Here is a 56,711-nt window from a genome sequence, read left to right on the forward strand (position 1 = left end):
ATATATATATATATATATATATATATATATATATATATATATATACTTTCTTGTGGCAAAATACCCAAAAAATGTAAAAATAAATAAAAATAGTGTCATAAAATCACAGTCTTTAAATCATGGCTGCAGTACATAGATGTACCTACAGGTGGCGACAGAAGCACGAAAGTTTCTAAGACTTTACCTTCTGAACAGGCAGAACAACCATGTGGTAATATTACTTGTTTTGAGTATTCCATATTTAAAATATGTATTATTTTATTATCTATAGCGCACACTCTGCAGATTTTCTTGCCTTTGAAGTTATGAAGTGCACTGCCACCTTGGCCTCCTTCTTTAATGTTTTATCTCATCACCAGGGCATAAGAGAGTAATTCAATCAGTGTTTATAGTTGTGTAGCAGTCATAAGTACATCACACAAATAATCTGTTGACAATAAACATCCTGCGGGTTTTTATTTCACTACCAGACATTACAAAAATGTACTTATTATTTTGCAAAACTCTCCAGGACAACATAAACTGAACCTTTACTGGCTACTAGATTAGCCAGATTTTTCCATATACATGCAAGTTGTAACTGTAGATACCATATAATTACACAGTTATTTGTATGTATTTCTTTAATTAGACAGTTGTTATTTCTGAGAGCAGATGGCCTGTGTTGGCTTAAGCATCAGAGCGACCCTTTTTTTTCTGCTTGGAGTTTTTCAGAGCTCGCTCCACCTCCTCCATTACAGGCAGTGGACCCTCGTACTTGTTAGTTTCGATGGCCTTCAGCTTCTCCTGATAGTCTTTCGGCAGCCCGTTCTGCTCCGCCCCCATCACTATTACCTACGGCAACAGGATTGAACAAATACTCAAACACTTCTCTCCCAAAATCAGTTTTCCTGATATACTTTCCTGTAATGTAGCTATCGAGGAGTAGAAGCTCATACTGCACCAATTGATATTACGATTGTGACAATTACTCATTTAGAAAATAGCATTAATAACAACATTAATCACTTACCTTCTCAATGAATTAGTAATGATTAGCTAGCTATGATATTCAGGATAGTCTGATTATCAATCAAATTGAAGGTGGAATAGCCATCGTGTGCATCACTGAAAGAGAGGAAACCCACACCAGCAGGATCTCATGAATGCTGGCATGTTTGTAGTCATGAATCATACTAAACACAGTCTAGACTGACTAGCATATTGATAGCTAATGGGTTAATATGCTTCTCCAGGTTAGCCTTTAAGTTCACTGTGAAACTGTAAAGTAAATGTTATTTTAATATCTGTTACAATCCTCTGTTTTTTGAGCAACAGATTTCACAAGTACTATTATATCCTGTGTGGGTTGCGAATATATGCCACCGCTAACTTGGTGCTGACATGACTAACACAAATTAGTGTTATTATAGAGGAAGTAATCAAATACACAAAAACTACTTATAAAGTGAAGGTTTCTGCATTGGCAACTGCTTTATAATGATATGTGCAAGTGTTCATCATCACTTTTATTTATATAGCGCCTTTCCCATGCTCAAGGACACTTTACAATCAAAGAACATCAACACATTAAACAACACCACATTAAGTAAAAGGACAAAACAGGTAAACATTCAAGTATAAGCGGAACACGATAACACAGTGAAAACAAGTACGTCTTTAACAGAGATTTGAATGAAGACAGAGAGGTTGCATCCCGAATAGACTGTGGGAGAGTATTCCATAACTTGGGAGCTACTACATTAAATGATCGCCCACCCGTAGAAAACACTTCAAGAAACATGAAGAAGGCCTAGATTTTGTGATCTCAAAGTACAGGATGGAACATATAGATGAAGAAGCTCTGCCAAGTATTGAGGATCCAGACTGTGCAGAACTTTATATGTTATAAGGAGAATTTTGTACTGAATACGGAATGTAATGGGCAACCAGTGAAGACTTTGAAGAACAGGGTTGATGTGGTCATTCTTTTTTTGAAAAGGTGACAATCCTAGCAGCAGCATTTTGAACATACTGTAACTTAGTGAGAGTTTTGACAGGGAGGCCAGAAAAGAGAACATTGCAGAAGTCTAGCTGTGATGTCACTAATGCATGAACAAGTGTTTCTACATTGGCTTGACCGAGAAATGGTCGAAGGCAAGAAATGTTGTGAAGATGGAAAAATGCTGTCTTAACAATGGAATTGATGTGGATGTCAAAAGAGAGTGTAGGGTCAAAAATAACTCCAAGGTTGCGGACGTGTGGAGAAATTGTTACTAGTATCCAATCGATATTGATGCCAAGGACAGATGAGCTAGATATCAGTGACTTTGAGCCCATTAAAAGCAACTCAGTTTTGCTAGCATTCAGTTTTAAAAAGTGTTGAAGTGTTGTATGTTTATGATTATAATATAACAAACCCCATTTCAAAAATAGTTGGGACAGTGGGTGAAATGCAAATAAAAAAACTGAAATCAATGATTAGTTTAGAAATGTTGTTTGATCTGTATTGAAAACACTACAAAAAAACTATATTTTTTGTTTTGTTTGTTTGGTTTATTTTTGTAAATTTACACTCATTACAAATTTGTGACCTGAAACATGTTCCTAAAATGTTGAGACAGGAGCGTGTTTACCACTGTGTTACATCACCTTTCTTTTAAACAGCATCAGCTGAACCAGTTTTGAAAGCACATAATGTACCACTTGTTTTTTAATAGAAGACAGAGAGGTCAGTCCAGCAGCCGCAAACTCTGATTATTCAGCCACACTGCTGTAACACGACTAGAATGTTTCTTGGCGTTGTCATGCTGAAATAATCATGGATGTCCCTAAAAAGACGGAGTCTAAAAGATAGCATATGTTGCTCCAGAATGTGTTCAGTATTAATGGTGCTTTCATAGATGTGTACATTACCTACTAATAGCCCCCCGCACACCATGACAGGTGTTGGATTTTGAACTGTATGTTGGTAACAATCTGGAGGGTCCTTCACTTCTTTGGCCCAGAGAACACAAAGTCCAGTATTTCCATTAACAATCAAAAGTTTGACTTGTCAGACCACAATACATGTTTCCACTGAGCATCAATCTATTTCAGATGAGCTCGAGCCCAGAGAAATCGTCGGCGTTTCTGGTTTCTGATATGCAACTTCCACTGTGAACAGTACAGTCTAAACCTGAATTTGTGGATGCAGTGATGGACTGTGTTTATTTTTGAAGTATTTCTATGGGCACATGGTGATATCCATTACAGAAACATGTTTACAGCAGTGCTGTCTGAGAGGTTGATGGTCATTCAGGTGTGGTTTTCGGCCCTTTCCTTTATGCACAGAGAGTTCTCTTTTGATGTCTTTTGATGATGTTGATGATACTTAAAGGATAACATACCTACAATCCTTACAAACACTTGTTGAAGAACATTGTTTTTGATTGGAACATTGATTATTCATCTATGCATTTCAATCAATCAATCAATCAATAAATCAATCAATCAATCATTGAACCTTTATTTAAACCATGAGTACATTGAGGAAGACCCTCATTTACAATGTAGCCAAATGAATACAGAGATCAGGGGTTTGAAAGGTTGAACAGTAAAACTAATTTTCTTGGTGAGCCTCGACCCCTCCTCACTCATAAAGTACTGTCTCCTTTTATTCCCAAGCATGATTACATCACATGTTCAAGAGGTTTCTAGTCTTAAATTCCTCTTGCAACAACTTTATGGAATGTGTTGAATGTATGTTTACAAAAAGTTGATAAGGCAAAACATAAAATGTCTTGGTAACACTTCATTTGGATGGTCCACTGTAGATTCTTTGTAAATGTTCAGTATATCTTTAAGTAACATTCAACTAAACAACCATTAAATGCAACTGATTGTGAAGTTGAGTGTTATTTGGATGGTCCACTGTGGGTGCTTTATAAATGCTCAGTTGGCCATAAAGTAACATTCAACTAAATAGCCGTTAAATTCAAATGAACTTCAGGTTTTGTGTGAAAGAATGTATTAAATCTATCCCCAAACTCTAAGCCTAACCCTCACCTTAACCTCAAGGTAAAACCTACATCTACTCATAACCCTAACCCTAACGTTGTTGGTAATCAACTGAGGATCAGCAGAAAGTTTGTTAATGATTTAAGTCTCTGTAGAGAATCTACAGGAGACCATCCAAATAAAGTGTGACGTGACCCGTGTCTTGTGTTTGTTCTGCTCCTGTTTGAAAACATGTTAAAAACATGGATTCACAGATCACTGCTTTCTGTTTTTTTATTTGAATTGCACATGCTGTTCCACCTGAGGTTTATATATTATCAAATAACATCAGGCCTGATTACTGAATACCGTACAATGGCGCAAAAGTATGATTTTTTTTTTTAAATGTACAAGAAATAAGGCTATACAGCACTTACATAAACTTTTAAGGCCGTAAATGCTAAAAGTATATAGACATTTATAAAGGCGTATTCCAACAATTGTCACTAAAGCAGCTGGTGTGACAACTAACTTGCTTTAATAAGCCATTATGAATGTTTATGTAAGGTCATGTCAGTTGTCATGAAAGGCTTATGTCATGCTTATGAATACAGCCTTATGAATGCTAATCCAAAAGTGGCATTTTTGGCAATGATGTAGCTGTAGATGATCTATGTTACCTTAAAATCTACATTGTAAGTAACTATTCAGTACAATTGACAATAATAGTCAATTAAACATCTGCTACTGATATTATAGTGGTAAAACCTGCTGAAGTATCTGCCATATTTTTGCTGTATTGCCCACCTCTATTAAACAGTTAGGTCTGTCTTTACTGTTATATCATCAGAGTCAAAATAATCAATATCAGATATATCAGGCCTGAATGTCCTGGACAAACGTGTGTATCATCAGTCATTCTGAAGCCTGGATTGTGTCTGTACTGCAGTCCATGTTTATAGATCACAGTGTCAGAAACCACATAATCAAGTTAGTCAGAGATACTGAACATCTTTACATGCTTAGAGGACAGTATGTAGTAATTCAGGCAAGCAGTTAGCACCATGCTAATTAATCAACATTAGATTCCTTTTAAGCTTCTACTTGGTACATTAGCCTCATAGCAGCTGCGCTAAAACTACAGAAGCAAACTACAGACACTGAACATGTCTGGGGTGATATTATTCAAAGTGATCCTTGAACCTGAAGTCTGTTAGCAGATCCAACTGGAAAAGCTGAAAGTACCAACATGTGCATTCAGCCACACACAGCAGAACAATGCACTCCACTGCATGGCATGCGTCGCACATGATACACACACAAAGCTTCACGCACAAAGCCACACACACACACACACACACACACACACACACACACACACACACACACACACACACACACACATGGATGTCTTTTTTAGAGCTATTTGGACCTTTAACATGAAATAAAAGGCCACGCGAGAGGAATCCTACAGAAACGATGGTGTCCTCTGCTTGATTAAGCACAATTATCCCGAATATGTCCATTTTGCAGGACAGGATCACTTCCTCTGCAGTGAACACTGAGGGAAATGAGAGGGAAATGTGTATTCCAGATGCTTCACTTTAATGCAGAACCGGTTTTGGAGGGAAGCTTCACTGAATGAGCTCAACAGTCACTGACCGAGTTACTGCCCGCGACCCATTGTGCTTCCCATACAAAGGGAGCAGCGGCAAACGCCAGAAAAAACACCACAACATTGTCCCTGGGCAGCAGTGGAAGTGAGGGAGCTCGCAACGTCACAAAACCCAAAAAGGAGAGCTCTTTACTCGATGACATCACGTGTGAAATTGTTCTTAAAAAGCTAGAACGCCTGGACCAACAGACTGGAATCGATGTTTTTAACATAAATCAAATTTGTTGCAGACAAATGTAGAAATTGATCACAATACCATACATAAGTGAATATAATACCCTAGAGTGGCACAAAATTAAGATTAAAAAAAAAAAGTATCATTCATAAGGCTATACAGCACCTAAATAACTTTTAAGGCCATAAGCACTAAGTATATAGACATTTATAAAGGCTTATTCCAAAAACCGTCACTACAGCAGCTGGTATGCTTTAATAAGCCATTATGAATGTTTATGTAAGGTTATGTCAGTTGTCATGAAAGGCTTATGTCATACAGCCTTATGAATGCTAACCCAGAAGTGGGTAATGATTGGCAATGATGTAGCTGTAGATGATATACAACTATATTACCTTAAAATCTACATTGTAAGTTATTATTCAATATAATGAACAATAATAGTCAATTAAATAATATTATAGTGGTAGCTTTTTTAAGGAGGAAAACCTGAAATGCTAACATTTACCCAACGTTGAAAAGGACTCTACCTTCAGGTACTGCGGAGACGGTGGCGCGTAGACGCAGCTGTTCATGATGTACGTCCGGCAGCTTAGCTCCTGACCACGGGTCCACACGGACACTTGCATCGGGCTGTAGGCCCCCAACCTCACGTTCTCCTGCCTGAGCACATACATACATAAAGAAACCCATTCCATACATATATACATATACATGAAGTATATGTGGACATATATGTGCTTTACTTGAGCCCTGCTACATAACATTGACATTAGCATGCCGTAAGCATGTCATAGCAGATGTTATATGCTGTCACAACAGATTATGTCCAGTAATATAAAATTGTAGTGTCACATGCTAATTTTGGTGAACTCTAGCCATCAAACATATGTCATGGCAGTTACTGATAACAGCGGCATGATGCTGTTATATCACTGGATGTGATCTACCATGACATGTTTATGGCATGGTCATGTGAATGTTATGCAGCAGGGTTCAAGTATGACCATATATCCCATTATCATTCAACTAGTGCTAAAAAGCACAGTTTGCTAACTCACCTACTGCAAATTTAACAGCTATAATTTTATAGCTAATTTTCTCATTTTGTCTGAGTGATCACATAATTTCTATTATATTTCCTTATGTAAATTTAATGTAATGAATGCAGCATTTTGCTAATGACATCACACCCAGTGTGGAAACAGGCTAACGGGGACAGCTAGCTTAGAGAAAGTGGTGCAGAATTTTCAAATAATGGTTAAGTGGGTCTCCAAAGATATTCTCCCATCACTTAAGACTGACTACTTTTGTTGTAATTGAAAAACAAACATTACAAACAGAAAAAGAATCTAGGCGTAAATAAGTTACACATCCTCTACAGAGACACAGTTAAGCTTATATTCATTGTCTTGTAACTACCTATATATATATACCTATATACTATAGCATTTAGTGCAACACCTGCTCTCATGTAAATACAACATATCTTAAGTCTGAAATGCTGTGTAAATATTCAATAGATATTTTTTATTCCTACTTCATAGTTCACTTTAATTCATGTCTGATTTTCAATTTCTGCTTAATTTATGTCTGTTTTTATTCCTATTTTATTTCTGCCTAATATGTTGCTGCTGTGGGAGGAAAACCTCATATCTCCAAAATGGCAACTTTACAGGAGAAGGAAAAAACCTACTTTACTTTTAATGAAAGTCAATGGAACCAGACTTTTTTCAGTCACTCTGGGTCATTTCTTTTGGTCTGTTCATTATGAAATGTACACACAACGTAAAGGACAACAGGTCTTTTCTCGGTGTGTCGAAAACTGAAAAACGACAAAAATGGAGATACAAGGTTCTCTTACAGCGACATGCAAGTTTATGTGCAATTGTCATATCATGCTACTGAAACACTGCATTTTCCCTTTTGGATCAATAAAGTACTTTCTTTCTTTTTTTCTTTCTTTTCATTCTATCTATCTATCTATCTATCTATCTATCTATCTATCTATCTATCTATCTATCTATCTATCTATCTACTTGTGTACATTTTAAAACAAAATTATAGTTCTTTTATTTTTATTTAACATATTAGGGGAAAATATAGAATATATAGAATGTGGCCTGTATTAGAATTATGGCACATTTGATATTTTATCGTTTTATTTTCCACTCTGTGACATATAGCAAATAAATAGAAATTAGGCTCTAAAATTAGCAAAAAAATGCTTCTAGTCGATAAAGTGTTGTTATTGTTTCAGAGAATAATATAATTTTCACTAAGAAAATCAATTCAATGTGTAATATGAGTAAATATGCTGAGATGCACATTATTACATATAATTTATACATATATTATACATACACTTGCGTTTTAACAGGTGTAGTTGCTTATTATTTTCATTCAACATAATGTTCCATCTTTAAAAGGCAGCAAAAGTGCCTGAGAATTAACATTGTGAATGTAAGTCTTGACCATTATCTGTGTGAGATCATAGATCAGCTACACAGACGTGATTTATGTCTCCATAATAAACGACAGTCCTCAGTCGCGCTGGTTGCACTCTGTGATGTAATGATGATGTGAATGAGCTGACTTGGTCTCTTCGAGGTTTTGTACCTGTCCAGACTCTCCAGGTCGGCCATGTTCATCTTCCACACCACCCCCCACACCTCGTCCCCCGGGCTGTGCTCGATAGTGGCCACGCCGCCGTGCCAGCGGTCACTCGCCAAGCCCTTATGGTTCCCGAACACCAGCTTATAGTCCTGAAGAGGCCAAAGACATTACAGGACATTAAGGGAGGTGATATATTACAGCTGTTCATGAGCTGTTTACAAATAAAAATAATCAAATAATCACCATCCAAGACAAAATGTGTCTCCAAAACCAGTAAAAGTGGTATTAATTCCATTTAGAAAATCAATTAAACATAATATGACCTTGTAATGTTAGCTATATGAGTAAATATGCTAAGGGGTAAATTCATACATATAACTGTACACTTGCACTTACAGGAGAAAGCAAAACATGCATAACTTTTAATGTAAATTAATGCAAAAAAGTTGTTTTTCTTAGCTGGTTTGGAGCATTTCTATTGGTCCATTCATCAGCACATATTCACACAGTGTAAAGGACAGCTGCTGTGTTCAAATCTTCAATATATATGGAGAGAGTTTTTTGGATAGCATTTTTAGTTTTTTATTTTTACAGAATTTGAATGTGCCAGCTGATGTCTGCATTGTGTTCAATTTTCATGATGAAGGGACCAAAAGTAATGGTCCAAACTGACTGAAAAAAATCTGGTTCCATTATCTTCCATTCCAAGTTAAGAACGTTTTTTCCTTGTCCTATAAAAACAATCTGGAGAGAACAGCCTTCCTTTCCACTCTGTTCCACCTCCTATATAAGAAACGTTATATATTTTATTATATTCTTCGGAATACACTGTTGAAATGAAATATATTGTTACATGTTGACTGTATATTATAAAATCCATATATACACAGAATATATTCTATTATACATTCAGTATATTACTGTTTTACATGGGGTGGTGCACCTATAATAAGTCTTAGAGGTGATGTGTGCGTCTCTAACAGTGAAGGCTGTACCTGAAGCCTGGCCACACAGTGAACTCGGGCTGAGGGGTTTCTCAGCTGTAGCCGCTCCTTAAGCAGGTTGCTCCCGTAGGCGAAGTAGAGGAAGGTGGCCTGGTTGTCCATGGCATCCAAAGTGTCTGCGGGGAGAGGGAGAAGGGGCAGGGTTTGGAGAAGGAGGGAGAGAGTGTAGAAGAGCCGCAGTCAGAAGGGCATAGAGAGCGCGTTCAGGAGACAGATACATAAGCACTGAAGTGAGTGACAGAGCAAAAACCTCCCCCTCTCTCTTTTATACAGCAGCTGACCACCACTCCATTCTCATGTTAATTTGGCTCACACGCTACCTGCTCACACTCATCCAAACAACACACATTCAACTGACTGCTGGTGATAGATGTGAATGGAGACCCCATCTAGTGGCCACAAGAGGGCACTGCACACTACAGTGCAATAGATACAGTGTAATGAATACTGTCTTACTAAAGCACTCATTGGCCACTTTATTAGAAACACCTCACTTGCACTTTCACTCTCTGCTCGCTATATCAGAAACACATAGCTTGTACTTCCACCAACTGGCCACTTTATTAGAAACACTACCTTGCACTTCCACTCACTGGCCATTTTATTAGAAATACCACCTTTGGCTTCCACCAACTGGCCACTTTATGAGAAATACCACCTTGCACTTCCACTCACTGGACATTTTATTATAAACACCACCTTGCACTTCCATTCTTTGGCCACTTTATTGGAAACACTTACCTTGTGGTTCCACTAACTGGCCACTTTATTAGAAACAGCTACCTAGAACTTCTTGGCCACTTTATTGGATATACCGCCTTGTGGTTCCACTGCCTGGCCACTTTTTTAGAAACACTATCTTGTGCCTCCTTGCCACTTTATTAGAAACACTGCCTTGTGATTCCATTGCCTGGTGTGGACGAAACCAGTCCTGCGTGTTCGTTGATGCAAAGAATGAGACGAGTAGATCAGACTGAAGTTGAACAAACAGAGTTTTATTACAGAATTCTGGAGAGGTTAGAAACGGAGAACATGCATCATGTATCTCTCAAGAAAGCTCTGACCTCTCAATGTGTTCTGACTCCTTTTATACCCTGAAACTCACTATGTGTGTGTGTATAAGCTGAACCTAAATGTGTGCGTGATCCTGTTTAATGGGTGCAGTGCACATATGGTTTACCATATATGGATGCGAGAACCTCATGTTCTTAAGGTTAAGCGCAGACCTACTTCCTGTTATTGAGAACATCTCTGCATATTTGTTACGTACTGTCTGTTCTTCGCCTGCCCTGCCATGCCAATGTCATAAAACTAAGCTGCCTCATGCGCTGTGATTGGCTATCATTGTCCTGCCTCCTGTGCTGTGATTGGTCAGTGCTGTCCTGCCTCATGATCTGTGATTGGCTATCATTGTCCTGCCTCCTGTGCTGTGAGTGGTCAGTTCTGTCCAGGCTCCTGTGCTGTGATTGGCTATCATTGTCCTGCCTCCTGTGCTGTGATTGGTTAATAGTTCATATTCACAAGCAGTTTCACTGAGCTCATTTGATCATTTGCTTTTTTTTTTCACTACAGTGACTCTTTGTTATTAAACATTTTGTACTGTTTAACATTTTTCACTCTGAAACTGCTACACAGTTTTGTACCATTGCAACAGATTGTCCACTGGGGGACAGTAAAAAGCTGCTTAAAATTTTTCAAATTATTTTTCTGTTTTTTTCTGACTTTTAAAATGTAATTGTAGGCAGGCATCACATGGACTCAAAGGCAAAATGGGCATTAAAGCACATCTTTAAGCAGCATTTGGCTCTTGACCTCAACTATCAATGCTTAAAAGCAGCAATAGTTTTGTGAAAGACAAACTTTTGGTGGTTTATTCCAACTTTGGTTTGCAAACAAGCACCTCTGTCAACCACAAAATCCACCAAAGAAAGAAAACAAACAAACAACAACAACGCCAGCGTGTTATGCAGGAAAAAGAGATAAAGAGTTATAATCTGCCCTTATTTACAGTTTAATTATCCACACAATTGTTCAGTGATCTGTGGTGTGATTGTTTGGTCACTCACCGAGCACAGACAGGAGGATGAGTCCAGTAAACAGCAGCATGCTGCCAAAGCTGCAGCGTTCACCCCGAGCCGCCATCGCACTCCTCAGCTCATCTGCAGATAAAGAGGAGCAGACTGGGATCCTCCTGTTTTGTTTCTGGTTTGATGCTGGAGGGAACCCCCCCCCCCAGCTAATTTAGTGTTTCAGGTTTCAGGTCATGTGATTTAGTCTCCACACTGAGTGAGACTTTTTAAGGAAAAGTCTTGAGCAAGTCAGTTTGATTTGGTGAAATCACTGAGCATCATCTTCAGCTTCAGTTAGCATGATAGATCAAATCTAACTGAAGCTCATCAAATCTACCAGCATGATGTCATTAAATAACTATCACTGAGCTCACATCATCACCTCATGTGCATGTTTATACAGCATTAGTAAAAAAGTGATTTTATAGGTAAAGCAACTATTTCCTCCTTAAAATATGTGCCTCCCATCAAAATTGCAAATGGTGAAAAGTGAAATGTCATTCCTGCTCCGAAAAGTACACATTTATTTGAGAACTACATACTTCTCGATAATAATTGATTTTTCAATCAATTTTTACACATTGTTCAGAATTTCAATCATTAGAATTTCAGTTTCAATTGGTAATGTTACATTTTTGTAATTTTGAAAAAGTGTTTAATTATTTCCCAGTAAAAACTGATTCACATTAAAAATATATACAGTTTGAACAATAGAAATGTTATTAATACACTGTAAAAATTATTCAATGTTTAAGGTTAAGTAACATGCTTGCCTTCAAATTTAGAGCTCATTGAACTTTAAGCAATAAGTGAATGTTCAGAATTTAAAACACATTTTTTGTTAACTTACTATTAGAAGTTTAATGAACTTTTTTAAGCTAAAACACAAATAAACACAGTGAAGTAGAGTGAAAACTCGTAGCAACACCAGTTACAATAAACTCATTCCAGTAGCAGCTGTTCTTCCCATTAAAATGAACTGAAGAAAGTTCTGGGCTCTGCTGTGATTACTGAATATTTAACATTCAAAAACTATATAAAGTTAATATGTTTACGTGTCCTAACAAAAATTTTGAAATTAAAAGTAAAACAGTAAAAGAGTAGGTACAAACATGGTTTGTACCCGAAACAATGGACCACAGTTAACTGGACCTGTGCTGGTCAGTAAGTTCAGTGAAATGAAGCAGATGTTAATTGCTCTTTGTTATTAGTGGATGTTTTCGAGCAGCTGGGGTCTCATTCCACTGTACATGTGGTGTCTGCACCCCCCCCCACCCGCAGCAGCTGGATGTCAAAGCCTGTTAAAACGTTTACTGTAACAGATTCAGCAGATCTGGCCTGCAGAGCAAGTGAAGGACCTGTCCAAACTGCTTTGAGCGAGTCTGAATAGAACTATCATAGACACTGACCTCAAATCGAGAGCCTTTGCACTGAATTCCACATCTGTAAAAAAAAAAAAGAAAAAAAAGAACAACATCAGTCTTTGGTCCGGCCACTCAGGAGGGGGCAGAACAGCCAGACTGCAACAATTAGGAGAGTGCTGAGGCCTCAGATAAACACCACAGAGGATCAGAGGGACACCTCTGGAACAAATGGCTGCATTTGGGTGTTCTGTCAGTGGGACGCTCTCAAAAACAAGATCTGACGCAATTATACAGCTGCATTTCTCACTGCGATGCCCCCACCAACCTGCGCTGCTGCTGACCAGTCCAATCTGACCTGGTCCTCCTGAGACAGCTGGGTTATAGTTCAGATCAGGATCGGGGGTCCGGGTGAAATGTTTGACCTAGTCCTCCACTGACAGTATCACAACACCATCACTCAGAGCGAAGGTTGTGATTAATCCAGGTTTAGATACTCTGAATTGTGATTAATCCAGGTTTAGATACTAGGAATTGTATTTAATCCAGGTGTGGATACTCAGGCTACGATTAATCCAGGTTTAGATACTCAGATTGTAATTAATGCAGGTTTTGTATTCTAAGAATTGGGATTATTCCAGATTTACATAGGCTGAGATTATTTCAGGTTTAAATGCTCATGTTGTGATTAATCCAGGTTTATATACTCAGGCTGTGATTAATCCAAGTTTAGATATTCAAGCTGTGATAAATTCAGGTTTACATACTCAGACTGTGATTATTCTAGGTGTATATATCATGAATTGTGATTAACCCATTTTATATACAAAGAATTGTGATTATTCCAGGTTTAGATGCTCAGGTTGTGATTAATCAAGGTTTAGATATTTACACTGTGATTTATTCAGGTTTAGATACTCAGGCTGTGGTTAATGCAGTTTTAGAAAGTCAGGCTACGATTAATCCAGGTTTATATACTCAGACCGCAGTTAATTCAGGTTTGGAGACCTGTAAACTCTGAACTGAATGCCAAGCTGATATTTCAGAAGTACATCTGAAATCAGTAATAAAATCTAATAAAAATGACATAAAATATAAATATAAAAACTATTTTATGACTGAAATACACACAGAATCATTTCTCAGTTTGTTACAGGTATTAAGCCTCTACTGTCTCTCCACAACAAATCTCTGCTTTTATAGTTTCAAAGGCCACAGGTTAGATGTTTGTAAGACTCTAGAAAAGGGGAGAAGAGTTCAGCGGCATCAGTGAATGAAGGGTTTAATCACCCCCCACCATGTTTATAGAGCTGTATTATAGTGTTATAGTAATAGGCACACTTCATACACGGCACAGAACTGGAAGGCTCTGATACACTATCACACACACACACACACACACACACACACACACATATATATATATATATATATATATATATATATATATATATATATATATATACACACAAATATACACATATACACACACACACACACACACACACACATATATATATATATATATATATATATATATATATATATATACACATATACACACACCCATACACTACTCACAAAAAGTTAGGGATATTTGGCTTTTTATGGAAACCGTAAAAAGTTCACGTTACAGTAATATTATATCATGAAAGTAGGGCATTAAAGTAGAAGCATGCAGTGGTAATTTCCTCATCTCAAACAATTTATTGAAACAAAAGCCAACAACAGTGGTGGGTATACCCCAACAAAAAATGTCAATGTCTCAATAACTTGTCATTTGCCCTTGAGCAACGACGTCTCATGCTGTTCACAAGTCGACTCATTGTCTGCTGAGGCATGGCATCACACTCTTCTTGAAGGGCAGTCCTCAGGTCTTTAAGGTTCTGGGGCACAGAGTTATGAGCCTCTACACGGCGACTCAGCTCATCCCATAGGTTTTCTATGGGATTTAGGTCTGGAGAAAGTGCAGATGGCCATGCCATTTGAGGTACCCCAGTCTCCAGCAGCCGTTCCCTAATGATGCGACCTCGATGAACTGGAGCATTTCCATCCATGAAGATGAAATTAGGCCTGTGTTATTCATGCAGAGGCACAATGACTGGATTAATGATGTTATTTACGTAGAATGGGCTTGTCACTGTACCATTCACAAAGTGTAGGGCAGTTCTGTATTGACTAGACCTTGCCGTTAAGCTCCTTGTTAGAGAACAGCAAGTTGTGCAAAAAGTACTGAAGCATTGAACAGTTGGATATGTGCATTCAAAAGTTTAGAGAAGGTGACATTAAGTTCACCTGAAGGTTAGAGTGCATTTTAGGTTCATCCTGAAATTTCACCCAAAAGCCAAATATCTCTAATGTTTTGTGAGTAGTGTTCATAAGTACACACAAATATGTACACAGACAAAGATACACACATAGACACACATATACACATGTGAACGCATACACACAATCACACATATATAGACGTATGTAAATATTAATGAAGTTATTTCTTTATTGCTTGGTGAATTTGGTTATATATCAGTTATTTATTTTGTTTATTACTTAGTTATTTATTTACTTATTTATTGCAAAGTGGATTTATTTACTGTCTATGTATTACCTAGGGCCTAGTTATTTTTTAATTATTTATATCCTAATCTACGGCCTTGGCCTGATGATTTTGGAGACTGTGGTGTGAGACAGATTTCTGTGACGATGGATAATAAAGCTTTATCTTATCTTTTGCAATGTTGGCAGAAATTGTGATCTTCCTCGGGTAAACATTCACCTGCATTCCATACATTTGGCCAATTAAAGTGGAGGCCCCGCCCCCTGTCCTGGAGCAGTATAATACTCTCAGGCTGGTAAACTCTAACTGCACTGAGAGTTAGCTTACTGACCTTTCTGCCTCGGACTTCTAAACAGCGATCAGGTGTTCTGCAGGATTTGAGTGGATTTGTCAGTTTATTGACCAGATCGTCCAAATAGGCTGCTGTTTCCTCCTGAACCTGTGCCTGAGTTAACTGGACACTACCATGGAGAAAGAGAGCAGACCATCATGGGACAACCCCATGCAGTTTGTTCTGGCTTGTGTTTCTTACGCTGTTGGACTTGGAAACGTCTGGCGTTTTCCGTATCTCTGTCAAATGCACGGAGGAGGTAAGACCAGCCTAAACACTTCAATACTGGAAGAGCAACAGCCACTATGGGTACAGAGGTCTGTAGACTCTGGTGTTTGTTCTGAAATGAAGGTGTTAATAGTGAGTTTGTATTGCAGTAACAGCCTGTACTCATCTGGGAAGACTTTACACTAGATGTTGGAACACTGCTGTGAGGATTTGATTGAGCATAAGTGAGGTCAGGTGCTGATGTTGGATGGTCAGTTCTGGATCACTCCAACTCATCCCAAAGGTATTGGATGGAGCTCCATCACTCCAGAGAACACAGTTCCAGTACTTCACAACCTAATGCTGGTGGCTTTATACCCCTTTAGCCCATGCTTGGCATTGGGCATGGAGACCTTAAAATCATGTGCAGCTGCTCCAGAGTATCCCATTCTACTGGTTAGTGCTGTTTTATATAGATTAGACCAGTCACATGTCAGTAGGGTTACTTAAGGGGAATTCCAATATTTCAAATTTCCTCTATAAAATAGTGTGAGATGTAAACAGACAGGTTCAAAGTGGTTTGGTGTGAAAAGGTTCAGATGTTTTTACAGTGGTGGTGATAGGAACCAGGGCTCTCTGACTACAACACAAACATAGACATTTTATTTACTGTCCAAAACCAGTAGTGAACCTACATGAGCCTTCTGGGTTTATATGAAATGTTGATGATGGAAAACAGTGGAAAATCTGGAATAATATGTTTTCTTTGATGACTATTTTGTCTCACAGCGCCCTGTATGTATCCCTCCACCATGAATGGAGTTTAAGTTCTCAAAACTATCATTAAACAGTGTCTCAGTCATCAGGCAGTGAATTCATAACCATTTCATGTAGTAACTTTCTGTGAGGGAGCTTATAGAGGATGACGTCTGGTTCCTTTCACCATCACCAAATCTGACTCGTTTCTCTGGAACGGAGCATTTCACACCAAACCGCTCTGAATGTCTGTTTACATCTGAACCACTTAATTATGCAGGGATTTAGAAAAATGCCATATTTGAGTGTGTTCTCTGTGTTTTATTAACATTTGGACAGATGAATTTTATTTAAACAGGTCTTAAAGAGTCAAACTGTGATGCTGTCAGATACTGCAAAATACTAGTAAACCAGCATGTTACTTGTATATGATTTATTATCATTTATTAGATTCTCTCTAAGCCATGTTAGATCTAGAGAGACAGAGAGAGAGAGAGAGAGAGAGAGAGGCAACAGGCACTGCTTAAAAACATAAGGCAGACATTTCTAGAAATTACATCTTTAACAACTGAAATAAATTAGTTTGCAGGGCTGTTTCTTGGGGGTCCTTGGTGAAAATTTACTTGGGCCCCCCAACCAATCCCAATCATGTTATTTTCTTTAAAAGAATGAGAATTAGTACATCATTCATGGAATGATGTACTAATTTCTGGAAAGAAATTGTTAACTACATACACAATTATTACAAACTGAGGACCCAGCACTCAGTAAAAGGACGCAAATGGGCAGAACGAGGATGAAGGAGCTTAAAAAGATCTTTAAATGCAACAGTTTGTCTCTACAAACCGAGATCAGAGCTGTCCAGACTGTGGTCTCCTCTGTGGTTCTTTATGGATGTGAACGCTGGATAGTAAACAAGCAAGACAGGAAAATATAGGTGCTTTGAATGTTGGTGTTGGTGAAGAGAACCTCAGACAGCAAAGAGAACAAATAAATACATCTTGAACAAATCAAGCCTCTCCTCTCACTCAGAGCCAAGAGAACCAAACTGAATATCTTACTTTGGACACATCCTGAGAAGAACCAACTCACTAGGAAACATAATTGAAGGTAAAGAGGATGACCAGCTACAGGATGGGTAGAGACCATGAACCAGCCATTCAGAGCTTGAAGACCCAAACAGAAGACAGATGGGGAATAGTATATACACTACTGTGCAAAGGTCAGAGACTTTATTTCGTCTCCAATCAAAATGGCTATTAACATTAAGTACAAGTTATTAAATCAGATATAAGACAATCCACTTGCATGAAGTGAAAACTGGAGAAAAACTACAGAGAAAATGGGTTTCCTAATAACCATCTGGAAGAGCTGGTAGAGCCCAAAACTGCCCCCATCAGATAAACAGCACTTAAAGCTTTCATCTTTGAGAGAGAGGAGAAAATCAAGCTGCTTCAGATCTGAAAACATCCACAGGTGTTTCTGTTCATCCTTCCACTGTGAGAAGGCGACTCAGCACTACAGGTCTGAAAGGATGTGTATTTGTCAAGAAGAACTTCACTGAGAAAAGGAGACAGACACATTAAAAAAAAGCTGAACAATGGACTGGCCACCCCAGAGTCCAGACATCAACACTATTGAATGTGTTTGATTACTTCAGAAAATCATCAACCAGCTTCTAAGACTGAACTTTGGAGGTGTGTCTGCAGATTCTTTGAGGAACTGAAAGTGAGTCTCCTGAAAAGAATGCAAGCTGGAATAAAGGTGAAAAGTGACTCACTGACCCTCACACAGCTGAGAGTAGAGTTAGATGTTAAGTTTTCTTGGTAATTTTCTGTTAAATGTTTTTCAGATTTGTTTTTCAGACTCTGAAAAAAGCAAAAACAAAAAGCAAAAACTGAAAAAATAAACAAATGAAAATATTTGTGGGGCCCCTTGTGTTTCAGAGGCCCTAAGCAGCTGCCTAACGCCTATAGCAGGGACCCAGCAGAACACGACTGAGATGATAATAATATAGTAGAAAACACTGGATATTGCTAATACATAATAATACTAGTAATAGAGTCAGATATGCTTTGCTATTTGTTGTTTGTTGTTGTTGTGTCTCTTTAAGGAGCAGTTTATTGTAGCATGTGAAGGACAGTAAAGCAGGATGGGGCACCAGACTGTCTCCTGATGTTCCTCAGGTAACACAGTCATCTGTAAACCTGTTATCAGGTGGAAAGAAACATCCATGTTGGCGTGGATGTCACCAGTATATGCAGTTTGTTGTCTTGTTGTGGGATGAGGCACCTGCCATGAGTTTCTAATTGCTTAAAGCGATAATTTGGCAAAAAAAGTGAATCATCTCTTCCGCCCCAGCCTTACAACCAATGTAACTGTTCAGCCAAAACATGTTTAGTGTCTGAAGTTTGCTTCTGTAGTTTTAGCACTGGACCTATGAGGCTAATGTAGCTAACAAGCAACGGAAGCTTATGTATGTGAGTTAGCATGGTGCTAACTGCGTTCAGTATCTCTAATAGTCTCGATTATGTAGTTTCTGACACTGTTTGACTCACTTTTTGTACAAACATGGACAAAAGTACAGCTAAAAAGCAGAAGTACATCTGTTAAGTACATCTATTCGGTTTTTGGGTGGCAGAGATTTCCATTGTTGTTAGCAACGCTAGCCATGTAGCTTCAGGGCTAAAACTAAAGAAGCAAAATTTACGCACCAAATAAATTGTTGCTTATTGATTACATTTGTCTTAAGTAAAGAAAACCATCACTTTAAAGGGAGAAATAGCTCAAATGCTTGCTCACTGTTTACTCTTTTTCAGTATTTTCCCTGTTTTTAAGCCACAGTTTGTGCAGCCAGTGGGTGAAAAACATTTACAAGCCTCTTTCTTTAATAAGATTAGCAGTAAATGTGGACTCAGTCCCGTACTGTAATCTGCTGTTTTTGTGAGAACACCACATCGACTTTCCACTTTATTAACACCTACCGTACAGGTGGGTCTGCAGATTTACAGTTACCAACTTTTGTAGGCCTCTCATTTGCCTCTATCACTGCATTAAAATGTTCCAAAGGTTACATAATCTTACAGCTCCATAAATACAACTCAGCATGCAGCAAGCTATGAGCAACACACCTGCACATCGCTGTTGTCGGAATAAAACCTTGTATCTCCATTTTTGACATTTTCAGTTTTTGACTATTTGAATATACCTGTTTCCCTTTACATTGTGTGTAAATTTCATGATGAATGAACCAAAAGAAATGACTCAAACTAACTTGGGGAAAAAGTCTGGTTCCATTGACTTACTTTAAAAGTAAAGTATATTTTTTTTCCTTCTCCTAAAGTTACCATTTTGGAGATAAAAGGTTTTCTTCCAACAACAGCAATATCAATACACTTTACACAACTGGCTAAAACCATACATTTCGTTGATTCTTTCAAAGCAAAACTCCATAATGAACCCCAAAATTACTATTTTAGAACAGATACATCATTCAAAAGGTCCACAAACATGTTCATTTATACAGATGTAGATCATAAAATTTTGATCCATTCATCTAATACCTTTGGGATGAGTTGAAGTGACCGTCCAAACATTAGTACCTGACCATCCAATATCAGTAGCTGACCTCACTAATGCTCAATCAAATCCTCACAGCAATGTTCCAACATCCAGTGTATAGCCTTCCCAGAAGCGTAGAGGCTGCTACTGCAGCGCAAACCCACTATTAACACCTTCATTTCAGAAGAAACTCTGGAGTCTACAGAGTTTTGGATTTATACACTCTTAAAGATGGTTCCTTAAGGGTTCTTCAATATAGGGAACAGCTCTATTTAGAACCATGGGTTCTATGTAGAACCATTTCATGCTTACATTGTTCTTAGCATAGTGAAATGGTTCTGTAGATTGATTGAGAATGTGTTGTATATGCAGGGATGGTGCCACATCTCTAAAAACAAGTAATAATAGTAATATTGTTATTATTATTGTTATAATATAGTAATAATGTTATTATTATTATAGTAAATAATGTCATTAGTGTTTATTTTGACCTGTGTTCCACTGGGTTCAGCCTCAGACAGTAAACTCTGCTAGCTAACATCTCTGAAGTACTTCCATCTGTTTTCAAACACAGTTCATTGTCAGGGAAGCACTGCTGTGTTAGACATTTATGGTCTATGTGTATCACAGTTATAACAGTAGTAATAAACCTCAATTGTTTCATGTGCTCTGTGCTCCATGGAGGTCAGGGAAAGTCCTGAAATCTGTGAAAGTGGTGGGTCGTGACCCCAGTACTTCAAAAAGTGATGGGCCAAATATCCACTTGTTCCGGTGGGTCCGGCAGCCCTGTGGATAAGCCAATGGTTCTATATAGAACCTTTTTGAAAACAGTTCTATACAGCATCAAAAGGGATTCTTGCATGGTTACAAGCTTGACATCAGAATAATAGGAGAACCCTTTTTGGTGCTATATAGAACCATATACATCGCGTTCTCCATCAATCTGAAGAACCATTTCACCATACAAAATAAAAGTGCTAAAAGAAGTATTTTTAGTGGTCCTTTTATCATTAGCTCTGCTATTCATTCCAAGGCTAGACTTAATCCATGTCCTAGAAACTGGTCCTCAGTGTTTGTACCATACAGGAACAGTAGGAAGCTGTTTTTTGGGTCAGTGGCTGCGTCAGCCCTCCTCTCTCTCTCTTTCTCTCTCTCTCCTCTCTGGGGCGAGTGAGCTTGTGCAATGTTTCCACAGTGTGTTTATGAGCTTGAGTGATCACAAAGTGTCTTGCTCAATAATTCAGATGAGGCCAAGGAGAACAACTTTGACATTCATTAAACCATTTCATTTAAACCAATTTGTCCAGGCTCCGCCCACAAACGGGCCCTTTCATAGTTACTGTTGGAGAAGCTTTACAGAAGACTGGTAAAAATCCAACTTAACCTAATGAGAAACTGTAGAACAGACTCAGTTTATATCACAATTTTAAAGTCTAGGGTGACTCTAAATGTAGGTGTTGTGATATAAACTGAGTCTGTTCTACAGTTTCTCATTGGGCTGAATGAATAACTGACTCTAAATGTAAGTATTGTGATATAAACTGAGTCTATTCTACAGTTTCTAATTAGGCAGAATGAATAACTGACTCTAAATGTAGGTATTGTGATATAAACTGAGTCTGTTCTACAGTTTCTCATTAGGTTGAATGACTAACTGACTCTAAATGTAGGTATTGTGATATAAACTGAGTCTGTTCTACAGTTTCTCATTAGGCTGAATGAATAACTGACTCTAAATGTAGGTATTGTGATATAAACTGAGTCTGTTCTACAGTTTCTCATTAGGCTGAATGAATAACTGACTCTAAATGTAGGTATTGTGATATAAACTGAGTCTGTTCTACAGTTTCTCATTAGGTTGAATAAATACCTGACTCTTGTGGACGAAACCAGTCCTGCATGTTTGTTGATGCAAAAAATAAGACGAGTAGATCAGACTGAAGTGAAACAAACAAAGTTTTATTACAGAATTCTGGAGAGGTTACAAACAGAGAACATGCATCATGTATCTCCCAAGTAAGCTCTGACGTCCCAATGTGTTCTGACTCCTTTTATACCCTGAAACTGAATATGTGTGTGCGTATAAGCTGAACCTAAATGTGTACATGTTCCTGTTTAATGGGTGCAATGGACATATGGTTTACCATATATAGATGCGAAAACCTCATGTTCTATCGGTTAAGCACAATGTCAATTTTATTTCTAGAGCACATTTAAAAACAACGAAGTTGACCAAAGTGCTTTACAAGTTTAAAATTAAGCAATAAATCCCAAAGTCAATAAAATAACAAGAATAAAACATAATATAAAGCAACAAATACAATAAATAGGATACACTAACATGAGATCAGAGACAGAGACAAAAACCCTGAAAGCTCAGACTGAACTTGAATTAAAAGCTAAGGTAAATAGATAAGTTTTTAAGGAGGATTTAAAAGACTGTGTAGACTCTGAAGTACGGTTATGAAGTGGCAGTTTATTCCAGAGTCTAGGGGCAATAACTGCGAAGGCCCAATCCCCTTTGTGTTTAAGATGAGATTTTGGCTGACCTACTTCTGTTTTTGGCCTTGGCCGGTTTCCTGTTATTGAAAACATCTCTGCACATTTGTCGCGTACTGTCTGTTCTTTGCCTGCCCTGCCATGTGAATGTCATAACACTTTAACGCTAAGTGCGAGTTAATGCCTTCTGATATTAATGCTTAAAAGTATGCTACTACAATTATTAATGCTTAAAAGTATGCTACTAAAAATGTAAAAAATCCACACTCTGAATGTAGGTATTGTGATATAAACTGAGTCTGTTCTACAGTTTCTCATTAGGTTGAATGACTAACTGACTCTAAATGTAGGTATTGTGATATAAGCTGAGTCTGTTCTACAGTTTCTCATTAGGTTGAATGACTAACTGACTCTAAATGTAGGTATTGTGATATAAACTGAGTCTGTTCTACAGTTTCTCATTAGGCTGAATGAATAACTGACTCTAAATGTAGGTATTGTGATATAAACTGAGTCTGTTCTCCAGTTTCTCATTAGGATGAATGAATAACTGACTCTAAATGTAGGTATTGTGATATAAACTGAGTCTGTTCTACAGTTTCTCATTAGGTTGAATGAATAACTGACTCTAAATGTAGGTACTGTGATATAAACTGAGTCTGTTCTACAGTTTCTCATTAGGTTGAATGAATAACTGACTCTAAATGTAGGTATTGTGATATAAACTGAGTCTGTTCTACAGTTTCTCATTAGGATGAATGAATAACTGACTCTAAATGTAGGTATTGTGATATAAACTGAGTCTGTTCTACAGTTTCTCATTAGGTTGAATGAATAACTGACTCTAAATGTAGGTACTGTGATATAAACTGAGTCTGTTCTACAGTTTCTCATTAGGTTGAATGAATAACTGGCTCTAAATGTAGGTATTGTGATATAAACTGAGTCTGTTCTACAGTTTCTTATTAGGATGAATGAATAACTGGCTCTAAATGTAGGTATTGTGATATAAACTGAGTCTGTTCTACAGTTTCTCATTAGGATGAATGAATAACTGACTCTAAATGTAGGTATTGTGATATAAACTGAGTCTGTTCTACAGTTTCTCATTAGGATGAATGAATAACTGACTCTAAATGTAGGTATTGTGATATAAACTGAGTCTGTTCTACAGTTTCTCATTAGGTTGAATGAATAACTGACTCTAAATGTAGGTATTGTGATATAAACTGAGTCTGTTCTACAGTTTCTCATTAGGCTGAATGAATAACTGACTCTGAATGTAGGTATTGTGACATAAAGTGAGTCTGTTCTACAGTTTCTCATTAGGCTGAATGAATAACTGACTCTGAATGTAGGTATTGTGACATAAAGTGAGTCTGTTCTACAGTTTCTTATTGGGTTGAAGGAATAACTCACTTTAATGTAAGCATTGTTCTGAATGTAGGTACGTTACACTTATTTGCAAAACACATGACCACGCCCTTGCTCTTATACATTTGTGTGCCTGAAAAGCATAAATTCCTGAAATTCTTGAAACTTATGTCAATGTAAATATGATTGCCTTCTTGTCTTATTTAAACCAGATGATTTGTTTTTATTCCTTGGCCTGTAGGGGGCTTTATGATCCCATACCTCATCATGCTGTTTGTAGAGGGCATTCCTCTGTTCTACATGGAGCTGGCCATTGGACAGAAGATGCGTCTGGGCAGCATTGGAGCCTGGAGTGCCATCAGTCCCTACCTGGGTGGATTAGGTGTGTTTATTTATTCCAAAGGAGGACATTACGGCCTCATCATTTAAAGCTGAAAAATAATAAACATTATTAGAACATAGAACATAGTATCACATTATTATATTGCTACATATTGCTGCTATATATTCCATGTGATATATACACATTGCCGAATCATTAATGTGACAGTCTAAACTAAATATTCTGTGTTGTAAAAAATGCCTTCAGTATTGTGATGTCATATTTTTGATTAAGTACCTACTATTAATTATTCTTTATCTCATATCATATCTACTATGAATTATTTGGAATCAACTATGAATTATTCAGTATCTACTTTGAACTATTAAGTATCTTTTATGAATTATTCAATATCCACGATTAACTACTCAGTATCGACTATGAATTATTCAAAATATTCTAGTAATTATTCAAAATATTCTATGAATGATTCAGAATCTACTAAGAATTATTCAAAATATTCTATTAATTATTAAATTATGCTAGAGCAATGCTATAGTATTGCTAGAGTCATTAATAACTGCTTTCAATTATTAGTTATTATCTACTATTTATTTTTCTGTATCTACTATTTATTATTCAGTGTCTATTATTGTTTAATTAGAATTGAAGAGGCTACGGTTAGAGTTTATGTTGTTAAGGATTTATTCAGAAGTTAAAATTGCAATGTGCGATGGTGAAATGTGGGAATATTAAATGCCTTTTATTATAAATTTGAGCCCTTTTTATCCAGTTTTTCTCTCTCTGCAGGCATCGCCAGTGTTGTAACCTCACTGTATCTGTGCCTGTATTACAATGTGATCAATGCCTGGAGCTTTTGGTATCTCTTCCATTCCTTTCAGGTTAATATTTCTGTATGACATAAATAATACACTGCCAATATTTTACAAAATGTTACTGTAATGAATCTTCAATATATCACATTTGTATTTCTTAAACTTTGTTATTTTTCTCGTTTAACTTCATGCAATTAGTCTTTCCTATGACAATTCCATGTCATATTCTGTCACTATGTTCCAAAAAGTAAACAGAATACATTTTAATATATTTTCATTACACTGTATTTTCCCTATGGGTTTGTTTACAGGCCGTGTTGCCATGGTCAGACTGTCCTGTAAACAGTAACCGAACAGCCTATTTGGAGGAGTGTGAGGTGGCCACACCCACACAATACTTCTTCTTCCGTGAAACGCTGAACATCTCATCATCCATCGATGAAAACGGTGGTGTGCACATGGGCCTGGCGCTCTGTCTGCTGTTAGCCTGGCTAATTGTTTATCTCTTCATCGTTAAAGGGGTCAAATCCACGGGAAAAGTAATTAAATCAATTTAATCAGATACATAATATCACAGTGTTCAGTGGACACAGAATAATTAACATTCGCATCTAAACATTTACATTAAATATGTTAAAGATAAATCATCCCATATTTATTAAGATTCCATAGATCCAATTCTGTCAATGAAACCAATAATGTAAATGAATAACTGACTCTAAATGTAGGTATTGTGATATAAACTGAGTCTATTCTACAGTTTCTAATTAGGTAGAATGAATAACTGACTCTTGTGGACGAAACCAGTCCTGCGTGTTTGTTGATGCAAAAAATAAGACGAGTAGATCAGACTGAAGTGAAACAAACAAAGTTTTATTACAGAATTCTGGAGAGGTTACAAACAGAGAACATGCATCATGTATCTCCCAAGTAAGCTCTGACCTCCCAATGTGTTCTGACTCCTTTTATACCCTGAAGCTGAATATGTGTGTGTGTATAAGCTGAACCTAAATACATGTTCCTGTTTAATGGGTGCAATGGACATATGGCTTACCATATATGGATGCGAAAACCTCATGTTCTAACAGTTAAGCGCAGAACTATTTCTGTTTTTGGCCTTGGCCGGTTTCCTGTTATTGAGAACATCTCTGCATATTTGTCACGTACTGTCTGTTCTTTGCCTGCCCTGCCATGCGAATGTCATAACACTTTAACGCTAAGCGCGAGTTAATGCCTTCTGATATTAATGCTTAAAAATATGCTACTACAAATATTAATTCTGTCAATGAAACCAATAATGTAAATGTTATGTAAAATCATATTCAGGAATGTGATGTTATTTTGAACAGCAACCAACATTCAGACATATTTGAGAATTTTTATGTTTTGCCAGTTTTATACCCAGGTCAATGACCTGATTATTTGTTTAAGTCTCTAGCGAGTGCCTGGAACAACCATCCAGCAATCTCCTAGCAACCACCTCCAATACCATAGCAACCACCTGAAACAGCATAGCAACCATTTAGCAATCTCCTAGCAACCACCTTCAATACCACAGCAACCACCTTCAATACCATAGCAACCAACTAGCCACACCCTTGCAATCATCTGCAGGACCATAGCAACCACCAAGCAATCCTCAGGCAACCACCTGAAACAGCATAGAAACCGTCTAGCAATCTCCTACTAACCACCTCTCATACCATAGCAACCAACTAGCCACACCTTTACAGTCACCTGCAATACCATAGCAACCACCAAGCAACCCTCAGGCAACCACCTGAAATGCCATGGCAATATGCTCTGCTAATCACTGCATATTCTTCAGGAAATGCCCTTTTCAAGTTTTTAGTGGCACTTTTTTTTAACTCAAAACAACATAAGTTGACATCTGAAAAGCAAATCCTTGTTTAAAACTGCTGGAGTTATTGGAGTTATATTGGCAGAATTTGTAGCTCTTTAAAATTGCTATTAACTAAAAAATCTGAAGGTAGTGCTGGTAATTTTACTGATGTAGTTCTTTTGCCTTCAGTCACTATATTAAATTCATCTTTAATTAATTATTTAATCAATGACAAAGAAACCCTGTAAGAAGAAGGCAACAAAAACTGTAATAATTTACTAATTCCATTTCCACTAGATCTAATTCCCTTCAGAACTAAAACAATAGACTTAATATTTTTGATTATCCACTGACACAAAACAGAACTACACTCTGGAGTAGTTCCTTAGAAAGTGGTTGTAGAACAGTGTATTTTATTTTTAAAACACCTCTAAGTAGAAATAAACTGGCAGACGTCATTTTCATACAGATGCTAAGTAACGACTCTGATCCTCAGGTTGTGTATTTTACCGCTACATTTCCCTACGTGGTCCTCATCATCTACCTGATTCGTGGAGTCACCCTGCATGGAGCTCTAAATGGAGTGAAGTACATGTTTACACCAAAGGTAGGACCCACACATCACCCACCCTGCATTTTTGATTTCTGGGTCCTGGACAAAGAAATCATTGTTCTGCATTTCAAAGATATTGGAAATGTCATATTACAATGCCCAACACTAGCATTTCTTCTTCTTCCATTTTGATCTTATGTGTCTTCTCAGTTTTTGTTCATGAACTTATCCTGCAGTTTTCAAGATATTGACACTAAACCAAGTCCAGAATATTCAATTTAATATCCCTCCATAGAAATGAATGGTAGAATGCTCAACATCCTGAAACTGAATTATTGCCATTGTACAATAAGTGGATAGAAGTTTGTCTTCTGTCAGCATGATGGAGCACCCTAACAACCACCTGGGATACCACAGCAACCACTTGGCAACAGCAACATCCTTGAATGTTATAGCAATCACCTAGCAACTCCCAAGCAACCATGAGAGATACCACAGCGACTAGCTAACAACACCTTAGAAATCACCTTCAATACCACCACAATCACGGAGAAACACCCTAGCAATCACCTGGAATACAACTGCAACCACCTAACAATACTCTAGCAAGCACCTGGAACACCTGGCAGCCTCCTACTCAGCAGGTTTTCTGTTCAGGGAAATGAGTTACTGTCCGTGATTGATTGTAAGCTACAGATGCAGCACATAGAGATTAGCTTTGAAAACACTGTAGTTCTTCTAAGCTTCTGTTCATTTGCTGGCATCTCTGTAGATGGAGCAGCTGGCAAACCCTCAGACGTGGATCAACGCTGCCACTCAGATCTTCTTCTCTCTAGGTCTGGGCTTCGGCTCCCTCATTGCCTTCGCCAGCTACAACCATCACAACAACAACTTTGAGAATCAGGCCATCACAGTGTCTCTTATCAACAGCGGCACTTCCATTTTCGCCAGCATCGTCACCTTCTCCATCTACGGCTTCAAGGCCACATTCAACTACGAGAGCTGTTTGGAGAGGTATGAGACTAGTAGAGGCTGACAATGTTCTCCCAAAATTAGGACCGACCTGAATGAACGTTTTGTAACAGTCTGAACTCATGACAAATTGCTAATTGATGTAATTAAACCGACAGAGTACAAATGTCAAGACGTTAAGCAGAAGTGGCTGCAGAATACCTCAGTTGTGACTTTTACAACCTTTGAAATCCACAGAAAACAAACGACCAGGCAAACCAAACATACATACCAAACATTCAGATTGGGTTTAGATGAGTTGAAAACCAATGTTCACATCCACAAATACGTCCATAACTTTATCAGAGAGACTTCAGTTCCATAGAGAGCAGTTCAGCAGTAAAACTGTAATGGCAAAAAAAAAGCAACGAAAAGGTCACACCCGGCTTCTAGGCAACACCCTAGCAACCACAAGAGATACCATAGCCTCCACCTAGCAACATCCTAGCAACCATTAAAGATAACACAGCAATCACTCAGCAACACCTTAGCAACCACCTGAAATGCCACAGCAACCACCTAACAATACTCTAGCAAGCACCCGGAACAGCAGTAACAATGTAATGGCAAAAACCACCAGAATGGTCTCACCTGGCTTTTGGCAACACTCTAGCAACCACAAGAGACACCATAGCCTCCGCCTAGCAACCACTAAAGATAACACAGCAATCAGCCAGCAACACCATAACAACCACCATCTAGCAACACCTTAAAAACCACCTGGAATACCACAGCAACCACCTAACAATACTCTAGCAGGGACCTGGAACAGTTCAGCAGTAACAATGTAATGGCAAAAGTCACCAAAAAGGTCTCACCCGGCTTCTTGGCTTAATCCCAGACATCAAAATTAATTAAGAACAACAATGAGAGAGGAAACTGGGGGAAAGGGAGCTTTAAATTTTTTTCAGGCTGGCACTGAGGCTCCATACAAACTTCTCCTCCAGCTTTTGATCTCCGCAAGATGGCTGCCACTTCTTTTACAACCCCAATTCCAGTGAAGGTGGGATGCTGTGTAAAACATAAACAAAAACAAAATACAATGAATTGCAAATCCTTTTCAACCTATATTCAACTGAATACACTACAAAGACAAGATATTTAATGTTCAAACAGATAAACTTTATTGTTTTTTGCAAATATTCACTGATTTTGAATTTGATGCCTGCAACACGTTGCAAAGAAGTTGGGACAGGGGCATGTTTACCACTGTGTTACATCACCTTTCCTTTTAACAACACTCAATAAGCGTTTGGGAACTGAGGACACTAATTGTTAAAGCTTTGTAGGTGGAATTCTTTCCCATTCTTGCTTGATGTACAGCTTCAGTTGTTCAACAGTCCGGGGTCTCCGTTGTCGTATTTTGCGCTTCATAATGTGCCACACATTTTCAATGGGAGACAGGTCTGGACTGCAGGCGGGCCAGTCTAGTTCCCACACTCTTTTACTACGAAGCCACGCTGTTGTAACGTGCAGAATGTGGCTTGGCATTGTCTTGCTGAAATAGGCAGGACGTCCCTGAAAAAGACGTTGCTTGGATGGCAGCATATGTTGCTCCAAAACCTGTATGTACCTTTCAGCATTAATGGTGCCTTCACAGATGTGCAAGTTACCCAGTCCATGGACACTAACACACCCCCATACCATCAGAGATGCAGGCTTTTGAACTTTGCGCTGATAACAATCCGGACAGTCCTTTTCCTCTTTGGCCCAGAGGACACGACGTCCATGATTTCCAAAAACAGTTTGAAATGTGGACTCGTCAGACCACAGGACACTTTTCCACTTTGCGTCAGTCCATCTCAGATGAGCTCGGGCCCAGAGAAGCCAGCGGCGTTTCTGGGTGTTGTTGATATATGGCTTTCGCTTTGCATGGCAGAGTTTTAACTTGCACTTGTAGATGGAGTGATGAACTGTGTTCACTGACAATGGTTTTCTGAAGTGTTCCTGAGCCCATGTGGTAATATCTGTTACAGAATGATGTCGGTTTTTAATGCAGTGCCGTCTGAGGGATCGAAGGTCACGGGCATTCAGTGATGGTTTTCTGCCTTGCCGCTTACTTGCAGAGATTTCTCCAGATTCTCTGAATCTTTTGATGATATTATGGACTGTAGATGATGAAATGCATGTTGAGAAACGTTGCTCTTAAACTGTTGGACTATTTGCTCATGCAATTGTTCAAAAAGTGGTGAACCTTACCCCATCCTTGCTTGTGAACGACAGCCTTTCAGGGATGTTCCTTTTATACCCAATCATGAGATTCACCTGTTTCCAATTAACCTGTTCACCTGTGGAATGTTCCAAAGAGGTATTTGTTGAGCATTCCTCAACTTTCCCAGTCTTTTGTTGTCCCTGTCCCAACTTCTTTGGAACGTGTTGCGGGCATCAAATTCAAAATGAGTGAATATTTGCAAAAAACAATAAAGTTTATCCATTTGAACATTAAATATCGTGTCTTTGTAGTGTATTCAATTGAATATAGGTTGAAAAGGATTTGCAAATCATCATATTCTGTTTTCATTTATGTTTTACAAAACGTCCCAACTTCATTGGAATTGGGGTTGTAGATACATGCACCTTTATTTAACTTAAAAGTCCCTGTTCCTGTCTGAGCAGGAACTGATAAAAAACTCAAGGAATAAATATAATGCATTCACAAACACATGCAATTTGCATCCACCTTATTCCAGTTAATCAATTATTTACACAGAACATCCAGTGACGTACCAGCGGGCAGGTGTGGGCTTTCTCATAGCCCCTCGACTCGGCACCTGTATGTTGGGGTTTTCTCCGGTGGACGAGATGGCAGCTTCCCTACGCCTTCGGGATGGGGAACAGGTCCTGACTGTTGTCTGTGCTTATGCACCGAACAGCAGTTCAGAGTACCCAGCCTTCCTAGAGTCCTTGGGAAGGGTGCTTGAAAGTGCTCCTCCTGGAGACTCTATTTTCCTACTGGGGGACTTCAACGCTTACGTGGGCAACGACAGTGAGACCTGGAGGGGTGTGATTGGGAGGAATGGCCTCTCTGATCTGAACCCGAGTGGTGTTCAGTTTTTGGACTTCTGTGCAAACCACAGTTTGTCCATAATGAACAGCATGTTTGAACACAAGGATGTCCATAAGTGCACATCGCACCCAGTTCAATGATTGACTTTGTAGTCGTGTCATCGGACTTGCGGCCATGTGTTTTGCACACTCAGGTAAAGAGAGGAGCTGAGCTGTCAACTGATCACCACCTGGTGGTGAGTTGGATCAGGTGGTGGAGGAAGATGCCAGTCAGACCAGGCAAACCCAAATGTATAGTGAGGGTTTGCTAGGAACGTCTGGCAGAAGAACCTGTCAGATTGATCTTCAACTCACACCTCCATCAGAACTTTGACCAGATATCGGGGGAAGTGAGGGACATTGACTCAGAATGGGCCATGTTCTGGTCTCCCCCGGTAAGGTCTATGCAGGGGTACTGGAGAAGAGAGTCCGGCTTATAGTCGAAACTCGGATTCAGGAGGAGCAGTGCAGGTTCCGCCCTGGTCGTGGAACACTGGACCAACTCTTTAGCCTCTCCAGGATTCTGGATGGTTCATGGGAGTTTGCCCAACCAGTCCACATGTGCTTTGTGGATTTGGAGAAGGCATTCAACTGTGTTCCCTGGGGTATTCTGTGGGAGGTGCTTCGGAAGTACGGGGTACATGCCTCTTTGCTACTAGCCATTCAGGCCCTGTACAAACAAAGCAGGAGTTTGGTTCGCATGGCCGGCAGTAAGTCAGACTCGTTCCCAGTGAGAGTTGGACTCCGTCAAGGCTGACCTTTGTCACCGATTCTATTCATAATTTTTATGGATAGAATTTCTAGGTGCAGTCAGGGGATGGAGGGAGCCTCAAGGTCACATTGCTGCTGTTTGCAGATGATGTGGTCTTATTGGGGACATCAGGCCATGAACTTCAGCTTTCGCTGGATCGGTTTGCAGCCGAGTGTGAAGCGGCCCGGGATGAGGATCAGTACCTCCAAATCCGAGGCCATGGTTCTCAGGCGGGAAAGGGTGGAGAGCCCTCTCTGGGTCGGGGATGAGCTCTTGCCTCAAGTGGAGGAGTTTAAGTATCTTGGGGTCTTGTTCTCGACTGATGGTACAAGGGAGCGGGAGATTGACAGGCGGATTGGTGCTGGGTCAGCAGTGATGTGGGCTCTTTACCGGTCTGTTGTGGTAAAGAAAGAGCTGAGCCATAAGGCAAGACTCTCAATGTACTGGTCGATCTACGTTCCCACCCTCACCTATGGTCATGAGCTTTGGGTAATGACCGAAAGAACAAGATCGCGAATACAAGCGGCCGACATTAATTTCCTCCGCAGGGTGTCTGGACTCTCCCTTAGAGATAGGGTGAGAAGTTCAGTCATCCGGGAGGGACTCGGAGTAGAGCCACTGCTTCTCCACGTCGAGAGGAGCCAGCTGGGGTGGTTCGGGCATCTGGTTAGGATGCCTCCTGGACGCCTTCCTTGGGATGTGTCACAGGCAAGTCCACCCGGGAGGAAACCCCGGGGAAGACCCAGGACACGCTGGCGTGACTATATCGCCCAGCTGGCCTGGGAGCGCCTCGGAATCCCCCCCAGGGAGCTAGTGGAAGTGGCTGGGGAAAGGACGGTGTGGGCCTCATTGCATAGGATGCTGGCCCTGCGACCCGAACCCCGGAGAAGCGGAAGTTGATGGATGGATGGATGGATGGATGGATCCAGTGACGTACTTACACTCTTTAGAAAGACTGGTTAGAAACTTGGTTTAGAAAATTCTTCATGAGTTCTTTAGTAAAGACTGGTTCTATGTACAACCATGAACACTCTGAAAATCATTTGCATGATTAAAAGGTTCTATATAGAGCCATATACACACATTCTCCATCAGCTTGAAGCACAATTTCACCATGCTGAGCACTCTGTATTCATGCAAATGGTTCTTTGAGTGTTGATGTTTATACACAGAACCAGTGTCTTTACTAAAGACCCCTTTAAGAACTGCCTTTTTAAAGAGTGCACATGAAAGCTGCACAACGGCATAACTACTTGTGCGTGTAGGTGAGTGCACAGGCACTCGACAGGCTCCGTTGTGTGCCAATTTTGTGGCTGATGTAGATTTTGATGAGCTGAAAATGACAGTAAGGATAATATTTCATTTTAAACTAATATTTTGAGATTGTAATGTCATAGTTGTACTGTGATATGATGTTGGATCTTAATTCTTGCGATTTGTAAACTCATAGAGCAGAAATAACTTTTTACAAACAAGCAAAGTTTCAGTTTAAGATTTATTTACAACTTAGTTAGAAGTTTAAGTTTAATAAAAACTTGCTTTAAACACACATTCACAAATGAGTTTCCTTCCCTTTGCATCTGTAGGTCTCTGTTCATAAACATAAACTAGCCAAAACTAATTTACTATAAAATGAAAGTGTTTGTATAATTTCAGAAAAAAGACACACATCAGTCACGACTGCATATGTGGACATATTTCTATATTGTGCTCTATTTACACAGTTAGGTTAGTTCATCATTTATGTTGAATAGACACTCCCAAAATGTCATGCTGCTGCACTGACGTTGAACTGTGTGCTTGCAGTCGGTATGTCCAACAGGTAAAAACAAGCTCATAACAAAGTGCGTACTGTGCCCTGATTGGTGCTCTTGCTTTGAGCTTCTTTCATTTTGATATGTTTGACAGTGGAGTGAAAACTAAGATATTAGACTTTGAAATGTAGTGGAGCGAAAGTAAAAAGTCACAGAAAATGGCAATACTTCAGTACAGATGCACGAAAAAACTACTTAAGTACAGTAATGAATTTCATTTACTTAGTTACTGTCCACCACTGCTAATAGGATATAAATATTGTAGGATTCTTTAAGATTTTGGTTTCTGTTAATTACTTTCTATTTTTATTAGTTACTGTCATACAAAGCTTTTTAAACATGTGTATATTACCTGCCCTTATAGTGAAAGGGGAACTCCACAAATATTTGTACATTTCTGCTTAATTAAACAGTTAAGATGTAAACAGAATCATTCAGAGAGGTTTGAAATGGACCGGCTCTGTACAAGTATATGAATGGCTCATTCTGAGCTAATGAAAACACGATTCATAGTTACAGGTGATTACACACTAATGAAAACATGGACTATATTCCATTTATGCTAATAGATCAAGGTTCTGCAAACCAAATGTTAAGAAGAGCCACTTTGCCCTTTCAAAAAAAGTCAAACCACCGTAGGAGCCACATTTTATGTCCATTTTACCATCTTCACTATAATTTTTACATTTTACATTTACATTTTATGGCATTTGGCTGAACCTCTTATCCAGAGTGACTTACAATTTGATAATTTTACACAAGTAGGCGAAGGTGGTGTTAGGAGTCTTGCCCAAGGACTCTTATGGGTATAGTGTAGGGTGCTTACCCAGGTGGGGGAATTGAGCTCTAGTCTACAGCGTAGAAGGCAGAGGTGTTAACCACTACACTACACCAACCACACATTATGTCTCAGTATGTGCTGGATGTACTAATATAGAATAAAAGCTATACTATAAGTTTTAGCTCAGCTATAGCTGCTTTTCTCACATCTCTCCAGCAGGAAACTTTTCCTCAAAACTAGAACAGGTTCTTGTAAAATTTCTCTCAATGTTTGACTTTTTATGAGGCTGAAGTTGCTTCTCATTCACCTGCTTCTTGTTCAAATTTTCTCATTCCACCTTAAATGGTGCCTGAGATGCCAGAATGTAACTGCTGCATTATTTAAGGTGGAACAGGAAAATTTGAACAAGAAGCTGGCAAATGAGAGACTGTCTTCAGCTTCTTGACTTTTTAGTGTTTCAGTTTCTCGTTGCAGATTAAACGTATCAGGAAACCAGCTGGAGTGATTACAAACACAAGCTAGTCTTCAAATTATTGATGTTCATATTAAATCTCTCTCTTTGGCTTTTCGTTAGCTATTAACTAGGCAAGACTGTTGTCTGTGTTGCTATGGTGACCAGCAGTCTGCGCTGATCTTCAGAGTTAAAGGGTGAATTAGCAGTTCTACATTAACTCCAGTGTTTAAAACTATTTATTGTTAAACTGGGTTGAACGGTCAGCAGAGCTTTATTTTACTGTAAAGGAGGATTATTTTATTTTTACCTACAAATTTAATTCAGCTGTGGAGTCGCAACATGCCAGTAAAAGAGCTGCAGTTTGTTGACCCCTCCCTTAGAGCACTGCCCCTTTGAGTACATTTAAAAATAAGTAATTTTGTTTACAAGTTGAAATATAAATAACAGACTTTGACTTCAGTAATATTTTACTCAGAGGATCTACTTCCACTTGGGTACTGGGTTTTTGTACATTACTGTGTACCTCAGTGGCGTAGCTCTTGTTGTGAAGCCACTATGGAAACCCATACTGTTCTTGTCTCTATTCTCAGTTGTTAAAGGTCTCTGATGTTGTTTATTTGCTGTTCTGCAGGATGAGGCTGTTGCTGATGAACACGTTTGAACTGGCTGAAGATACAGTCCATATAGACAACATCAGCTTCTGGATCACAGATCTGAACCGCACGCAGCCAGAGCAGATTGCAGCGATAGCCTCCAGAATAGAGACCTGCAGTCTGGAGGCAGAACTAGACACGGTGAACACCTGCAGGATTCCTGCATCACTTTCACTGGACATGACTATGGCTGAATTACCTCATTCTCACATGTTACTAAGTCATGGCTATGACTGAATTATCACATTCATCTTCTTCTTCTTTCGGCTGCTCCCTTTAGGGGTCGCCGCAGCGGATCATCTGCCTCCATCTTGCCCTATCCACTGCCTCCTCTACTTTCACACCAACCATCTCCATGTCCACATTCACTACATCCATAAACCTTCTCTGAGGTCTACCTCTTCTCCTTCTACCCGGCAGCTCCATCTCCAACATTCTCTGACCAATATATCCACTATTCCTCCTCAACACATTTCCAAACCATCTCAACCTGGCCTCTCTGGCTTTATCTCCAAACTGCTCCACGTTCACTGTCCCTCTGATCTACTCATTTCTAATCTTGTCCATCCTTGTCACTCCCAACAAAAATCTCAGCATCTTCATCTCCGCCACCTCCAGCTCAGCCTCCTGTCTTTTAGACAGAGCCACAGTCTTCATATATGTTACTAAGTCATGGCTATGACTGAATTATCTCATTCACATTTTTTTCTAAATCACAGCTATGACTGAATTATCTTATTCTCATGTGTTACTAAGTCACAGCCTTGGCTTCTAACTCTTTCCCACATTTTACCAAGTTATGACAGTTACATAATTATCTCATTCCCATGTCTTACTACGTCATGGCCATGATTTAATTATCTCATAGTTACATTTTACTAAGTTGTCTTGCTAAGATTTTAAGTCATGACCATGATTTATTTATCTTCTGCCCACATCTTATTAAGTTGTAACTATGATATAATTATCTCATTGCATGCGTTACTATGTCATGGCCATGCCTCATCTTATTATGCCATATTCATGACTTAATTATCTCAATTATCTCCCACATATTACTAGGTCATATCATGGATATTTACTGTCCATGATGTGTTGAATGTGTTAATGTGATGTTACATGGCTGTTTTGGCTGCAGGAGGCTTTTAATGATATATTACCAAGTAAAATTCAATTTCACATGAATCTTCCTCCTGCCTGTGTTCAAACAGAGAGAGATTACTGGAAATAATCAAAGATTTACAGGAACATTTCAGCAATGAGTGAAAGTCTAGTTAGTGTCTTTGTTCAGCCTCTGTAAAGACATGAGGGGACATAATGAGACACAATCTTGACTCTGTTCCACCAGCTGGGATTGATTGTTCATCAGGAATTTATTCAAACTTGATTTTATTGCTAGAAATCCACTGTTAGGTCACTGTCATAATAGGGGCAAAACCCTCAGAACAAATGTTCTTTCAGTGATCAAAATGTTTTAACCGGTAAACACATAGAACATAAGAACCATGTTAAAATGACTGATGTACAGATGAAATGTGTTGTGTTACTCAGGCTGTTGAAGGAACCGGTCTGGCCTTCATCGTGTACAGTGAGGCCATCAAGAACATGCCAGCTGCCCAGCTGTGGTCAGTGCTCTACTTCTTTATGCTGCTGCTGCTGGGGATGGGGAGCATGCTGGGAAATGTGACGGCCATCATTACTCCACTCAGAGACTTCAAAGTGCTCGCTCACAGCCTCAGCAACGAAACCCTCAACGGTGAGAGGAGCTCAAATAAATGATTACTCCAGCATTTTTCAGCCTGGGCTCTCTGACTCAGAATACCTGTATAGTAGAGGTCAGTGGGCCGATGCTGAATGAGTGGAAGCTCATGTTCACACCGAGTGAACATCCTACCAGAACTTCCTCCGAACTTCTTATTAAGTTATAAATTGTATCCAACTTTACAGCACTGGATCAGTGTGGTGGAGAAAGTAGTTCCGGTTACTTTCAGTTTCCCTGAAGCTTTATTGATATTCAAACTACAAATTCTTCTGCCTGGAAACTCATCCCATCTCGTCAATATACATACAGCTGTGTACAAAAGTTTGTACGCCCCTGCTCACATTCCATGTTGTTTATTTTCACAATTACTGTTTATTTACTGAATTTAACATATTGGGAAAAATGCAAATCATAAAAATGTTCCCTCTGAAAAATGTATGACACATTTTATTTTTTAGGTTTTATTAGTGTTATTTTTAAAAGATCATTGGACTGATACTGGCACACTTCCATCAGAGCGTTCACTTGTTTTTTTATTTATAATTTTTAATGCATCAAATTATCAGGCAATACAGCAATGCAATACAATGTTAGTAAGCTTGAAATCTTAGGATTCGATTCCCACAAACCATTTCATGATCCATTATTCACAACAGTCGTGGTCGTCTCATTGCACTTAGTGAGCAAACGCCAGCAAATCTGTGTGTTCTCACCGTCATGTGGTCTGATAACAGGGCAAGAGTCAGAGATCAGGTTAGACATCTATGAGTCAGGAGGAAATGAACTCCTGCATTCTAGACTCTTTTACTCTGAGTCAGTAATTCATTCAGTTTAGACTGATGGTTGAGAGTGTTTATTTTCCAATGAGACAAAGATCATGACTTTGGCATGTGGAAACAGCGTACCTATTACGTTTTGTAAGGTGTTTCAGGCAAAAATGCTGTGACAATAAATAAACAAATATATTAAATTCACCAAATAAACAGATATTGTGAAGTGTGTTCTCCGTCATTTGACCAGGTGTGTTCCAATGTGTATACATACATGTATACTTATATACAGGTAGAGCTACAGTACAAATATAAAGAGCAAAGTGAAGCAACTTGGCCACATATTTGTTTTTTTATATGCACCGCAGAATGAATGCTTGTCTATAGATGCAATGAAAACATATTCCCTTATTTCCCATATGCCAGGTTTGGTGTGTCTGTTCTGTCTGCTGCTTGGCTTTGGCTTCACCACCCGCTCCGGAAACTACTGGTTCACCATGTTTAATGAATATGGAGCCACGTTCTCCCTGCTCTTCATCGTGCTTCTAGAGATCGTTACTGTGTCCTATATCTATGGACTGAAGAGGTAAACATGACGTTACTTTAGTCCAGCCCTGTTTGGTGTTTGGTACAGTTGATTTGACTTAGCCTTTACTGTACTGTAATACAGACCTACACAGTCTTCTCCCAGCAAATAAAGTCAGAATATGACACTTTGTTATGCCAGAAGACACATGTAGTGGCAATAATTTGTCCCATCAATTATTTTACAACATGAAATAAGACATAAACTGGTCTAAAATAAGATTTTCAGCCTTTAGTCCACTTTTATTCAACACTGCTGCACTTTCAACAAACACTACATCATACACTGACAAAAATTTGGGGACCTCTCTGGTGGCGATGTTTAACTGCATGCAATACATTATGTATCCATTATGTATACATTATGTAGCATAGGTTGTACTTCGGCCCCCTTCCCCAAAAGGAGGAATCTGCTGAATGAAAGACCACCAGTATGATATTGATTTTGAGATCATGTGAGGTATAAACATCGAGCTGGACCTTCTTTTTGAGTCTGTGTGTGTGTGTGACGTTAATAAAGTGATAAATAATTAACAAAAGTTAATAAAGTGTGAAAAACTCAACTTTTTTGCAGCTTTATTTATAAAATTTTACATAACAGTTAGTTCCAACCATGCAAGCTGATTGGTTGAGAAGCGATCTAACAGTGCTGATATTTCGCCATTACATCACAGTTTTTTACAAACACTGTATCACTCCACATTACTAAGCAACAACATTGACAGCTGTAGGAGACACTAAAGCCATTTGAACATTTTTACTTCTTACTTGGCCACAAACAGAAAATGGACACTTCTAAGATCACATTTGACCGACAGCTGATTTGGTCAGACTCTGAAGATGAGACTACACTAAATTAAAAAATAGATGCTAAATAAACTTATCATCACCACTGAGCAGTTTTTCAGTCAGCAGCTGTGACAGAAGAACAGCTAAACAACCTGGAATCAGCCAGAAATGAACCCAATACCATTCGCCAAACAAAATGATGCTTTACAGACTTACTGGAAAGAAACAACATTAATACTGATCTAGAAAAAAACTGACAAAACTGAACTGAATTTGATATTGCTGCAGTTTTATGGCTCAGTCTGTACTTCAAAAGGTGAGGCTTACAGCAGACTGAGCAGCGAGGGGCGGAGTTTGTTATTCTGATGTAGTGTCAAGCTGCTTGTTAAGGAACTACAATTTGGCGGAAGGAACTGTGCACATTAAAACATATTAAAGGCCAGATTTATTAATTTCTTACTTTATTTATTTACCTGTTGTATAAAAGCAAGGAGTGTGTTATTGCGCTCTCCTTCTCTCCTGTTCTATTGCTTAAGTATCATTAATCATAATTATACAGACATTACTACGTTACTTCTGAACTAACACTCACTGAACACAATTCATATCTTGTTTAATTGTTACTTTTGAAGATTAAGTTATAATTTATTCATTAGTATAACAGCCAGCAATAACGACCGGTTTACTAACTGAACTGATCCCGGAATTTAAGTCTTCTAGGCCTGGAGTGCTAGGTTTGCTGGTTCTTGAAGCCTGGGCTCACATACAGATAGTTAAAGTGATTTTTGTAGCTTGTTCTACATTATTTATATTTTATGATTTATCCCTGTTCTTTGGCGTTCATTGAAATTGTGCAATTATGATGACAAAGTGACTAAAAGATATGCCATTTTCATTCTTCTCCGTTGATTCTCAGGTTTGAAAAAGACATTGAGGACATGCTGGGACGGCGCCCGAACTGGTACTGGAAGATCATGTGGGTGGCAGTCAGCCCTCTCCTCCTCATCAGCCTCTTCGTCTTCTACATTCTGAACTACATCCAGGGAGGAGCGCCCACCTACCAGGCCTGGGATAAAGATGTGGTAAGAGAGGAGCTCACTCAGATCAGACTTGGACTCAGATCAGACTCAGAAATATCCTGTGTAAACCTATGTGCGTATTCACACATTGAGATGACAGTGACAAGAAAAAGTATGTGAACCCTTTGGAATAACCCAATTTTCTGCATTAATTGGTCACAAAACATGATCTGTTCTTCATCCAAGTCCCAAGTATAGACAAACACAATGTGCTAAATCTTGTAACCATAACAGTAACAATAACAATCTCAAGGTCATTCCTCAGCATCTTTATTGGGTTAAGGTCTGGGTTCTGACTGGGCTACTGTCACGCCTGCAACCTGTCCGTGTACGGAAGGAAATTGCATTGACCAGAATCCATTGCGGACTCACGAGGAGGAGCTATTCCCTTCGGACTCCGACTCTAATTCCCAGACTCCTCTGTGAGATCACATGACTCCGGACATTTCCTCATCAGCCTATCAGCGATCTAGATCGTCAGTATTCTAATGAACTTCAGCTGTGTGTTTGTCACATGACATTCTTAGTTTAGTATGTAAGCCTGGGCTTGAGATTGATATAATTGCGAAGTATTGCTTTCCGCTGTGAAACTACTGAGCGTTATTCCTGTTCTGATCTTGATTGTGTTTTGACTTCCTGCTTGTGTTTTTTCTTGACTCTGATTTTTCGACTTCCCCTTTTTGTACTGTTGCCTGGTTTATTGGATTCATGGTTTTGACACATCACCTGTTTTGTGGACTCTGCCTTGCCTTTCCCTTGTCTGTTATGATCTCCTTTCTTGTTTTGCTGTGTTTACTGGACTTGACTCCTGCCTGTCTCCTGACTACTCTCTGCATCTACAATTCCCCAAGTAAAGCTTTTTTGATCTTCAATTGTGAGCATCTGCTTTCTGGTTGCACGTCACAGCTACTCTAGAAAGCAGATTTTATTTTTTTAAAGCCATTCTATAGTAGATGTTCTTCAATGTTTAGGGTCATTGTCCTGATGCGTCACCTGAGTTTTATTATGCTTCAGCCTTTGGACAGCCACCCCAACATTATCCTGTAGGATGACTTGATAAACCTGGGAATTCACTTTTTCCTCAATCATGCGAAAGCAGCCTCAATAAAAAAAAGTTATGCTCCCACCACCACATTTCACTGTTGGGATGATATTTCCATCTTGGAACGCCATATGCAGCATTGTGTGTTCTTCTCAAGTAAATCTTAGTTTCATCAGGTTAAGGTTCTCTTTCCTAACTCATGAACAGAGATGCTAACCAATGTCTTGCACTTTTAGCTGTTATTCTTGGGTTCTTTTTTACTTTATTGAGCATTCAGCGTTGAGCCTTTGAAGTGACATCCACATCTAGAATAGACAAAGTACTAAACTAGACATTTTTCTACCTGTAGACTGATACCTAAACCCTTTGAGATTACTTTGTAACCATTTCCTGCTTTATGCAAATCAACAGTTATTGGTTGTTTTTTGCAATCACTTTTTACAAGGCATGGTTTTCATCAGCAGATGCTCTAGCCTGCACCTCCTATCTCATTCTATTTATTAGACTCCAAGTTTGTCTCTAATTAGCTTTTGTTGAATTTGTTAATATAGTGGTTCACATAATTTTTCTGATCTATACTGTGAGTGTTTGAATAATGCATTTATTACAGTCAAAAACAATACATTATTTTTTGTTATTAACTTAAACAGATTGAGTTTACTCTTGATCTATTTTAACTTGGATGAAAACTAGACCATATTTTAGAACAGCTTTATACCAAAATGCAGGAAATACCAGAAGGGTTTCTATTGCTATTGTCGGAAGAAAACCTTGTATCTCCATTTTTGATGTTTTTCAGTTTTTGACATAATTTGAAAGTACCTGTTCCCCTTTACATTGTGTGCAAATTTCATGATGTATGCACTAAAAGAAAAAGCCCAAAACCACTTGGGAAAAAAGTCTGGTTCCATTGACTTACATTAAAAGCAAAGCAGGATTTTTCCTTCTCTTGTAAAGTTACCATTTTGGAGATATGAGGTTTTGTTCTGACAACAGCAATATACTTTTGTGACACTGTACACAAAGAGGTGCACTATATGGCCAAAAATATGTGGACACCCAGACCAACATTCAGCAGACTGCCAGATAGTGAAGCATGATTCATCATTCAGAGGACACGTTTCCGCTGCTCCAGAATCCAGTGGCAACGCTTTACACCACTCCAGTCGACACTTGGCACTGCACATAGTGATCTTAGGGTTGTGTGTAGCTGATCAGCTATGGACACTTACTTCATGAAGCTCCTGATGCTTAGTTCTTCTGCTGATGTTGCTTCCAGAGGCAGTCTGGAACTCTGTAGTGAGTTCCAAACAGGTGGACTTCCTTATCACACCTGAACTTGTTCAGTATTGCACATTTTACATGTTTTTCATTGCATTTATTTCTTGAAATACATTGTCTTTTGTGTGAGCACCCCGCAAAACAAAGTCTTTGTATTTGGCTAATAAAATGATCTGATTCTGATCTCCTGTGTCCTCTGTAGGGCAGATCAGTAGTGAAGGAGTATCCGGTGTATGGCCAGGTCTTCATCACTCTTCTCCTCGTGTCCTCAGTGAGCTGCGTTCCCCTCACAGCTCTTTACGCCTTTTGTACGAGACATCAACGTGGAGTTCGAGTCAGCGAGAACGCCGGCCACAGTGTAACATCCACCGTATAGGAGAGCAGTGCTGCCCTACAAAGACAAAGAGCAGTAACTATGCCAACAGAGAAACTGGAAAAGCAGTTTCAAACATCTATTGTCCAGCTGAATATGCTGTAGGTGCTTTTGTAATACAGTACAAAAATTTTGTATCAGTAAATATAATTTTCTCTTTTATATCGGTGTACTTACAGCATATTTAGTTGGAGCACAACAGAACTTTGAAGCTGATTTTCTCAGTTTTATTCTTGGCGTAGTTCCTGCTCTTTGCCTTTGTAGAGCAGAGTGGCTCAGAGACTAATTCCTTCACATATGCTATATGTCCAAAAGTATCTAGAAACCTCTTCTTGACAATGAACACCTTTAGGATGAGTTGGAGAGATAAAGCACTATTAAGCACCTTTGGGATGGGTTGGAGTGGCAGAATTCCACTAAACACCTTTGGGATGGGTTGCAATGATGGAGCTCCATTGAATACCTTTGGGATGAGTTGGAATTATTAAGCACTATTAAGCACCTTTAGGATGGGTTGGAATGATGGAGCTCCACTGAACACCTTTGGGATGGGTTGGAATGATGTAGCTCCCACTGAACACCTTTGGGATGGGTTGGAATGATGGAGCTTCTACTGAACACCTTTGGGATGAGTTGGAATGACAGAGCTCCTCTGAACACCTTTGGGATGTATTGGAATTGTGGAGCTCCACTGAACACCTCTGGGATGAGTTGGAGTGATGAACCTCTACTGAGGACCCTTGGGATGAAATGGAGTGATGGAGCTCCACAGAACACCTTTAGGATGAGTTGGAGTGATGGAGCTCCACTGAACACTTTTTGAGCTCATGTGGTTGTTGCCGATGGGAGACAAACTCACTACACTTTGTTTCAGGATTGTTGGAAGAGCAGGGGTCTGGATAGTTTTGGACATATAGGGCCAGTTTCCCAGACCCAAATTAAGTTTGGGCCTAAACAAAAAGCAGGCTTAACCCATGTCCAGGAAACAAGCTCATAGTGTATTTACACACATTCCAGAATTCCATAGTGGAGCTGAGGCTGTGGAATATCCAAGATTTAAGGTACACAAGCTGCAGACATACACTAAAAAATAAGAACAATAATCAATGCTTTCCTGTAATTAAAACAGTCTATTAAACACACATTTTAAAATGCAGTTTCAGCGTCCAGCCCATAAAGGTATTGAAGCGACCACAAAATCCATCTTGAATATACATTCAAAATCCACTGTATGGAATTGTCACTACTTTTATTGTGTAATTATATGTATTTTAAATTTCGTCACTTTATTTCACAACAGCACAACTTACACTGATACTGATGTAATCTGAGTACAATACAGAATTACTGGAAGTGAAACACATTAACATGCTCCATATTGAACAACCTGAAAAAACATTGATTTGGGCAGATTTTAGTTTTTTTTATAGGTTTATTAGTCATTTAACAGTAGTCCTGAGATTTTTTAAAGTGACCCTTATTAGTCCCACAATGGGGAAAATTCATTTCTTTTTTTTTAACCCATTGATGCAGTGAAACACCACATAGACACTAGTGAGCACACACACATTAGGGGGCAGTGAGCACACTTGCCTGGAGCGGTGGGCAGCCCTATCCACAGCACCCAGGGAGCAATTGGAGTTAGATGTCTTGCTCAAGGACACCTCAGTTATGTACTGTCGGCTCTGGGGATCGAACCAGCAACCTTCTGGTCACAGGGCCAGTTCCCTAACCTCCAGCCCAATGATTCACTACCAAGTTCAGTTTTAGTTAACTGGAACAAATCTAATTCTAATGTAACTCTAACATTTACACTTTACTAGTGAGAACAGGCATGTCAGATGTAAGAACTCCAATTCATTTTAAAGGAAAGAACAGTTATTTTTACTACTATGAATTGAATTTTAAGGTAATTCCATTTTCAGGAGTATAAATTAGACTTTCAGCCTTCTAATTATAACATGCAAGAACAGAAAACATCTAAAACATAATAGTTAGAATGTCAATATGTCAGGTTTATTTTCACCTTTAAAAACTGGCCCAACATATTAACATTAAAATTAAAATTTTAAATGAAAATTTACATTTTAAATTTGGTGAGGAAGAGGGTGCAGGCAGGATGGCGTGGGTGGAGATGGGTGTCAGGGCTGATGTGTGACAGAAGGATAGCAGCAAGAGTGAAAGGGAAGGTTTACAAGACAGTAGTGCGTCCTGCTATGATGTATGGTTTGGAGACTGTGGCTCTGTCTAAAAGACAGGAGGCTGAGCTGGAGGTGGCAGAGATGAAGATGCTGAGATGTTCGTTGGGAGTGACAAGGTTGGACAAGATTAGAAAGGAGCAGATCAGAGGGACAGTGAAGGTGGAGCAGTTTGGAGATAAAGCCAGAGAGGCCAGGTTGAGATGGTTTGGACATGTGTTGAGGAGGAATAGTGGATATATTGGTCTAAGAATGTTGGAGATGGAGCTGCCGGGTAGAAGGAGAAGAGGTAGACCTCAGAGAAGGTTTATGGATGTAGTGAAGGTGGACATGGAGATGGTTGGTGTGAAAGTAGAGGAGGCAGTAGATAGGGCAAGATGGAGGCAGATGATCTGCTGTGGCGACCCCTAAAGGGAGCAGCCGAAAGAAGAAGATATTCAGTTGTCAAAAATGCTTCTTTGCATTAGGAAAGCAATGAATAGATAACAATTGACAGATAACATGTTAAAGTATAATTTCCAAGGCTTCAGATTACAAGCTAAACCATTCTGCCGTAACTGTGACTGATAGATTACAGATTGTTATGCTTTGCTGTTAATATGACTGTTTCTGTTAAACAGTAGTTGATATTTCTTACGTCATTAGGGGCCAAAGATGTGATTCTGAGGGAAAATGTGAGAACACTGTGGAAAAGAGAACCTTGTTCAGTACAGCAGAACACAGTACTGTATACAGACACAACACACTCAATGCTTTGGGTTTAAAACAACGTTCATATGTTTGTGCTTGTACAGATGTTCAATGAATGAAACTGACGTGTTTTTCTAAATGTTTTTTTTTTCTAATAACTGTGATTAAGAAACCGTTGGCACTTGATGACAGCCGACCTGTAGAGTCTATAAAGAATAGATAGCTTTTAAAACAGACTTTGTAAATATAGCTAAAAATTCTAAAGTGTGAAATGTTTAACTTTTATTTTTATTCTCTTCTTACTGATTTAATGATTTTCTTTTACATAACCATAAAACTAGTGATTAACTTTTGTTATTAAATAGTTATAAACGGCCAAAGTCTGCATTATAACAGCAGGACTGAATGTGAAGCTGCTTTGTTTAAAATAAAGTCTCTGTTTCAGTTTGTAGTTGTGTGTTTAGCTGCTTATTTGTGCCCTTTTGATGGTGAACTCGTTAATAAGCATGCGCGAATGTTAAATGTTCTGTGACCTAAAAAGTGCTCTGAGCGCAAATGTGAGGATATTTTTAAAATTTGTCCAATTCTACTGCTAAAAAAGTAAGTTTTGCATCATGGGAGACGTTATAAATTATAAAGGAGGAGGAGACGGTCACTGGTTGAAATATGAATGGGAAAGCCTCCCCTTGTTGAGGAGATCTGTGCGAGCTCAGTAGCCAGAACAGCCCAAAAATTCATGTTTTCAAACACTACCAACTATCTCTAAGGTTTTTGTCAGATTTAATCAGTGATTTCACTCCTCATTCAGAGAGGAATCTACTTGTATGGCTGAAATAACTGCCTGGCTGTGTTACAAAGATGGCCGATAAGAGGACAAACTTTCCTATAAGGACTTCGGTCATAAAATCAAAGTCCTTATAGGAAAGTTTGTCCTCTTATCGGCCATCTTTGTAACACAGCCAGGCAGTTATTTCAGTCATAAAATCCTAATTTAATTGTAAATAAAAGTATGAAAATGATATTGGGTCATTTACCGGGTTCTGTTCTTCAAAGGTATAAATAAGCAAAATAATATCACTTTAGACCAATCAGAACGAGTGGTCACTGCACTCTTTAAAAAGATGATTGAAAACAAAATGGTTCTATGGAACCATGAACACTCAAAGAACCCTTTGCATGCATAAAGGGTTCTTTGTATCATGAGATGGTTCTTCAGATTGTTGGAGAATGCATTGTATATGGTACTACGTAGAACCTTTTCGAAAGGGGTTCTGCTACTGTTACAATGGCAAGTTTGTTACAACAAAAGAACCCTTTTGGATGCTCGATAGAACCATCTACAGTACATTCTTCATCAATCTGAAGAACCATTTTATGTGAATGACTTAAGACAGTGCAAGTTGATGAATTCTCAAATTCAATTTTCTTCATTCATGAATCTGCATTAAAAAAATTAATTTAATAATAGTATAAAAGATAAATAAAAGAGTATTTAATAATAATAATAATTTTATCTATACAGCATTTTTCATACCTGCTTTACAAACAGTCACAGAACTAATGCTGAATTAGAAATAATGAACAAAATAAGATTAAATTAAAATCATATGAAGCAATCAACAAGAAAAATACAAAAAAAAGAGAATTTTAATTCAAAGCTAAATTAAAGGGTTATGTTTTCAGATGTTTCAGAGTTTAGAAGCAGAATAGCAGACACATCTAACACAACACATCTAAATATATAAATATGTATTTTTATTGGGAGAATTCTACAATTCTGTCTCTAAATGAGTTTTCACTGTTGAATTTTATTATACTCTACTGGTAATGTTGATGGTGAATGGATCTCAGGTAAGTTCTCCTCATTCCTGATTGATCTTCATGGTTCTTCTGACTGTATATTGTTCCCCTCGTGTCTCGTTGTCAAGGCTGAGGAGACAAAATGTTTTTAATTGCTGGACCTCCAGCTGCTGCTAAGCCCACTTTCTTTCCTCCAGTCTAATCTGCAGCGGCATGTTAAGCTCGTTATTGCCTTTTCTTTGTTTTCTGGAATTTGTGTCTGAGACACTGGACCAGAGTTCAGCTCGAAGGCCAGAAAAAACAAAACAATCAGAATATGTCCACTCAGAAGAGCCCTGCGGGACTTTCACAACAGATATGCTACAAACAACACGCAGTGTGTTATTTTCTAACACATCTGTGTCCAGTTTAAGGAACATTTCACCCACAACTACACGGTTAAGATGTAAACAGGGTCCTTCAGAGTGGTTTGGTGTGATACACCAATGAATTCACTGCCTGAGACACTGTTTTATGATAGTTTAGAGAACTTAAATTCCATTCATGGTGGAGGGATACATGCAGGGAGCTGTGAGGCCAATTTGCCACAATTAAACATATTATTACAGTTTTTCCACTATTTTCCATCATCAACATTCCATATAAACTCAGAAGACTCGTGTAGGTTCACTGGTGGTTTTGGACAGTAAATAAAATATCTATATGTTGTAGTCATGGTGACCCCTGGTTTCTATTACCACCACTATAAAGACATCTGAACCATTTCACACCAAACCAGTCTGAGTCTCTCTGTTTACAACTCAGTGTGCAAAAGTAGTGCTACATAAAACAATATGTCAAGACTTTTTTTTTACTTATTTTCTTAAAAAAACTGTTTTAATTAATCATATCATATATAATTATAATACATTTTTATTGATTATTTAATTTAAAAAAAGTTGTATATCTGCAAAAAATGTGGATACAGCAAGAAGGTATTATTAAAAAAAACATGGTTTCCTCAAAGGTTCTTCAGTAAAGACAATATATATAAATGAACACTCAAAGAAGCATATGGTTCTATATAGCACCAAAAAGGGTTCTGCTATTGTTATGATGTCAAGCTTGTAACAATAGAAGAACCCTGTTTGGTGTTATATAGAACCATGTACAACACATCAATCTGAAGAACCATTTAAGCATGCAAATGCTTCTTTGAGTGTTCATGTTTCCAAACAGAACCACTGTGTCTACTAAAGAACCCATGAAGAACCTACTTGTTTAAGAGTGAAGTGTTATTGCTTGAAAGAAAACCTGTCTTAAAATGAAAAACACATGTTCATTTCTCTAATATAGATGATATTAATCATAATAAAGAACTGATAATTGTGTAAAGCTCAATCTGAACCAATAATATCATGAAAAAAATGACAGGAAATTCCTGAAAGAAGTCTATGGTGTGTTTGCTTTGAAAGGCTTCAGTTATAACCTGCTTCAGATCTGATGCTTTTTCACGCCTCTAATGCAGGACTCTTCATCTGGCCCTTCATTAAGTACTGAGTGTCACGCTTGGCTCCTCCCACACCTCCATGTGCTCCTGTTGTGTTTACTTCCCAGTCCTGTCCATGTCCTTTTTTTTTGGTTTTCAGTCCTGCCCTCTTGTTTCGTGACTCCACCCCTGATTGTCTCCGCCTGTGTTTCTACCTGTCCCTCGTTTACCCTCATGTATTTAAGCCCTGTGTTTGCCCTTTGTTTTATGTTTGGATGTATGGTTTGCTGTTATTCTAGACCCACCTTGTTATAATTTGTTCTGTGTTCAGTCTGCTTTGTAGTTGGTTATGTATGTACCCCGATCTGTTCACGTTGACTCTCTGACCATGGACTGTTATGACCCTGATTTGCCCACAATAAAAGTTTCTTATCTAAATGCGTCCGCCTCCTCGCTCCCCGTTACACTGAGTGTACAGTCAGTTCAGTTAACAGTCTAAAGGGCCCATTCACTGCATCTTACAGGTTCAATTATGAAATGTTTGTTTTGGTACAAATACAAAAACAGTCAAAATTTATTTCTACATGACCATTTTCTAACCTCTCTTTATGTCTCACAGTTAAACACACTATTTTTGTTACTGTACCTTTAAGACTGATATATGTAAATGAGCTCTATTCTGATTTGCTGTGTCTCAATCCAGACTTAAACACTCTTTATAACTTCAGTGTGAGTGGAATGGGCAGAGTCAAACTACTGCTGGCTGAATAAGTGTAAAATATGTAAAACGTTTTTTTTTGTTTATAATTTGTTTGCAGTATTGTTTACTAGTTTACTTCTTTGCTTGGTTTGATTTGTTCCTATGTTTTAACTTTTCATTTCTATGTTCATCACTCTTTTCTATGGGAGGCAAATCCAGACAAAAAAGTGGGAAAGAAAGTAGAAAAGCTAATAGAGAAGAGAAAATCCATGAAATGCAGAATACGTATCAAAACTAAAGTCAAAATGCAATGTTTACATGCTTATTTCTTTTTCATAACAATCAGCTACATATCTGACAAAATTAAAATTAAAATGCAACATGGGTAAATGGACAGATTGTGATTCAGTTTTCGGCATCAATGCGCTTTAAGTGTCAGAATGAACAGGCAAATACAAACGAACATCGACGCCTCCTGCTGGAGATTTACTTTACATTTCCCACTTTCCTTTTTTGTTTTTAAACTGACCAACATGCGAATATATGTTAATTAGCACTAGGTGGGGCTACAGGGTACTTTTAGGACAACCAGAGTCAGAATGGCATCATTCCTCAAGCTAAAAGACCTAAGTTACACGAACCAGTATGAGCTCGACCAGGTCTGATACCTTACATTTGGTCTGATACCTTTTCTCTGCGGCTGTTTTACCCATTTGGCATTTTCATTTTGTCAGATATGCAGCCGATTGCTATGGAAAATAAATAAGAAGGTAAACATTGCATTTTGGTTTTACTTTTGGTTTTGCATTTTGGTTTTACATATTCTGCATTTCTTTTTTCTATTAGCTTTTTCATTTTAGATTTGGCCATGAAAACACAGAATAACTAAAATGAAATAACAAATAGCTGATTTTAATCTATTTTTATTTTTGTCACAAATTACTCTTGATCATGGGAAAAATTAAATAGAAAATTTGGGTTTTTCATTTCATTTTCATTTTTGGCAGGATATTTGTGCAGATGTTTAGAAAAAGAAATGGCAAAACAAGGTTTAAATTGACTTTTTATTGTTTTAATTTTAATTTTTGCCTGGACTTGCCTCCCATAATTTTCATTCCATTGTTCTCTGTTCTACAGTGTGGCTACATTGCAAATCAGGGTCACCCTCAGAGTTTTAGTAAAGATGGACTGATGGATTGATGGATTGATGGATTGATTTGTGATGCAAGAAAATCAGTTAGTTTCCTTATAAGGACTGTATGGATTTCTGAGTTTTTTTTCTTTAACATGTTTACATGTTACACCTACTACTTCTATCCATTTCTAAGCCGCTTCTCCGTCAGGGTCGCGGGGGGATGCTGGAGCCTATCCCAGCAGTCTTCGGGCGGAAGGCAGGATACACCCTGGACAGGTCGCCAGTCCATCGCAGGGCAGACAGACAGACACAGACAGTCACTCACACACTCACTCACACCCAGGGGTAATTTAGCATGTCCAATCGGCCTGACTGCATGTCTTTGGACTGTGGGAGGAAACCGGAGAACCCGGAGGAAACCCACGCAGACACGGGGAGAACATGCAAACTCCACACAGAGAGGACCCTGGCCGCCCGGCCGGGGAATCGAACCCAGGCCCTCCTCGCTGTGAGGTGACAGCGCTAACCACCACACCACCGTGCCGACCTACCACTTAAATTACATAAACTGCAGAAAATGATTTTTTCCTTTAGTCTGGCCTTTGAGAGGATCACAGATATTGAGACGTGTCTGTTTCATACAGTTTTGCGTGATGGTTTTTTTTTATAGAGGTTCTCACGAGTCCAGCTACAGTTCCCCCACACAGACTTACCTTAACGAGCCCTTTAACTATTACTTACATAACCGTTAACCATTGGAATGTTTTCTTTCTGCTTTCTCAGAAACTGAGAATAAATTAGCCTGATTTAGGATGAATGTTTAGTCAGGCTGTAAATGTAAATATATAAACCTCTTAGTGCATCTGAATGTTTTACCTCTACAGAATGAAGCTGTTTAGATCTTGCAGTGCAGAACTGTGAATATTAGAGCTTGGCCTTCAGTTTGGACCATAAATGTCAAACTCTGTCTGAGATAATGCTCATTTCTGCTGTTATTGGAATTCTTATACTGTGTTTGCGATTATAGATTAAATACAAACATTTTAAAAAGTCATTAAAAGTCATGTCCTATGTTTTATCTAAATATTGTAACAGACATCATCATATAATCTGAGCTTGAACGTATGAACGTTACAGTAACTCTTCCAGTAAAAAAAGTTCTGACGTAGAGCTGTTTTACATTCCAACTAACCACAACTTGCTTAGACTACGGCTCATATTCACAGTCACATCTAGAACCTCCAGTAAAACTAGAGTGACCTACTTTTTCTTCACTCACTGTAAATCAGAGTGTGATTGGGTGATTCACTTGCAAATTATCTTGGTATTTAATCTAACATTTAAGGCCTTCAGTCCAGCTCCTGAAGTTCTAACCAATGGGAGGGCAGCTCAGCTGGATCTGCCTAAAGACCAGAGAGAACAATCCTCATTTGATTAGTTACCATTGGGTGTTTCAAGATTTCAGCCCTTTCCCACCAAACAATGACATAAGAGTAATATTACAATACTTACAATGGTTACATGCAACATACTGATTTAACACCAATCAGGCATGGCATCATGACCACCTCCTTTCTACACTCATTGTCCATTTTATCAGTTCCACTTACTCTATAGGTGCACTTTGTAGTTCTACAGTTACAGACTGTAGTCCATCTGTTTCTCTGCATACTTTGTTAGCCCCCTTTTATCCTGTTCCTCAGTCCACACGACCCCCATGGACCCTCACAGAGCAGGTATTATTATGGTGGGTCATTCTCAGCACTGCAGTGGTGGTGGTATGTTAATGTGTGTTGCACAGGTCTGAGTGGATCAGCCACAGCAGTGCTGCAGGAGTTTTTAAACACCGCAGTGTCACTGCTGGACTGAGAATAGTCCACCAACCAAAAATATCCAGCCAACAGCATCTTGTGGGCAGTGTACTATGACCACTGATGAAGGACTAGAGGACGACCAACACAAACAGCAGATGAGCAACAGCAGATGAGCTATCGTCTCTGACTTTACATCTACAGGGGGGATTGACAATGTCTAACAGAGTGGACAGTGAATGGACACACTGTTTAAAAACACCAGCAGCGCTGCTGGGTCTGATCCACTCGTACCAGCACAACACACACTAACACACCACCACCATGTCAGTGTTACTGCAGTCCTGAGAATGATCCACCACCCAGATAATACCTACTTAGTGAGGGTCCTGACCACTGAAGAACATGGTAAAAGGGGGCTAACAAAGTATGCAGAGAAACAGATGGACTACAGTCTGTAATTGTACAGGGTGGGCCATTTATATGGATACACCCAAATAATATGGGAATGGTTGGTGATATGAACTTCCTGTTTGTGGCACATTAGTTTATGGGAGGGGGAAAACTTTTCAAGATGGGTGGTGACCATGGCGGCCATTTTGAAGTTGGCCATTTTGGATCCAACTTTAGTTTTTTCAATGGGAAGAGGGTCATGTGACACATCAAACTTATTGGGAATTTCACAAGAAAAACAATGTTGTGATTGGTTTTAACGTAACTTTATTCTTTCATGAGTTATTTACAAGTTTCTGACCACTTATAAAATGTGTTCAAAGTGCTGCCCGTTGTGTTGGATTGTCAATGCAACCCTTTTCTCCCACTCTTCACACACTGATAACAACACCGCAGAAGAAATGCTAGCACAGGCTTCCAGCATCCATAGTTTCAGGTGCTGCACATCTCGTATCTTCACAGCATAGACAATTGCCTTCAGATGACCCCAAAGATAAAAGTCTAAGGGGGTCAGATCGGGAGACCTTGGGGGCCATTCAACTGGCTCATGACGACCAAACCACTTTGGAAGCTGGCACGTTCCCTGAGTTTTTCCAGCAAGATGGTGCACCGCCACATTATGGGTGTCAGGTCCGAGCATTCCTAGATGAACAGTTTCCTGGAAAGTGGATTGGTCGTCATGGGCCAGTTGAATGGCCCCCAAGGTCTCCCGATCTTAACTTTCATTGTTACGCAGACGATACTCAACTGTACATATCAGCCAAGCCTGATGACAAATACAGGTTAAAGAAAATGGAGGACTGTGTAAAAGACATGAAATGCTGGATGTCACGTAACTTCCTCCTATTAAACAGTAACAAAACAGAGGTTTTCTGGGTCCTTCTGGAGCCTTCTGGGTCCAAAATTAGCAAGAAGTAAATCACCAGATTTAATCTTAAATCTCGCCGACTTTCCAGCCACACCTGGCTCAGCAGCAAAAAATCTTGGCGTCATAATTGATTCAGATTTGTGAAATTCCCAATAAGTTTGATGTGTCACATGACCCTCTTCCCATTGAAAAAACTAAAGTTGGATCCAAAATGGCCAACTTCAAAATGGCCGCCATGGTCACCACCCATCTTGAAAAGTTTTCCCCCTCCCATAAACTAATGTGCCACAAACAGGAAGTTAATATCACCAACCATTCCCATTTTATTTGGGTGTATCCATATAAATGGCCCACCCTTTAGAACTACAAAGTGCACCTATATAGTAAGTGGACCTGATAAAATGGACAATGAGTGTAGAAACAAGGAGGTGGTCATAATGTTATGCCTGATTGGTGTATTAAATAAAATGGAACTAAACATTTCAAATGTGTTTTTTTTATGTCACAGTAATCATTAGGCCTTCTCTGACGATCTAAAAGGTTCTCAGGGTTCTGCACAGTTGATTTGCCAGTTTATTAAGTCATCTTACCTTGTATCAGCATAAACATGTCATCTAACAGATGTGCACTCTGTAGGTTTACAGTTAAAGACTGCAGTCTATCTGTTACTGCACAGTTTATCAGACCCCCAATCAGTGGAAAGGGACCACCGCTGACCAGATATTATTTGGGGGGTCCACAGCTGAGACACAGATTCCACAGATTTCAAAACCCTCTGATTTTTATTCATAATTCCGTGTGAGAGATGTAAACAGAGCGATTCAGGGTGGTTTGGTGTGAAATGGTTCAGATGTCTTTACAGTGGTGGCCATAGGAACATTTTATTCACTATCCAGAACCATCAGTGAACCTACACGACTCTTCTGAGTTTACATGGAATGCTGATGATGGAAAATAGTGGAAAACCTGAAATAATATTTCTATTTTGCCTCACAGCGCCCTGCATGTATCCCTCCATCATGAATGGAGTTTAAGTTCTCAAAACTATCATAAAACAGTGTCTCGGTCATCAGGCAGTGAATTCATAACCATTTCATGTAGGAACCTTCTGAGAAGGAGCTTTTAGAGGTGGACGTCTGGTTCTTATCACCACCACTGTGAACAGCTCTGACTCGGTAAGTTTATTTAGAATGGAGTGTTTCACATCAAACCGCTCTGAATGGATTAACCATTTAACCATCCTCAAAACTGAGCCAGCTTTGACGCTCAACTAACAGTGACCAATGATATTACAAACCTCTGTGTGCTCTTCAGCAGAAACACATTAAAGCACTTGAGTTTTCCTACATTATACCGACATCTAGTGGTGAGAAAACATAACCTTTTACATTTCAGTACAAACTATATGCACAAAAACTAGACGGATGACTTCAAGTTGAGGAGAGAGAGTTCGGTATTTGAATGAATGAGTTTATAACTCACTGTTGAGTTTATAACATATTGTTGCATGACCTTTTATGATATGAAGGTTTGTTTTTAGATTTAATAACCTGCATGCTAATAAAAGCTGACCAGATTTCTGAAATCAAAAACGGGGACCTCAAGTGACCTTCATGGTGCAATGCCAAGGTCACAAACGTGATGTTTGAGTCGTGGCTAGAACGGTTCAGTTTATCACGTCAGGTGGTCTGACCTCAGGAGA

The 56,711-nt window shown here is 38.8% G+C and overlaps 2 protein-coding genes across 3 annotated transcripts; one reads left to right on the plus strand and one right to left on the minus strand.

The window, feature by feature from the left end:
- Positions 1-426: 426 nt before the first annotated feature.
- On the minus strand, positions 427-11,652 carry ggctb (gamma-glutamylcyclotransferase b). Its single transcript, XM_017703917.2, has 5 exons — positions 11,494-11,652; positions 9,419-9,543; positions 8,427-8,572; positions 6,338-6,470; positions 427-834 (listed from the first exon to the last, which is right to left on the minus strand). The coding sequence occupies exons 1-5, from the start codon at positions 11,567-11,569 to the stop codon at positions 670-672; spliced, it is 645 nt and encodes a 214-aa protein (XP_017559406.1). The 5' UTR covers positions 11,570-11,652; the 3' UTR covers positions 427-669.
- A 4,084-nt stretch (positions 11,653-15,736) lies between these two features.
- On the plus strand, positions 15,737-45,479 carry LOC108431035 (sodium- and chloride-dependent transporter XTRP3). Of its 2 annotated transcripts, none has more exons than XM_017703915.2 (11): positions 15,737-16,004; positions 24,384-24,524; positions 25,275-25,366; positions 25,612-25,839; positions 27,640-27,750; positions 28,469-28,710; positions 36,184-36,346; positions 37,757-37,961; positions 39,164-39,323; positions 41,028-41,193; positions 43,716-45,479. In XM_017703915.2, the coding sequence occupies exons 1-11, from the start codon at positions 15,881-15,883 to the stop codon at positions 43,887-43,889; spliced, it is 1,806 nt and encodes a 601-aa protein (XP_017559404.1). In that variant the 5' UTR covers positions 15,737-15,880; the 3' UTR covers positions 43,890-45,479. The 2 variants fall into 2 exon arrangements, with proteins under 2 accessions (XP_017559404.1, XP_017559405.1); XM_017703916.2 differs by lacking the exon at positions 15,737-16,004 and adding an exon at positions 18,829-18,894.
- Positions 45,480-56,711: the final 11,232 nt, after the last annotated feature.

The sequence above is a fragment of the Pygocentrus nattereri genome, chromosome 24 (genome assembly GCF_015220715.1).
Source record: "Pygocentrus nattereri isolate fPygNat1 chromosome 24, fPygNat1.pri, whole genome shotgun sequence".
Lineage (NCBI taxonomy): Eukaryota > Metazoa > Chordata > Actinopteri > Characiformes > Serrasalmidae > Pygocentrus > Pygocentrus nattereri.

Excerpts from the sequence above, each read along its gene's own strand:
- ggctb (XM_017703917.2), bottom strand. The coding sequence starts at position 11,569 with ATGGCGGCTCGGGGTGAACGCTGCAGCTTTGGCAGCATGCTGCTGTTT. Across the intron at positions 9,544-11,493 it reads CATCCTCCTGTCTGTGCTCG|ACACTTTGGATGCCATGGAC; the intron begins GTGAGTGACCAA and ends CTCTCCCCGCAG. Across the intron at positions 835-6,337 it reads CGTCTCCGCAGTACCTGAAG|GTAATAGTGATGGGGGCGGA; the intron begins GTAGAGTCCTTT and ends CTGTTGCCGTAG.
- LOC108431035 (XM_017703915.2), top strand. The coding sequence starts at position 15,881 with ATGGAGAAAGAGAGCAGACCATCATGGGACAACCCCATGCAGTTTGTT. Across the intron at positions 24,525-25,274 it reads TCCCTACCTGGGTGGATTAG|GCATCGCCAGTGTTGTAACC; the intron begins GTGTGTTTATTT and ends CTCTCTCTGCAG. Across the intron at positions 25,367-25,611 it reads ATCTCTTCCATTCCTTTCAG|GCCGTGTTGCCATGGTCAGA; the intron begins GTTAATATTTCT and ends GTTTGTTTACAG.